The sequence below is a fragment of the Scyliorhinus torazame genome, chromosome 5 (assembly GCF_047496885.1).
Source record: "Scyliorhinus torazame isolate Kashiwa2021f chromosome 5, sScyTor2.1, whole genome shotgun sequence".
In the NCBI taxonomy this organism is placed as follows: Eukaryota; Metazoa; Chordata; class Chondrichthyes; order Carcharhiniformes; family Scyliorhinidae; genus Scyliorhinus; species Scyliorhinus torazame.
The window spans coordinates 75057848-75115557 of record NC_092711.1 but is presented as its reverse complement, the minus strand read 5'-3'; the positions used below and the strand labels follow the sequence as shown (position 1 = coordinate 75115557).

Sequence of the window (57710 nt, the reverse complement as noted above, 5' to 3'; positions counted from 1 at the left end):
TCTCACATTCCACGTGACCAGCTGGATTGGGGGACTACCCCCCCCCCCCCCCCCCCCCGACTAGCCATCTCCTATCTTAGGCCAGTCCCGTGCCCGCGTCTCCCGCACCCTCCAGTCCCCCAGACGGGGAACCCCCGCCCCAACCACCTCTTCCATTTTCAGTTCCCCCTCGGCCAGTGCAGCAGCAACCCTATTTTCCCCCCCTTCCCGCTAGATCCTCATCTAGCTCTTTTGCTCCCCCCATACTACTTCCGTGAGTCAGCTAACTTCTGCTGACCCCGGCTTCCCCTTGACCCCGGCTTCCCCTTGACCCCCCCGTGTGGGAATCTCTCCTCCTCCTTACGTTCCTCCACCCCCCCCCCCCTAACGCGGGAAAAAGCCTGCGCTTTCCTGAGCCAGCCCCGCCCCATGTGGCGCAGCTCCTGTTGCGGCCTTATCCCAATTCACCCATCCCCGAGTCTCACCTCCCTCCAACACCGACGCCCACATTCCCCACTGTCTCATCAAAAGAAGAAAAAACTCTTCCCCCATCCCACCCGTGAAACATTCTTTACCCATATTTACAACCCTGTATACAGTCAACATCTCCCCACAACCACAGCCCCTCAGTTCGAGTCCAATTTTTCCGTTTGAAAAAGGTCCAAGCCTCTTCTGGTGTTTCGAAATAGTGGTGTCGGTCCTGATAAGTGACCCACAGTCGCGCAGGCTGCAGCATTCTGAATCTCACCCTTTTTTTTACACAGCAACGCCTTGGCCTGGTTGAAGCCAGCTCTCCTCTTTGCCACCTCCGCACTCCAGTCCTGGTAGACTCGGATCACCGCATTCTCCCGTCTACTGCTCCGCACCTTCTTGGCCCATCTCAGAACACTCTCTTTGTCCGCAAAGCGATGGAACCTCGCCACTATCGCCCTTGGCGGCTCGCCAGCCTTGGGTCTCCTCGCCAGGACCCGGTGAGCCCCTTCTAGCTCCAGGGGGCTCGGAGAGACCTCCGCACCCATCAGCGAATGGAGCATCGTGCTCACATACGCCCCGGCATCAGCCCCCTCCACTCCTTCGGGCAGACCCAGAATCCGGAGATTCTTCCTCCTCGACCCGTTCTCCAGGACCTCGAATCTCTCGGCCCACCTCGTGCGCCTCCATCTTTACCGCCAGGCCCAGGATCTCGTCCTCGTTAGTTTTATCCCTCACCTCACGGAGCTCCACCGCCTGGGCCTTCTGGGTCTCCTTCAGCCCCTCGATCGCCATCAGCATTGGCGCCAGCACCTCCTTTCTAAGCTCCTCCACGCAGCGCCTAAGGAACTCCTGCTGGTCCGGCCCCCATGCTGCTCGATCTCTGCCCTCCGCCATCTTGTTTTTTCCCCCTCGTTTCTGCCACTGCTCCAAAGCCTCTTTTTCCGTCGCTCCACTGCTAATCCCCGCCATACGACGTAGGGGGACCTTACTTCACCTTCCCACACGGGATTCAATCAAAAAAAATTCTCCTCCGGAGAGCCTAAAAGTCCGTTATAGCGGGAACTGCCGAAATGTGCGGCTTAGCTCCGCATCGCCACAACCAGAAGTCTGAACAAGACTTTTAACGATTAGGAAGGACAGGAATTTCAGATGGTAAATTGAAAGAAATGTAGTTAAAATAAAGATACATGGGCAGCACGGCGGCACAGCGGCTAGCACTGCTGCTTCACGGCACCGAGGTCCCAGGTTCGATCCCGGCTCTGGGTCACTGTCAGTGTGGCGTTTGCATTCTCCCTGTGTCTGCATGGGTTTTGCCCCACAATCCAAAGATGTGCAAGGTAGGTGGATTGGACATGCTAAATTGCCCCTCAATTGGAAAAACGAATTGGGTACTCTCAATTTATTTTAAAAAACGAGAATAAAGGTGCATATCGATACAGAAGGAAATGGGTAAATTGATCGATAACAGAAGGAAAAGGGTAAACTGATCGATACAGAAAGAAAAGGGTAAACTGATCGATACAGAAGGAAAAGGGTAAACTGATCGATACAGAAGGAAAAGGGGAAACTGATCGACACAGAAGGAAAAGGGTAAACTGATCGACACAGAAGGAAAAGGGTAAACTGATCGACACAGAAGGGAAAGGGTAAACTGATCGACACAGAAGGGAAAGGGTAAACTGATCGATACTGAAGGAAACGGGTAAACTGATCGATACAGAAGGAAAAGGGTAAACTGATCGATACAGAAGGGAAAGGGTAAACTGATCGATATAGAAGGAAAAGGGGAAACTTATCAACACAAAACAGACCTTTACCATTTCTTTTGGTTGATGGCTGTAAAAACATAATCCCTCTTGTACCCCTTCTTTGACAACAATTCTGATGGGAATCTTGCTTTGGGGATTCCAGTTCTTGGCTGGCAACAGACCTTCTCCTCGGGGTTTAAATACCTAAGTAGCTCCTCTCTCAGTTTGAATAAACAGATTAGAACTCAATGGTTGGTCAGTTTCATTACTGAATCGATTTGATTGGGTTTTAACCATTTGGGTAAATGTTTCAGATCAGGATACAATGGGAATGTTTAATGTATCCCTCCTGTCTGATCCTGCACAACTCTTCAATTCATTGTATGACCTTCCAGTTCCAAATAAGATTACCAAGTGTATGAAACCTCACTGCTAACCATCTTATCAGATCATACATTCCTTCTTACAGAAGCTGTAGTACATAATTTAAAACAGACTGATATAGTTTTAGGTATGTCTTTAAACACATACTAACTGATTATTAAATCTTCAATTAAATTTAATTGACGCTATTTGTTTCTGGCTGGTGAATGATGAATACACTTCATTGCTTAATAGCTGGATACAAAATGCCCTTTACATGTAAATATTAGTCTCAAAATGGTTTCCTTGATCTTGTTTGCTTATTCAATAAATATTAAATGTAACTTGTCTAAAAATGAATAATTTCTACTGAAATTTACTACCTAGTCCCACTTATAGGTGTCTGTAAAGACTTTTGTTCATCCCCCTGCATGATTCAATGGGCTAATTTGTTCAGGAGAACAACAAAGATGTGAGAGTGGAAATAATCTGGAGTTCATGATGAGGTGTTATTGTTCAGTGGTTACAGTCCCATCTCTGAGTCAGGAGGATGTGGGTTCAACTTCACCTCCAGAAACCGGACCATAAAATCCAGCTGATATTCCGATGCTGTACCGAGGGAATACAGCACTGTCTTTCAGAGGAAACCTTCCAATATAACCCCATCTGCTCTTGCAGCTGGACTTAAAGGTTCTGCTGATGATATTTCGAAGGAGGAAGTTCTCTCGGGTGAACTGCTCACTATAAAGCCCTCAGTGATGAGCACTGAACAGATAATCTGGTCATAATCATAGTTTTGTTTTGAACTCACTTTCTTGCTTCACAGATGCTGCCTGACCTGCTGAGTATTTCCAGCATCTTATTTGTGTTTGTTGGAGCCTGTTGTACACAATCTGGCTGCTTTATTTCCTACATTACAACAGTCACTACATTTCAAAAGAACTTCTTTGTGTGTAAAGCACTTTCTAAGAGAAATGAAGGATTCCAACACTGTCCATTTAATGCAATTCATGTCCATTCTATTAATCCCTTTAACAGGGCTCGAGTTTAACATTAGGGAAATAAATCTCAACTGTCAAAATGGACATGGTTCATTTCTGGGTGTAGGAATCCAATCCCTGTAATCACATGTGAACTCTCTGGTGTTTCAGACGATTGGATGGCCGAGTGAATCCTCTGCCACACACGGGGCAGGTGAACGGCTTCTCCCCAGAATGGATTCGCTGGTGTTTTGTCAAATCACTTCCGCTTTTAAAGCTCTTCTCACAGACAGAGCATTGAAATGGTCTCTCATCAGTGTGAACAAGTTTATGTTTCTTAAGCTGCGATTTCAAAGTGAACCCCTTCCCACATTCAGCGCAGGAAAAGGGTTTCTCCCCAGTGTGAACTCGCTGGTGATCCCGGAGATTATATGGATTAGTGTAACTCTTCCCACACTCAGAGCAGGTGAATGGTCTCTCATCAGTGTGAATACGCTGGTGTCTAAGAACGTGTGCTGATTTAATAAATCCCTTCCCACACACGGAGCAGATGAACGGCCTCTCACCAGTGTGGACACGCTTGTGATCAGTGAGGTGGGAAGAACAAGTGAATCTCTGCCCACACTCAGAGCAGTGGAATGGTCTCTCCCCAGTGTGAACCCGTAGATGCTCTGTGAGGTTGGATGAAGACCGGAAGCTCTTCCCACACTGACAGCAATCGTACAGTTTCTCTCCAGTGTGAACTCGCTGGTGCGACGTTAGGCTGGATGCTGAAGTGAATTCCTTTTCACAGGTGGAGCAGGTAAACAGCTTCTCTCTCGTGTGAACACGTTGATGAATAATTAGACTCCCAGCATTCTTATAGCTTTTCCCACAGTCAGAGCAGTTGAAAGTCCTCTCCCTGGTGTGACTCCATCGATGATTTTCCAGCTCTGATGGGGATCTGAGTCCCTTCCCACAGTCCCCACATTTCCACGGTTTTCCCATGCTGCCGGCCTCCTTGTGTTACCAAGGCAGTGACGTAGTGGTATTGTCACTGGACTAACAATCTAGAGACCCAGGGTAAAGCTCTCGGGACCCAGGTTCAAATCCCACCACGGCAGATGGTAAATTGAATTCAATAAAGATCTGGAATTCAAATTCTAATGATGACCATGAAACCATTGTCAATTTTTGTAAAAACCCATCTCGTTCACTGATGTCCTTCAGGTCTGGCCTACATACGACTCCAGATCCATAGCAATGTGGTTGATTCTTAAATGCCCTCAGGGATGGGCAATAAATGCTTCCACAACCAGCAATGCCCACATCCCATGAACAAATGAAAAAAAAAACAGGCCTGGATAATCAGTTGAAGCCTCTTCCACACATACAACACGTGTACGGTTTCTCCCCACTGTGAATGGTGCAATGTTTGTTCAGGCTTTTCAGTCAGTTCACTGGAACACTCTCACTCAGGTGTGTGTGGGTCTCGGTGCTTGTCCAGTCACAATGATGTTTCCGATCCTTTCCCACAAACAGAACAGACAAACATTTCTCCATCCACATTCAAAAGTTGGTGATATTCAGATCCTGGTGAATGTGTCAAATCCTCTCCTTCCAATCCCCTGTAAAAGGAGTTGACAGTGTCAGTATCACTTTCATTCCAGGATAGAAATTCAGAACAAATAATTCTAATTTCTATGGAATATTCTTCCCTCTCTGGTTTCCCCAAATATGTTGCCCAATTAAAGTAAAAGGAGGAAAAATCCCAACATAAACAATGGTAAGCTAGGGTAGCATTGTGGTTAGCAATGCTGCCTCATGGCGCTGAGGACCTGGATTCGATACGGCGCCGGGTCACTGCCCATGTGGAGTTGTACATTCTCCGCCTGTCTGCGTGGGTCTCATCCCCACAACCCAAAAGATGTGCAGGGTAGGTGAATTGGCCATGCTAAATTGCCCCTTAATTGGAAAAAAAAATTGGGGACTAAAAATTTAGGAAAAAAAGGAAAGCTTTTTAACTGAACAAGAATGGTGCTTTCAGTGTCTCAGAAGCACTCTGCACCCGAGGTAACAACAGCTGTGGAAGGTATCAAGCGTGGACACCTCATGGTCCCGCTCCAGGGCCACCTGAACATGGACAAGAGCACAAAAGAGAGGCCAGCAGCATCCCCCATAGGGCTCACCCATCCAGATGTACAAATTGGTATTTTAAGCAGACTAGGAGCAGAATTTCTGCTCCGACTAGCCCAGACCCCTCCGTGTAGCAAAGCTGACTTTCTAAAAGAGCATCCTGCCTGAGCCCCCCCCCCCCCCCCCTAACCTGTAGATCTTTGGGTTGAGGGAGGACAGCAGAGCACCGGAAGAAATCCACAGACACAGGGAGACTGCAAACTTCACAACGACAACCACCCAAGCTCGGATTCGAATCCAGGTCTCTGTCGCTGTGAGGCAGCAGTGCCAACCACAATGCCGCTTATTAACAATTTAAACGATCGGCCCGGCATTAGGACCCAGTTGGAAAAGAGACCCTAAAGTCCTGCCCATTGTCTGACCTCGGCCAGCCGCCAGCGCTCTTCTCCTCGGTGAACCAACATGGCGGCCGCTCGCCTGGGCCTGGTCCCAGACACAGGACCCAGAGCCAAAATCTCGCTACCTCAGGGTCTTATTGAGGGTTTGCGGCCTTCACTCGGGAGTTGAGACACTCTCCTCTCCACAGCTGGCTCCATCCATCATCTCTCTCTCTCTCTCTCTCTCTCTCTCCCCCCCTCCCCCCTTGGGTTCCATATCCTTACCAGTTTATTGCAGCCTATCCGCGCCACCACTTCCCGGTTCCCTCCGAATCGGAAGAGGAAGCCACCTAGAATGCCCCGCGGCTGGCCCTGGAGCATGCGCACTCAGCGCCTGCGCAATGAGAGAGTTGGATGAGAGGTTTCTGGGCCGCGGAGGATTGTGGGAACCTTAGCCACCATTCATGAGCTGCAGGAAGTCAGTGTTTTACTGGCGACTAACCGCAGCTCAAACCTCAACCTATAATTCTGTTCCTTTCTCTCTACAGATGCGGTCTAACCTCATTAGTGTGTCATATTTTGATATTCCAACATCTGCAATGTTTTTGCTTTTTAAAAATTCATTAATTTTATACTGGATGGCTGGCTGGGCCAGTATTTATTGCTATTCATAACTGCCTTGAGCAGTAAGCCTACTTGTGACAATAATAAAGATTCCTGTTATTGTGCATAAGTCAGCGGTTCTTTCTATCCAGGGGTCTTTTAATGCTCCTGAGTTACGAATCTGACCAGAACTCGATTGTGTAATAATAATAATCATCATTATTATTGTCACAAGTAGAATATAAGAGGTCTATGAAATGCAGGAGAGATTAAATGGCGAAAGGGATGTAAGACAAAATGAGATGGTAATCAGGAATATAGAAAGATTTCTAACACTGATGGTGGCCATTCCGCAGGGTGGACAATTCAGTGAATCAAGAATGGTTAGAGTGTGGTGCTAATAATGCCAGGGTTACAGGGTTGATCCCTGTGCTGGCTGTCCAAGTTTTTATTATTGCAGTGTAAAACCTACTTCTGCCACTAATAAAGATTATTATTATATTTATTTCAAGGAGGGTGGAGTCTAATAGCAAAGTGGTGTTGCTGCAACTGCACAAGCAGCCAGTGAGGCCACATTTAGAACACTGTACAGTCTTGATCACCTTCTTCAAGGAAAGATGAGGGACTGCCAAATGTGGAAAGAATTTCTTCTCCCAAAATGGTAAATCTTGGAATTATTTACCCCAGGAAATGTGGAGGCCGAGTCCTTGATCAGTTGCAAGGCTGAGATCGATCTGTTTTTAATCAGTAGGGGAATTAAGGGTTACTGAGGGAAGGTAGGAAGGACATAGTGAGTGTTAGATCAGCCATGATCTTATTAAATGGTGGAGCAGCTCATAGGGCTGAACGGTTGACTCGTGTTCCTGTTTCTTCTGGTCTGTTCTGTTTGTAGGTAAAGATTTCCAATATCTGTGTGACTGGCGAAGCACTGAGATATATAAAATCCTCGTTAGACACCATCTGGACTGCTGTGATTTCACAAAAAAAAACACAAAAGCTGGAAAGCTTCAGCATACCAGGCAGCGTCTGGGGAGGGAAACAGAGTTAATGTTTCAGGTCAGCATGATCTTTCAACAGATCAAGAACAGTGTTCCCATTAGGGACAAAGGGGGAAATCTGTGGGTGGAGCCAGAGGGCATTGGTTGGACGTTGAACAAATACTTCACATCTGTCTTCACCCAAGAGAATGAGAAGGTAGACATGGAACTCAGACAGAGAGACTGACGTTTACGAGCAAATTGAGATAGGGAGTGACATGGTATTGGAGGTATTGGCTGGCTTAAAAGTGGACGAATCTCCAAGTCTGAATGAACTGTGTCCCAGGATGCTGAGAGACGAGGGAGGAGATTGCAGGGGCTCTGAACCAAATTTCTAATTCTTCTCTGCCCACAGAGAGGCGCCAGAGGACTGTTGAACACCTAATGTGGTCCCACTATTTCAGAAAGGTTGTAGAGATAAATTAGAGAACTACAGACTAATGAGTCTCATTTTCAATTCATTTCATGTCAGTGGTAGGGAAAATATTGCAGAAAATTCAGAAGGAGCGAGACTTACCTTCACTTGAAGAGGCAATATTTGATCAGGAATAGTCCACATGGCATTGTTAGAGGGAGGTTATGCCTAACAAATCTGAATTGATTTTTTATGTGACCAGCTGTGTAGATGAGGATAGGGCAGTTGATGTGGTTTACATGGATTTCAGCAAAGCCTTTGACAAGATCCCACAGGGGAGACTTTATAAAGAAGGCAAAAGCACATGGGATACACGTAACATGATAAGGTGGATTCAAAATCAGCTCAGCTGTAGGAGACAGAGGGTGATGACAGATGGCTGCTTTAGTGACTGGAAGCCAGTGTCGAGTGGCACACCACCGGGATCCAGCAGAGTAAGAATGGAGGGAGCGTGTGTGGGATGGAGATTTGCAGCTTTCGGGGAATAAGAGAGAGGAAAAGATGTGACATAGAAACTAGAATTGTCTGTTCTGAGTTTCTATCCTGTACTGACAGTGATGAATTTTGTAAATTGTTTTTACAGGATATTAGATGAGGAGGAATTACAAACAGAAGTCTCAAACGTCACGTCTCGATCTGACAGTCACTCGATTCCTTGGAACCTGAATGTCATCGGGCTTTGAATCTAGGAGAAATGTTTGCCCGAACTGTCAGCTACAGGTTTCAAACATCAGTGTGACTGGAAAAGCACCGAGACCCACACAACACACACCCGAGTGAGAGTGTTCCATGTGAACTGACTGTGGAAACATCAGTGTGACAGGAAAAGCACCGAGACCCACACAACACACACTCGAGTGAGAATGTTCCATGTGAACTGACTGTGGAAAGATCTTTCACCAGTTACACAGCCTGAAAAACATCACACCATTCACAGCGTGGAGAGACTGCACCCGTGCTCTGTGTGGACGAGGCTTCAACTGATCAACGAACCTGGAGAGACACAAGGTGACCCGCACAATGGAGAAACCGTGGAAATGTGGGGACTGTGGGAAGGGATTCAAAGCTCCGTCTGAGGTGGAAATCCATCGATGCACCCACACTGGAGAGAGGCCGTTCACCTGCTTTGACTGTGATTCATCCAACCTTCTGATGCACCAGCGAGTTCACACCGGGGAGAGGCCATACACCTGCTGTGATTGTGGGAAGGGATTCAGTCGATCATCCAACCTGCAGTCACACCAGCGAGTTCACACCGGGGAGAAGCCATTCACCTGCTCTGAATGTGGGAAGGCGTTCACTCTGTTGTCCCATTTGCAGACACAGCAGAGAGTTCACACCGGGGAGAAGCCATTCACCTGCTCCCAGTGTGACAAAGGATTTACTAATTCATCCAATCTACAGAAACACCAGTGGGTTCACACAGGTGAGAGGCCGTTCACCTGCTCTCAGTGTGGGAAGGGATTCACTCAGTTATCCAAGCTGCTGATACACCAGCGTTTTCACACAGGTGAGAGGCCGTTCACTTGCTCCGAGTGTGGGAAGGGATTCACTCACACAGTCCTCCACCCTGCTCTCTCACCAGCGAATTCACATTGGGGAGAGGCCATTCCTCTGCTCTCAGTGTGGGAAAGGATTCACTCAGTCATCTAGCCTGCTGACACATCAGAGAGTTCACACCGGGGAGAGACCATTCACCTGTTCTGTTTGTGGGAAGGGATTCACACAAGTCAGCCAACTTGCAGACACATCAGCGAGTTCACAAGCGATTACAAGGGTTGGATTCTGCTGTTGTTGCTGCTGTTAATCACATCCAGGACTGACATTCTGACAGTTAGTGAAGTGGGAGGGTCGGAGGGTTTCTTTCTGCTGGACTAGCCGGTCTCCTGACTTTGCTTCCAGAGCACATTTCCACTGGAATGATCCACAAACTGATGAAGGACACTTATTTTATCCTGAGTAGTAAATACTGTTATTTCTACAACTGCAGGTAAATCTCTCATAAATATATTTGTCTCTGTTCCATTGAGCCTACAGCACAGGGCCAGGCCAGTCGGACCAATTGGTCTGTGTCAGTATTTATGCTCCACATGATCCTCCACCCGCCCCTCTACATCTCTGCCATCAGCATTTCCTTCTATTCCTTTCTCCCTCATGTCTGTATCTAGCTTCCCCTTCAATGTATTCATGCTGTTCACATCAACCACTTGCTGTGGTTGTGAGTTCCACGTTCTCACCACTCGCTGGGTAAGAGGGTTCCCATTGAAATTCCTATTGGATTATTGAACCACTGCATAATCTTAGACTCCCATCAGGTCACCCTTCAGTCTTCTCTTTTATAGAGAAAAGCAATCCCAGCCTTTCCTGAGGGTTAAATGATCTTGGGCCTGGTATTATTTTTGTGAATCTTTGTTGCTCCTTCTCCAGTGTCTCTATTTCCTTTTTCTCAATGGAGATCAGAATGTTGACAGAGCTCCCAGTGTAGTCTAACCCTGGTTCCAAACAAGTTGAACATAACCTCCCTGCTTTTCGATTCTATCCCTCGAGAAAGCAACCCTATAAATGGGCCCCACATGTTAGGAAAGATGTGAAGTTCTCAGAGAGGATGCAGAGGAGATTTCCGAGAATGGGAGCAGGGATGAGACTTCAGTGAATTGGAGAGACTGGAGCTGTTGAAATTGTACTTTTTAGATCAGAGTACGTGGAGAGGATGGTTCCACTGGGAGGAATAACTAGAACCCAAGGGCACAGCGTCAGACTAAAGGGACGATCCTTTAAAACAGAGATGAGGAGGAATTTCCTAAGCCAGAGGGTGGTGAATCTGTGGAACTCTGCTGCAGAAGGCTGTGGAGGTCAAGTCACTGAATACCTTTAAGGCAGAGATAGATAGGTTCTTGATTAATAAGGGGATCAAGGGTTATGGGGAAAAGGCAGGAAAATGGGGTTGAGAAAAATATCAGCCATGATTGAATGGCAGAGCAGACTCGATGGGCCGAGCAGCCTAATTCTGCTCCTATGTCTTATGGTCATGAGGTCAGAGAAGGAGGCTATTCAGCGCATCGATTCCCTGTTGCAAATCAGTCAGTTCCATTGCCCTGTTCTATCCCTGTAGCCCTGCAAGTTTAGATCCCTAAATGCCCATTCGGTTTCTGTTTGAAATCTCACATTGTCTTAATTTCCACCCTCCTCACAGGCAGTGAGTTCCAAATCATTACCATTCGCTGCATCAAAATATTCTCCCTCACATTCCCCCTGCATCTCTTACCCAAAACCTAAAATCTGTGTCCCCCCTCGTCCTCGTCCCTTCAGCTAATGGGAACAGCTTTTCTTTATCCACCTTATCGAAACCTGTTGTAATCTTGTCCACCTCTATCAACTCTCCCTCAACCTCCTTTGCTACAAGGTGAACAACCCCAGTCTGACATCGACCATAAAGAACAAACAGAATATGTTAATATCTGAAATCAATTTGGAATGTTTAATTTCTGTTTTAAAAATCTTGTGAATATATTGTCCTGGACAATAAATGAATTGGAATACTTTCCCTAGGGTGTGTCTGAATGGAATATTTGAATCTGGTATCCACCTAAATTCCAGTGAAAGTCTGGAATGTGTAGATGGGATGAATGAGTTGATCACTTTCTCTTGGAAATATTTACATATAGATCATAGAATTTACAGTGCAGAAGGAGGCCATTTGGCCCATCGAGTCTGCACCGGCTCTTGGAAAGAGCAGCTACCCAAGGTCAACACCCCCACCCTATCCCCATAACCCAGTAACCCCACCCAACACTAAGGGCAATTTTGGACACTAAGGGCAATTTATCATGGCCAATCCACCTAACCTGCACATCTTTGGACTGTGGGAGGAAACCGGAGCACCCGGAGTAAACCCACGCACACACGGGGAGGATGTGCAGACTCCGCACAGACAGTGACCCAAGCTGGAATCGAACCTGGGACCCTGGAGCTGTGAAGCAGTTGTGCTAGCCACAATGCTACCGTGCTGCCCAAATCCTTGCCCATGAACTTTGTTTTATAGAAGTCCAGCCACTACATAAAATATCAGCACCGTAACAGGGGGAGATCAGAAAGACAGACTTACTTTGGTCTTTTCATCAGCACATCTGAGAGTTAAGAATGTGTGACATGATTTTGGGATACCGGTGTGAGAGTGCAGATGTGATTTGTTACATGTGAAGAACAGCAAGTGTAAATTCATGTTGAAACGGACTGAGGACCGGGTCCCAAACACACACAGCTACTTCAGACACAGCAGGAGATGAAATGGTTAATGTGTCCAAGGGATTGAGACAACATTGTGACATCATCAAGGCAGTGACACACTCCAGAGAGAAACTGACTTTAAAACAATCAATGGAGATGGTGCTTCTACCCAGAATGCAATGGTAATGCTGCTGCACTTTGATACTACTGCTCAGACATTAGACTGTGTCAGCTCGTATTTATACTGAATAAAATCTGACCACTGCCACCAATAAGGGTTCTAACTGTGAATCATTTCAGAGTTTGGGAAAGTGGGGGTGTTAAGGGTCAATACAAATTAGGAGCAGGAGTCGGCCATTCGGCTCCTCGATCCTGCTCCTCCATTCAATTAAATCAGGGCTAATCGGATTGTGGTCTCAACTCCTTTCCTTCCTCCACCCTTTCACTCCCTTGTCAATCAAAAATCTATCAAATTCAGCCTCAAAGCAGATTCAATGCCCTGCCTCCCGCCCTCTGTGGGGAAGAAAGATTCACAGACCCACAGCCATCAGGGGGCAAAATTATCAGCATCTTAAATGGGAGACCCCTTATTTGTAAATGGTGTCCCCTAGTTCTAGTCTCTGCCACAAGGGGAAACATCCTCTCAGCATTCTCTCTGTCAATTCCTTCCAGGGTCTCATGTGTTTAAATAAGATCATCACTCGTTCTTCTAAATTGCAATGGATCCAGGCCCAACCTGTGAAACCTTTCCTCAAAGGCTAACCCCCCTCATTCCAGGAATCCGGGCAGTCAACCTTCTTTCCAAACCAGGGGCTGGTTGAGCACAGGGCTAAATCGCTGGCTTTTAAAGCAGACCAAGGCAGGCCAGCCTTTTCCTTTGCAATAAACAACAATATTCCATGGACCTTCCTAATCACTTGCTGTACCTGCAGACTAACTTGCGATTCCAGGGCACGCCGATCCCTGTTCTGCAATCTCTCTCCATTTAAAAAATATTGTTTTATTTAATACTCCCTGACAAAGTGGACAATTCACATTTTCCAAAGCTAAGCTCCATCTGTCAGGTTTTTGCCACTCACTTAACCTATTTGTAGCCTTTGCAGAGTCCTGAAATTCACCTCACAAATTACTGTCCGACCTATCTGAGGCATCAGAAAATGTAGCCGCCATACATTCAATCCCGTCATCCAACACATTCATACAGATTGTAAATGGGTGAGAGCCCAGCACTGATCCTGGTGACATTCCACTTGTCACATCTTACCAAACCAGAAATGACCCATTTATACCTACTGGCTGCTTCCTCCTCGCTAACCAATCCTCTTTCCATGCTGATATGTTGCCCCTACACCATGAGCTCTTATTTTGTGTAATAACCTTTGATGTGACACCTTGGGAAATACATTCTGGAAATCCAGATAAAGCACATCCACAGGTTCCCCTTTATTGACATCCCTTGTTACTTCCTCAAAGAATCTTGATAAATTAGTCATGATTGATTCCCTGAACCTCATTTTCATTTTTAAACAATGTATCAAAAGAAAAATCAAATCTCCTCTACCCCTCTGGCTCCTTTACCAGTTACCTTAGAGGGACTCACTTTCTGTGAAAGAGCTCGGCAACCCCTCTCACCCACTTTCCGGAAAGTGAACAAATTTAATCAGGAAAAGTCCACCAAATTAAAAAAAATTCTGGTTAAAAGTTTATTGACGAAACAGATCATGGTTCAAAAAACTAACAGAAAATTACTTGAGGATCAAAGATAACCAGAGTAACAGGATGTTCACAATGTTCTGGTCCCAAATAGTTTCCCTTGGCTTCTCTGTACCCTGTTCCCGTGACTCCCCGCTTTGGACACAGGGGCACTGAACCCTGGGGTCGCATCACCATCAGCCCCCCCCCCCCCCCCCCTGATTAGTTGGAGGTCCATTTCCCAGGCAGGCCTCCAACACCTTCCTGTCTCTATTCGTGCACAGGCTCCTTGATTCTCAGCTAAATTCAACCCTCCGCTCCATCACCTGGCTGTCATTGACACGAGCAATAGAGACAGAAAGGTGCCCGAGGCTCAAATGGGAAGTCAAAATTTGTGGATTAGGACCTCCATAAAGATCAGCAACTTCTTGGAAAAAAAATCGAATTCCCAGTCAACAAATGAAAGAATCACATGGCGGGACTTCCAAGTTTTATGACTTTGAATGCAACAAACAAACAAACTAGAAGCTACTTTAACCTACACATAGAACTTTGCTCTTTTATAATAATAATCTTTATTATTGTCACAACTGGGCTGGCATTAACATTGCAATGAAGTTACTGTGAAAATCCCCTAATCGCCACACTCCGGCGCCTCTTCGGGTACCCGGAGGGAGAATTCAGGATGTCTAATTCACCTAACGAGCACACCTTTATGGGAGGCAACCGGAACACCCAGAGGAAACCCACGCAGACATGGGGAGAACGTGCAGACTCTGCACAAGTGACCCAAATGGGAATAAAACCTGGGACCCTGACGCTGTGAAGCAACAGTGCTAACCACTGTGCTACCGTACCAAAGTTACACAATCTAAAGTCGCACTCCACGATTATAGTTACTCTGCCCTGGAAGTCGATACTGAATTATCTCAGAACCAGTCCAAAGTGATGATTCATTCCCGAGGATTTACTTCCGTTCTTTTCATTTCGCCGTCTGGCAGCCTTTAATCCCAGAACTGTCTTTCACAGGGAAAGATTAGCCAGCTGCCAGAAAACCGAGTGTAGGCACAAACAGGCCATTTTCTGGTAGGCAAGATGTAATGAGCGGTGTGTCACAGGGATCAGTGCTGGAGCATCAACATTTCACAATTCAGATCAATGACTTTGATGATGGGACCAAAGATATGGTCACTTAGTTTGCTGATGTTGCAGGCGAAACGGAAAAGGAGGTGTGTTGCTCGGATAATAGGGGACGGCATCAGAACATTAGTAACAGTGGATCTCAGATCAGGAATACAAAACATGGAATATGTTTGGGTGAAGCCAAGAAACAGCATGGGGCAGGAAACTTTGGTAAGAGCTGTTACAGGTCACCAAACAGCAGGGGTTGTGTGGGATATGGTATTAATCGGAGTTTGGAGAAACATGTAGCATGGGTAAAACCGTAATGGGTGACTTCAATCTGCATATAGACTGGGTAAACCTAATGGGCACTGATGCTGTGGAGGACAAGTTTCTGGAGTGTGTTAGGGACAGTTATCTACAGCAGTAAGTTGAGGAACCGACTAGAGAACAGGCTCTTGTAGATCTAATATTTTGCAACGATAAAGGGCTAATTGATAATCACGCTGAAAACAACCTTTAGGGATGAGTGACCAGAATATTGAATATGAGGTATTCCAATCTGAAGCCAGGGTATTAAGTTTGAAGGAAATTTTGATGGTAGAAGGGACAAATTAGCTGAGGTGGATTGGGGGGTAAATACATTAAAAGGTGTGACAGTCCACAGGTAATGGATAGACTTTCAATAATTATTACACAGTTTACATTCCTTCAAGGCACAAGAACCCCAAAAGGCCAGAGAACCGTGACTACCAGAGGAAGTGAAGTATTGGATAAGATTGAAAGAAAAGGCCGATAAAGTTATCAGAAGTAGGAATAAACCTGAGGATTGGGAGGATTTTTTTTTTTTTTTTTTAATATATTTTATTGAAATTTTTTTCCCTGAGCAACATTTTTCCCGCTTACAAAACAAGCGAAATGATAACAGTAACAAAACAGAAATTTTAAAACTTTTTAACAATAATAATAATATACAAGTAACAAAACCTCATACTCTATTGACCTATACTCAATTGAGCCTCCCCCCCCCCTCCCCTCCCCCCTGGGTTGCTGCTGCTGGTCATCCGTCTTCCCTCTAACGTTCCCCTAGGTAGTCGAGAAATGGCTGCCACCGCCTGGTGAACCCTTGAGCCGATCCTCTCAGGGCAAACTTTATCTGCTCCAGTTTAATAAACCCCGCCATATCGTTTACCCAGGTCTCCAGTCCGGGGGGTTTTGCCTCCTTCCACATGAGTAGGATCCTGCGCCGGGCTACGAGGGACGCAAAGGCCACGACATCGGCCTGATTGGGAGGATTTTATAATACAGCAAAGGACCAAGACATTGAGAAAGCGAGGGAGAACAGAATATGAATGTGAACCAGCAAATACATAAACATTTATGTACATTTTTTCACACAAAGAGTGGTGAGCTTGTGGAATTCACTACCACAGGAAGTAGTTGATGCTAAAACTTTGAATACATTCAAGAAGCGGCTGGATACAGCACTTGGGGAGAATGGGATCAAAGGCTATGGGGAGAAAGCAGGATTAGGCTATTGAATTGGATGATCAGCCATGATCGTGATGAATGGCGGAGCAGGCTCGAAGGGCCAATAGGCCTCCTACTGCTCCTATCTTCTATGTATCTATGTAAGTTCCTAATCAGCAGGTTTACCACTATTGTGACATGTTATGAGCCTCTTCCATTGATCTAATGGGATCTTTAACTTTTCTTGTTAGTCACGGTTACATTACTTTTCCTGTTGGAATGAATTTTGTTCCTTAAAGGAATCTATATTTGTTGTATATATGTGTAATAAAAGTCCTAAAATCCCAGAGGACCATAGGCTGCTCTGCCCTTTGACAGTGAGAGAGCTGACTGGTGATGATTTAACCTGAGGGTCAGCACACCTCAGGCGAGGGGCCTAGTTGAGAAAGCGGGGCCTTCATAAATAAACTCAGCCTATACGGGAGTTGAATCCTCACTGTTGGTTTTGCTCTGCACCACAAGACAGTCGTCTAGCCAACTGCGCTAACCGACCCTGATAAATATGTAATAATTCCTTAAATATTCGGTATTCCCTGTACTAATCAGTTTCCCAGTCCACCTTAGACAACTTGCCCCTCATAGTTTTCTACTGTGAGGAACACCCAGATAAATTAAACAAAATAACCTTGTAACCACCAGGGCCCATCTCCATGGCAATGTGGCATATTTTTGTTTTGTGGGGGGGGGGCGGGTTCAAACAAAAACAGAAACTAAATATCTTCAAACTTCCAAACACCCTTTCACTCTGTGATCCTTGTGCAATTTGAAGCCAGGTATTAGCAACAAGGCTCAAAGAGCATCAGCCCACTGGAGGCGAAGTGGTGAGACCGGCCAGTCCAGCAGAAAGAAACCCTCCGACCATCCCCACTGACCACCTGTCAGAATGAACAAAACGCAGTCCTGGGTGTAGAGCAGAAACAATAACAGCAGAATCCAACCCCTGTAATCAATTGTGAAATTGTTGGTCACAGCAGGTGTGATTAAACATGCAATCCCGTCTCACATTGAGGGGTGGACGGCGTCTCCCCAGTGTGAACTCGCTGGTGTGTCCGCAGGTGAGATAACTGAGTAAATCCCTTCCCACACTGAGAGCAGGTGAATGGCCTTTCTCCAGTGTGAATTTGCACGTGTCTCAATAGGCGGGAAGAATCACTGAATCCTTTCCCACACTTAGAGCAGGTGAAATGCCTCTCCCCAGTGTGAACTCATTGGTGTTTTCGCAGGGTGGATGAATCACTGAATCTTTTACCACACTGAAGGCAGGTGAATGGCCTCTCCCCTGTGTGAACTCGCTGGTGGTTCCGCAGGGTGGATGAATCATTGAATCTTTTACCACACTGAAGGCAGGTGAATGGCTTCTCCCCAGTGTGAACTCGCTGGTGTGACTGTAGGTGAGATAACTGAGTGAATCCCTTCCAACAGTGAGAGCAGGTGAATGGCCTCTCCCCAGTGTGAACTCGCTGGTGGTTCCGCAGGGTGGATGAATCACTGAATCTTTTACCACACTGAGAGCAGGTGAATGGTTTCTCCCCAGTGTGAACTCGCTGGTGTGTCTGCAGGTGAGATAACTGAGTGAATCCCTTCCCACACACAGAGCAGGTGAATGGCCTCTCCCCAGTGTGAATGCGTCGATGAGTCTCCAGCTCAGATGGGGCTCTGAATCCCTTCGCACAGTCTCCACATTTCCACGGTTTCTTCATGTTTTGGGTCTCTTCTTGTCTCTCAGGCCAGATGCTCAGTTGAACCCTTGTCTACACAGACAACATGTGTACAGTCTCTACCCGCTGTGAATGTTGTTATATTTTTCAGGCTGTGTGTCTGGTTGAAGCTCTTTCCACAGTCAGTTCACCGGAACACACTCACTCGGCTTGTGTGGGTCTCGGTGCTTTTCCAGTGAAACTGATGTTCCAAATCTTAAGAAGAAGACAGTTCGGGTAAATGTTTCTTCTTCTAGATTCAAAGGTCAATTATATTCAGGTTCCAAGGAATCGAGTGACTTTGTCAGATTTGATCGAGATTTCTGTCTGTAATTCCTCTTCGTCTAATATCCTGTAAAAACAATTTACAAAATTCATCACTGTCAGTACAGGATAGAAACTCAGAACAGACAATTCTCGTTTTGGTGGCACATTTTTTCCTCTCTCATTCCCCAAAAGTTGTAAATACTCTCCCTCCATTCTCACTCTGCTGTGTCTAATATTCACCCTCTCTATTCTCCTGAAGGTGCTGATTCAGGCTGATTGACAGATCCATGCTCACAGCTTCCTGTCCAGATCACAGCAAATATGAGCTGCAATTGGCCATTCGGCCCATTGAGCCTGAACCATTCAATGGGATCATTGGCTGATCTACCTCAGCACCGTTTCCCCACACTATCCCCCATATCCCTCGATATCTTCAATCTCTAGAAACCTATCAATCTGTGTCTTGAAACTACTTGATGACTGAATCTCTAGAATCCTCTAGGATAGAGAATTCCAAAGCTTCACCACATCTTTGAGTAAATAAATCCCTCCTTTCTCTCCATTTACCTGCCAGTTCCCCATAACCCTCGACACCCTCATCAAAATCTGCCTGTGGCTGAGCTGTCTGATATTTGATACGGGTGCGGGAGCTGCTTTTCCGTAGGTTCTGGTGCCACTCACCTATAATCTGTCACTTATCCTGATTGCCCGGCACTCACCTACCTAATCCTTGAATTAATATTTGTTATCACGTCCCTGGAAGACTTCAGGATTCGGATTGGTAGGATTATGCCGAAAAAAGTCAAGAAATCTGTCGATAAAACAGCGCAGGGGGATTCAGCGGGGGTTGAGCCGCCTTTTCAACATGGCGGCCTGACCCTCAGGAGGTCTCTCGACCCCGCGCTCTCTGGGCCCTGGGGGCAGCGAAAATGATGCCAACAATATCGGTGTTATCAACCAAAGGCGGAGTGTGCTGACTCAATATCTGTGAGCTCCTGAGGACCAGCTGCAAAACTCCATGAAGAGGCTCGATGATCCGGAGGAGAGAATCCTGAACATTCAGCAAGATGCTTCCGTCGAATTCAATCCTTTGAAAACCAGCCGAGTGGCTGGCGGAGGTCCTGGAGAACTGAGGGTCAGAGAAAGAACATCCGAGTCGTCGGCCTGTCAGAAGGTGTGGAGGGTAAGGCTCCTGCTAGGTTCTTCGAGGACCGACTGCCACGTTTTCTCAAGCTGGATGTGAAGCCTAGGTGTTTCAAATTAGAAAGGGTGCATCGTATCATAAATGGAACCGGTCTGATTAGTAAGTTTGCGATCACACAATTGTTGGTGGAATTGCGGATAGCGATGAGGACTGTCAGAGGATACTGCAGGACATAGATTGGTTGGAGACTTGGGCGGAGAGATGGCAGATTGAGTTTAAACCAGACAATGTGAGGTAATGCATTTTGGAAGGTCTAATGCAGGTGGAAATATACAACAAATGACAGAACCCTTTTGAGTATTGACAGGCAGAGAGATCTGGGTGTACAGGTCCACAGGTCATTGAAAGTGACAACGCAGGTGGAGAAGGTAGTCAAGAAGCCATATGGCATGCTTGCCTTCATCGGGCGGGGCATTGAGTATAAAAATTGCCAAGTCATGTAGCAGCTGCATAGAACCTTAGTTAGGCCACACTTGGAATATAGTGTTCAATTCTGGTCGCCACACATACTTCCAAAAGGATGTGGAGGCTTTGGAGAGGGTACAGAAGAGGTTTACCAGGATGTTGCCTATTAGCCTTTTATGGAGTACATTAACTATGAGGAGGGGTTGGATAAACTCAGTTTGTTCTCACTGGAACGACAGAGGTTGAGGGGCGACCTGATAGATGTCTACAAAATTATGAGGGGCATAGACAGTCAGAAGCTTTTTCCCAGGGGTGGAAGAGTCAATTACTAGGAAGCAGACCTTTAAGTTGCGAGGGGCAAAGTTTAGAGGAGATGTGCAAGGGAAGCTTTTTGACACAGAGGGTAGTGGGTGCCTGGAACTCGCTGCCGGAGGTGGTGGTGAAAGCAGGTACGATAGTAACGTTTAAGGGGCATCTCGATAAATACATGAATAGGATGGGAATAAAGTAATATGGACCCCGGAAGAGTAGAAGGTTTTAAGTTAGATGGGCTGCATTTTCAGCACAGGTGTGGGAAGGCCGAAGGGCCTGTTCCTGTGCTGCACATTTCTTTGTACTTTGTTTGTTCTATCCAACCTCTCTTCATAACTCAAAATGTTCCATCCCAGGCAACATCCTGGTGAATCTCCTCTGCACCACCAGTTCAATCATATCCTTCCTCTAATGTGGTGACCAGAACTGCTCACAGTAATGCCCCATATGTCATTTTCTCCACCCTATTAACCTGCCCTTCCACATTCACAGATCTTTGGACAAACACATCAAGGTCCCTTTGTTCCTCAGAATATCCCAGTGTCACGCTGTCCATTGAATATTTTGTTCTCACATTATCCGTTCCAAAATGTGTCACCTCACACTTTTTAGGGTTAAATTTCATTTGCCACTTATCCGCCCATTTGACCAACCCATCAACATCTTCCTGTAACCTAAGACACTCAACCTCACTGTTAACCACCCGGCTAATCTTTGTGTCATCCACAAAGCAATGATCCTACCCCCCACATAGTCATCCATGTTGTTTGTATCAATGCTGAATAATAGGGGACCCAGCACAGATCCCTGTGGTATGCCACTGGTCACTGGCTTCCAGTCACTAAAACAGTCATCACCCTCTGTCTCCTACATCTAAGTCAATTTTGAATCCACCTGATCAATTTCAAGTCTCTCATGTGGGATTGTGTCAAAGGCTTTGCTGAAATCCATGTAAACTATATCAACTGCACTACCCCCATCGACACACCTGGTCACATGCTCAAAAAAGTCAATCAAATTTGTTAGGCATGACCTCCCTCTGACAAAGTCATGCTGACTATTCCTGATCAAACCTCTCCAAGTGGAGATAGAGTCCATCAGAATTTTCTCCAATAGTTTCCGTACCAGTGACTTGAGACTCACTGGTCTGCAGTTCCCTGGCTTATCTCTACAACCTTCTTAAACAGTGGGACCACATTAGCTGTTCTTGAGTCCCCTGGCAACTCCCCTCGTGGCCAGAGAGGAATTAAAACTTCCGGTCAGAGCCCCTGCAATCTCCTCCCTCACCTCCCACAGCATTCTGGGAAACAATTCATCCAGACCGAGTAATCTAATAATCTTATGGGTGGCACGGTAGCACAGTGGTTAGCACTGCTGCTTCACAGCAGCAAGGACCTAGGTTCGATTCCCAGCTTAGGTCACTGTCTGTGCGGAGTCTGCACGTTCTCCCTGTGTCTGCATGGGTTTCTTCTGGCTGCGCCGGTTTCCTCCCACAAGTCCCGAAAGACGAGCTTGTTCGTGAATTGGACATTCTAAATTCTCCCCGAGTACCCGAACAGGCGCCGGAATGTGGCCACTACAGGATTTTCACAATAACTGGCAGTGTTTATGTAAGCGTACTTATGACAATAATAAAGATTATTATGAATGGGCCGAAGGGTCTCTTTCCGTGCTGTAAAACTCTATGATTCTAAAGATAGAGGTGGCAGAGGGAGGGAATAAATGAGAGGGACTTTATAGAGAAACTGCCAAAGCCACAACATTCACCAGCTCTAAGGACACACCTTAGCTCCCATTCCAATCTGAAAGCAGCCTGAGCTGGATTTACATTCCCCTTAATTGATCATTGCTGGGTGATAATCCTGTACTTCCTCACCTCACACCACTGTGACAGCACCTTCACCACACAGACTGCAGCAACTGACCTAACATCACCTTCCCAGTTATTCCTGAAAACACCGCCTTCCCAACCTGGCCCCTTGCCTGAGGTGCGGTGATCCTCAGGTCACATCACCGCCGGTCAGCTCTCTCCCGGGACCAGGCCCTGGTTCACAGCCGCCATCTTGGGAAAGCAGAGCGCATGCGCTGGCGTCTTGGTGACGCAACAGCTAGTGGGCGGGACCTGAAGGTTTCTATTCCCAGCCGGGTCCTAGTGCCGGTCTTCACATGTGGCGGGCAACAGGTTTTTAAAAGGTTCCACCCACGCCTGGGCTGAAGCTGATGTTTGTGGCCTGGAGGTGTCTCTTGATTACGTAGACATTCAGTGTGAGAGGCTGCAGCCTCTATATAGCAACCTGAAGAGAGTGAGACAGCTTTGATTACAATTCGTGGTCCTTTCCAGTCCATTATCAGAATGTTTGTGTGATATTTTCTTAACCTCTGGGTGATCTTTCTTTATTTAAAATACATTTCAGCATCAGGCTTACTGGTGATTTTTAAAGGAAAGGTTATTTATTATCACACTATTTCCCTGGATGTTTGAACATCTCAGTCTCTCGTCTCTTTCACACTCACTGACACATACACAGAAATTAGGTACAGGTCAAGTTGAAGCTGTAATGATGAAAATGGAATGTAGACTGCAATCTTTATATCTCTGCAGGTCTGTTGTCTTCTTGTTGAGCTGATCCTTTAGTTGGAGTGAAGGGTTTTTAGAAACAGATAATTCTCATGAGGCTCTGAAGCTTCTTGTAGATGAATAGCCAGGAGGTTGGTTCTCAGGTGGCCTTGGAAGCTGGAATACGTTCAGTACTGTGGCTGCACTGGGAGACATTCAGCTTTGCTCGTTCAGCTGGTTCCTGGTGCTCCAGATGCTTCTCACACACACATTTGCTTTGTTCAGGGTTTATTATACTGCATCCCTGACAATTAACTGCAGGGTTAAAACTCAGACCCAGAACACCCAGATACAATAGCAGTTTACGATGCTCACTCTGCCTCAATTCGAGCTCATTCTCCAGTGATTCTCCTGTGTTCAATATGACACTTGGAGATCAACAGTCCAGAGATTTCATATTCCTCAAGTGCTGGTTCATCCTGACACAACGAGACATTTAAACTTCACAGGTGGCTGCAACGTTTCCTTATTCAGATCCGTGTTCAACTAAATATTGGTCACAGAATTGAATATTACCCACAGTTTAATGTCCATAATAACCTGTTAAGTTGCAATCAGTTTGGCAGAGTTTGTGGATCTTACAGTCTATAGTATCCTTCTGCCGAACGTGACATCTTGAATCTACTCTTGGGTCTGGATAAAACAGTGCATTGTAGCTGGGTGGGATGGGTGGCACGGTAGCACAGTGGGTAGCACTGTTGCTTCACAGCTCCAGCATCCCAGGTTTGATTCCCAGCTTGGGTCCCTGTCAGTGTGGAGTCTGCACGTTCTCCCCGTGTCTGCGTGAGTTTCCTCCGGGTGCTCCGGTTTCCTCCCACAAGTCCTGAAACGTGCTGTTAGGTAATATGGACATTCTGAATTCTCCCTCTGTGTACCCAAACAGGCACCGGAATGTGGCAATTAGGGGCTTTTCACAGTAACTGGCAGTTTTAAAAAAAATATATATTTTTTATTCTCCTTTTTCACATTTTCTCCCAAATTTACACCCACCAACAATAAACAATAATCAGTAACAAATATGTCAATCCCCATATCAATAACAAGGATCCCATCCTCCCACCAAACCCCAAACCACCAAAGCCCGCATGTTCACACAAACAAATGACAAAAAGGAATTAGGGATCGCCCATAGTCACCATTATCCCACACAGCCCCCCTCCCCCAACCCTCCCACCCACCCTCCCCAACTAATGTTTGATGTTATCCAGTTCTTGAAAGTGCATAATGAATAATGCCCATGAATTGTAGAACCCCTCCATCCTTCCCCTCAGTTCAAATGTAACCTTCTGAAGAGTCAAGAATTCCAACAGGTCCCCCCGCCACGCCAGGGCACAGGGTGGGGAGGTTGCTCTCCAACCTATCAGGATCTGTCTTCAGGCGATCAACGAGGTGAAGGCTACAGCATCTGCCTCCGCACCCGTTTCCAACCCTGGCTGGTCCAACACCCCGAATATGGCCTCCCGGGGGCCCGGGTCCAGTTTCACGTGCACCACTTTAGAAATTATCCTAAAAACTTCCTTCCAGTAATCCTCTAGCTTTGGACAGGACCAAAACATATGAACGTCATTAGTGCCACCCCCCCCCCCCCCCACCCCCCACCCGCAACGTTCACACACATCTTCTACTCCTTCAAAGAATCGGCTCATCCTCAACCTCGTGAGGTGTGCTCTGTATACCACCTTCAGCTGCATCAGCCCCAACCTCGCGCACGAAATGGAGGCATTCACTCTCCGGAGCACCTCACACCAGAACCCCTCCTCCATATCCTCTCCCAACTCTTCCTCCCACTTTGCTTTGATCCCTTCCAGTGCTGCCTTTTCCTCGTCCAAAATAGCTCCGTAAACTGCCGACACTACCCCCTTCTCCAGTCCCCCTGTCGTCAGCACCTCCTCCAGCAATGTGGAGGCCGGCTCCACCGGGAAACTCTGTATCTCCTTTCTGGCAAAATCTCGAACCTGCATGTATCTAAACATTTCCCCCTGCTGCAGCCCATACTTCGCTTCCAGCTCCTTCAATCCTGCAAACCGACCCCTAAGAAACAAATCTTTTAGTGTCTTAATCCCCTTCTCCTCCCATTTCCGAAAATTTCCATCCCACTTCCCTGGCTCAAATCTCAGGTTCCCCCAAATCAGCATCTCCCTTGACCCTGCCCCCAACCCGAAGTGTTGGCGAAACTGTCTCCAAATTCTCAATGAAGCTATTATTACCAGACTCCCTGAGTATTTCCCCAGGGCCATCGGGAGTGTCGCTGTTGCCAGTGCTTTCAATCCCGACCCCCTGCACAAACTCTCCTCCATTCTGACCCACTGGGAATCAAACCCTCTGACCCAGCTCTGCACCTTCTCCACATTCGCCACCCAGTAGTAATACATCAGGTTTGGAAGACCCAAACCCCCTGCCTGCCTTCCCCTCTGTAGCAGCACCTTTCTAACTCTGGCCACCTTCCCTCCCCATATGAACGACGTAATCCTTCCCTCAATCTCTCTGAAAAAAGCCTTTAACAGGAAAATCGGCAGGCATTGAAAAATAAACAGAAATCGTGGCAACACGTTCATTTTAACCGCCTGTACCCGACCCGCCAGCGACAGAGGGAGACCATCCCAACTTGCCAGATCAGCTTTCACTCTCCCCACCACTCCCGGGCAACCTGCACCCCCAGGTACCTAAAGTGAGTCCCTGCCCTACGGAATGGCAGCTCCCCCACCCCCGGCTGAGACACCACAAAATACTCACTCTTATCTAGATTTAGTTTGTACCCCGAGAAAGACCCAAACACTCGAAGCAGCTCCAATATTCTCCCTATTGACACACTCGGATCCGACACGTATAACAGCAAGCCATCGGCATATAAGGACACCCTGTGCTCTATCCACCCCCCCGCACTATTCCTTTCTATACCCTCAAACCTCTTAATGCGATGGCCAACGGCAGAATCGCAAGTGTGAACAGCAGGGGGGACATAGGACATCCCTGCCTAGTCCCACGGTGGAGAGAAAAGTATCTCGAGCTGATGTTGTTTGTGCGGACACTCGCCCTCGGCTCCTTATATAGTAGCTTTACCCAGTTCACAAATCTTGGTCCAATCCCAAACCGCTCCAGAACTGCCATCAAGTACCCCCATTTTACCCGGTCAAACGCCTTCTCAGCGTCCAATGCCACAACCACCTCTGTTTCCTTCCCCTCTGCCGGTACCATAACAACGTTCAATACCCTTCTAACGTTTGAAAAGAGCTGCCTCCCTCTCACGAACCCCGTCTGATCTTCACCTATCACCTTCGGGAGGCACTCCTACAGCCTACCCGCCAGTAACTTTGCCAATACTTTTGCGTCCACATTCAGAAGCGATATGGGTCTATACGACCCACACCCCGTTGGATGCTTTTCTTTTTTTAGCAACAGGGAAATCGACGCCTGCCCCAAAGTTTGTGGCAACACCCCCTTCCCTATCGCCTCTTCAAACATCCCCACCATCAGGAGTGCCAGCTTATCATTGAAGTTTTCATAATATTCCACCGGAAACCCATCCGGCGCTGCCACCTTCCTTTATCTCCTGCTCCACTATCGCTCCTTCTAATGTAGCCCTGTCCCCCTCCCCTAACCTCGGGTACTCCAACCCATCTAGAAATTCCTGCATCTCACAGTCTCTCCCAGGTGGCTCTGACCTGTACAACCTCTCATAAAATTCCTCAAAAACCTTGTTAATCAGGTCCAGAGCCACCACCAACTTCTCTGCCCTATCCCTCACCTAAATAATTTCCCTTGCTGCTGCATCCCTCCGGAGCTGACCTGCTAACATATCCTTATCTCCATGTTCGTAAATTGCACCCATGCTCATCTCAGTTGGCGCACCACCTTCCTGGTGGATAGTCGGTCAAAGCTTGCCTGGAGTTCCTTCCTCTTTTCCAGCTTTACTGGGTCCCCACCTTCTGCATAACTCCTATCTACCTCCAACATCTCATCTATTACCCTCTGCCGCTCCAACCTCTCCTCTTTGTCCACACTGGCCTTAAACAAAATCACCTCCCCTCTCACCACCACCTTTAGAGCCTCCCAGACAACTGCCTTCGACACCTCATCCGTGCAGTTGAAACCTACATATTCCTCAATTACCTTTTTTCAATTTTGTCACAGAACACTTGGTCCCCCAAAATTTCCACATCTAATTTCCACCCCGGTCTCTGCGCTGCCCCCTTCTCCAGCACCATATCCACCCAATGCGGAGCATGATCTGACACTGCAATTGCCGAGTATTCCGACCCCTTAACCCCAGCCAGCAAAGCCTTCCCCACCACAAAAAAGGCGATCCGCGAGTATACCTTATGGACTGCTGAGCAAAACGAGTACTCCCGTTCCCTTGGGTGCAGGAACCTCCAAGGGTCCACCCCTCCCATTCCCACAATTAGCCCAGCCAACGCCTTCGCCCCCCCGATGGTGTCAGTGAGCGCGGCCATGACCTGCCCACCTTGGCTCCTGCGCCAAGTTCCAGTCCCCCCCCCCCCCCTCCCTCCCCCCCTCCTACTAACAGTTTGTGTGTGTCCAAGTCGGGGATGGCCCCAAACATCTTCTTTGCGAATCCCACATCGTCCCAATTGGGACCGTATACACTTAACAGCACCACAAACCTCCCCTCCAGCGCCCCTGTCAGAATCACATATCTACCCCCCTGATCTGCCATCACCTTCTCCATCTGGAAGCGTACTCTTTTGCTGACCAGCACCGCTACCCCTCAAGTCCTTCCGTCAAATCCAGAGTGAAAACACCTGACTCACCCAGCCCTTTTTAAGTCTCACCTGATCCTTCACCCTCAAGTGAGTCTCGTGCAGCATTGCTACATCGGCTTTCAAACTTTTAAGATGCACAAGCACCCATGACCAGACCTCCTAACCCCCTCACGTTCCACGTGACTATCCTAACTGGGGGTCTCTCACCTCCCCACCCTTCTTATCCACCATCATCATACCACCGGGCCCTACCCCATGAGCCTGACCCGCCCCTATCCATTATTAGCATTGAACCCCTCCCCCCCCCCTTACATTTCCTCTCGAAAAAACATCTCCAGCATCAATCCCCCCTCGCTCGCCTCGATGGCCCATCAAAACCTGCTAACCAGGCTCCAATGTCCGCAGCCCTCCTCTCACCTCACATCCGTTCACTGTCCGACTTTAGTTAGCTAGCGTGGGTAGCTCCCTTCGCCAAGAAATACCGTCCCCTCCCACACAGTCCCAGAGAAAGAAAAAACAATAATCAAACTAGGGGGTTAGATAGGGTGGACAGTGAGAGCCTTCTCCCGCGGATGGAAATGGCTGGCACGAGGGGACATAACTTTAAACTGAGGGGAAATAGATATAGGACAGAGGTCAGAGGTAGGTTCTTTACGCAAAGAGTAGTGAGGCCGTGGAATGCCCTACCTGCTACAGTAGTGAACTCGCCAACATTGGGGGCATTTAAAAGTTTATTGGATAAACATATGGATGATAATGATATAGTGTAGGTTAGATGGCTTTTGTTTCGGTGCAACATCGTGGGCAGGAGGGCCTGTACTGCGCTGTATTGTTCTAAACCCATACAATTCACTAAACTAAGATATAACCGTCGCAACACAGAATGCCAATCAACCCAACCAATAACCTGAACTCTGCAACAATGTGAAGAGAATTAAATTACAATACACGTCAGTAAAAAGAAAGTTATAACATTTATACATTTTCCAGCTCCCCAATAACAGCCCAGTCTCTCTTCCAGCTCCGCTCCTCACGTCTGTCCCAAACCTCTGCCCTCGCGAACGACTCAGCCGCCTCCTCTGTCTCAAAATAAAAGTCTTTGGCATCATACGTCACCCTCAGCTTCGCCGGGTATACCATACCAAATCGCACCCCCTTTTTGTACAGTGCCACCTTCACTCGCCAGAACGAACCTCGACTTTTTGCCAACTCCACCGTCAAGTCCTGGTAGATCCAAACTCCAGCAGCATCCCACTGCACCTTGCGCTTCTCCTTCGCCCAGCTTAACACCTTCTCCTTCATGCAGTACTTATGAAAGCAGATAATTACTGCTCTTGGCGGCTCATTCACTTTGGGCTTCGGCCTTAATGACCGATGAGCTCGGTCCAGCTCGTACCGGGAGGGGTTCTCACCCTCCCCTATCAACTCCGCCAGCTTCTGAGTTCCGGTTGCGGCGATGCCCAGCTAAACCGCACGTTTCGGCGGCTCCAGCTCAAACGGACCTTCGGGCTCTTTTAAGAGCCCCAACGGAGAATTTTTTCAGGACGAAACCCGGTGTGGGGCGAGTTAACAGGGAGTCCCCCCCCCAACGCAAGAGAAAAATATCGGCGGCGGCGGCTACATCGCGAAGAATCCTCGAGGATAGGGACAGGAGGAAAAAAGAAGCAAGATGGCGGCGGAGAAAGCTCAGGCGACATGGGGGCCCGATCAAGACGAATTTTTAAGACGGTGTGTGGAGCTACTTAAGAAGGAGGTGCTGACCCCGATGCTACAGGCAATTGAGGGGCTTAAGGAGGCACAAAAGACCCAGGAGATGGAGCTCCGCGTGGTGGAGCAGAAAGTGACGGATAATGAAGACGAGATCCTGGGCCTGGCGGTCAAAACACAGACGCACGAGGCGCTCCACAAAAAGTGCATTGAAAGGATTGAGGCCCTAGAAAACAGAGCACGAAGGAAGAACCTTCGGATTCTGGGTCTCCCAGAGGAGTGGAAGGAGCGGACTGCGGGGCTTACGTGAGCACAATGCTAAGCTCGCTGATGGGAGCTGAGGCCCCTTCGGGCCCCTTGGAAGTGGAAGGGGCTCATCGGGTCCCTGCGAGGAGACCAAAGGCGGGAGAACCACCTAGGACGACAATCGTGCGATTTCATCGCTTCAATGATAGAGAAGTGGTTCTGAGATGGGCCAAAAAGGTACGGAGTAGTAGATGGGAGAATGCGGTGGTACAGGTGTACCAGGATTGGAGTGCGGAGGTGGTGAGAAGGAGGGCGAGTTTTAATCGAGCCAAGGAGGTGCTACACAAGAAGAAGGTGAAATTCGGGATGCTGCAGCCGGCGCGACTATGGGTCACGTACCAGGAGAGACATCACTACTTCGAAACGGCGGAAGAAGCATGGACCTTTATTAAAGACGAGAAACTGGATCGGAACTGAGGGACTGATCTTAGAGGGGAAATGACACTGTCGATGTATATAGGGATGTAAATTGGGAAGGGGGGACACTAAGAAATGTGGGTGCCTGTGGGGGGAAAGAAGAGGCATAGGCGGGGGATGAGGAATGGGAGTGGGGCGGTAGAGGGAGCTGCGCCACAAGGGGCGGGACAACTACAGAGAATATGGGGCCTACTGTCCTTGTTCCCGCGCCAGAAAGGTGATGGCGGGAAGATAGGCGCAAGGTAGATGGGAGTTCCCCACACGGGGGGGTCAAGGAGTGAGCGGGAGAAGCCGGGGTCAGTTGAAGTCAGCTGACTTTCGGAAGTAATATAGAACATAGAACAATACAGCGCAGTACAGGCCCTTCGGCCCACGATGTTGCACCGAAACAAAAGCCATCTAACCTACACTATGCCATTATCATCCATATGTTTATCCAATAAACTTTTAAATGCCCTCAATGTTGGCGAGTTCACTACTGTAGCAGGTAGGGCATTCCACGGCCTCACTACTCTTTGCGTAAAGAACCTACCTCTGGCCTCTGTCCTATATCTATTACCCCTCAGTTTAAAGTTATGTCCCCTCGTGCCAGCCATTTCCATCCGCGGGAGAAGGCTCTCACTGTCCACCCTATCCAACGCCCTGATCATTTTGTATGCCTCTATTAAGTCTCCTCTTAACCTTCTTCTCTCCAACGAAAACAACCTCAAGTCCATCAGCCTTTCCTCATGAGATTTTCCCTCCATACCAGGCAACATCCTGGTAAATCTCCTCTGCACCCGCTCCAAAGCCTCCACGTCCTTCCTATAATGCGGTGACCAGAACTGTACGCAATACTCCAAATGCGGCCGTACCAGAGTTCTGTACAGCTGCAACATGACCTCCCGACTCTGGAACTCAATCCCTCTACCAATAAAGGCCAACACTCCATAGGCCTTCTTCACAACCCTATCAACCTGGGTGGCAACTTTCAGGGATCTATGTACATGGACACCTAGATCCCTCTGCTCATCCACACTTTCAAGAACTTTACCATTAGCCAAATATTCCGCATTCCTGTTATTCCTTCCAAAGTGAATCACCTCACACTTCTCTACATTAAACTCCATTTGCCACCTCTCAGCCCAGCTCTGCAGCTTATCTATATCCCTCTGTAACCTGCTACATCCTTCCACACTATCGACAACACCACCGACTTTAGTATCGTCTGCAAATTTACTCACGCACCCTTCTGCGCCTTCCTCTAGGTCATTGATAAAAATGACAAACAGCAACGGCCCCAGAACAGATCCTTGTGGTACTCCACTTGTGACTGTACTCCATTCTGAACATTTCCCATCAACCACCACCCTCTGTCTTCTTTCAGCTAGCCAATTTCTGATCCACATCTCTAAATCACCCTCAATCCCCAGCCTCCGTATTTTCTGCAATAGCCTACCGTGGGGAACCTTATCAAACGCTTTGCTGAAATCCATATACACCACATCAACTGCTCTACCCTCATCTACCTGTTCAGTCACCTTCTCAAAGAACTCAATAAGGTTTGTGAGGCATGACCTACCCTTCACAAAGCCATGCTGACTATCCCTGATCATATTATTCCTATCTAGATGATTATAAATCTTGTCTCTTATAATCCCCTCCAAGACTTTACCCACTACAGACGTGAGGCTCACCGGTCTATAGTTGCCGGGGTTGTCTCTGCTCCCCTTTTTGAACAAAGGGACCACATTTGCTGTCCTCCAGTCCTCTGGCACTATTCCTGTAGCCAATGATGACATAAAAATCAAAGCCAAAGGTCCAGCAATCTCTTCCCTGGCCTCCCAGAGAATCCTAGGATAAATCCCATCAGGTCCCGGGGACTTATCTATTTTAAGCCTGTCCATAATTGCCAACACCTCTTCCCTACGTACCTCAATGCCATCTATTCTATTAGCCTGGGGCTCAGCATTCTCCTCCACAACATTATCTTTTTCCTGAGTGAATACTGACGAAAAATATTCATTTAGTATCTCGCCTATCTCTTCAGACTCCACACACAATTTCCCATCCCTGTCCTTGACTGGTCCTACTCTTTCCCTAGTCATTCGCTTATTCCTGACATACCTATAGAAAGCTTTTGGGTTTTCCTTGATCCTTCCTGCCAAATACTTCTCATGTCCCCTCCTTGCTCGTCTTAGCTCTCTCTTTAGATCCTTCCTCGCTACCTTGTAACTATCCATCGCCCCAACTGAAACTTCACACCTCATCTTCACATAGGCCTCCTTCTTCCTCTTAACAAGAGATTCCACTTCCTTGGTAAACCACGGTTCCCTCGCTCGACGCCTTCCTCCCTGCCTGACCGGTACATACTTATCAAGAACACGCAGTAGCTGATCCTTGAACAAGCCCCACTTATCCAGTGTGCCCAACACTTGCAGCCTACTTCTCCACCTTATCCCCCCCAAGTCACGTCTAATGGCATCATAATTGCCCTTCCCCCATCTATAACTCTTGCCCTGCGGTGTATACTTATCCCTTTCCATCATTAACGTAAACGTCACCGAATTGTGGTCACTGTCCCCAAAGTGCTCTCCTACCTCCAAATCCAACACCTGGCCTGGTTCATTACCCAAAACCAAATCCAACGTGGCCTCGCCTCTTGTTGGCCTGTCAACATATTGTTTCAGGAAACCCTCCTGCACACACTGTACAAAAAACGACCCATCTATTGTACTCGAACTATATCTTTTCCAGTCAATATTTGGAAAGTTAAAGTCTCCCATAATAACTACCCTGTTACTTTCGCTCATATCCAGAATGAATATGGGGGGAGCAATCACGCTAGATGGGGATCTAGCGGGGGGGGGGAATAACTGGGTTGCTGCTGCAGAAATCAAAGAGGAACTGGTTAAAGAAAGGGTGGTCGGGGCTGGAATGCGCCACCTGGGGAACGGGTGGGAGAGCGGAACCGGGACGTGGGACTGGCCTAGAGAGGGTGATGGCTAGTCGACACGGGAAGGGGGCAGGTAGCCCCCCAGTGCGGCTGATCACGTGGAACGTGAGAGGCCTAAATGGACCGATTAAAAGGGCCCGAGTGTTCGCACACTTGAAAGGACTGAGGGCAGATGTGGCTATGCTGAAGGTGGCGGACCAAGTTAGGTTAAGGAAAGGATGGGTGGGACAGGTGTTCCATTCAGGGCTGGATGCAAAGAATAGAGGGGTGGCCATACTGGTGGGGAAACGGGTATCATTCGAAGCTAGGAGCATTGTAGCAGATAGTGGAGGCAGATATGTGATGGTGAGTGGCAGACTGGAGGGAACGGAGGTCGTGTTGGTTAACGTATATGCCCCGAATTGGGATGATGCGGGATTCATGAAGCGGATGCTGGGACGTATCCCGGACCTGGAGGTAGGAAACTTGATAATGGGGGGAGACTTCAACACCGTGCTGGACCCAGGGTTAGATAGATCTAGATCTAGGACCGGAAGAAGGCCGGCAGCGGCCAAGGTGCTTCAGGGGTTTATGGACCAAATGGGGGGAGTGGATCCATGGCGATTTGTTAGACCGAAGGCCAAGGAGTTCTCCTTCTTCTCCCATGTTCACAAGGTGTACTCCCGGATAGATTTTTTTGTTTTGGGAAGGTCGTTGATCTCAAGGGTGGAAGAAACTGAGTATTCAGCCATAGCTGTCTCAGATCATGCCCCACATTGGATGGACCTGGAACTAGGAGAGGAGAGGGAGCAGCGTGCACTCTGGCGATTAGATGTGGGATTGTTGGCGGATGAGGGAGTCTGTGGAAGGGTGCGGGGATGTATCGAGAGATACCTGGAGGCCAATGACGACGGGGAGGTCCGAGTGGGAGTAGTATGGGAAGCACTAAAGGTGGTGGTCAGAGGAGAGCTGATCTCCATCAGCGCCCACAAAGGGAAAACAGAGGCCAAGGAAAGGGAAAGATTACTGGGGGAGATTTTAAGGGTGGATAAAGAATATGCGGAGGCCCCGGAGGAGGGACTATACAGGGAGAGACGACGACTCCAGATGGAGTTCGACCTTCTGACCACTAGGAGGGCGGAGGTGCAGTGGAGGAAGGCACAGGGGATGAGATATGAATATGGGGAAAAGGCTAGCCGCCTGTTGGCCCATCAGCTGCGAAAGAGGACAGCGGCGAGGGAGATAGGGGGAATTAGAGATGAAAAGGGAGCTACGGTGCGGAGAGCAGGGAAGATAAACGAGGTGTTTAAGACCTTTTACGAATGACTTTATAGGTCCCAACCCCCGGAGGGAAAAGAGGAGATGCGGCAGTTTTTGGACCAATTAAGATTCCCGAGGGTGGAGGAGCAGGAGGTGGAAGGCCTGGGGGCACCAATTGGGGTGGACGAGGTTACCAAGGGGCTGGGGAACATGCAGGCAGGGAAGGCCCGGGACCAGATGGGTTCCCGGTGGAATTTTATAGAAAATATGTGGACTTGCTGGCCCCGCTGTTGGTGAGGACTTTTAACGAGGCCAGGGAAGGGGGGACTCTACCCCGACAATGTCGGAGGCGACGATATCGCTAATTTTGAAGCGGGATAAAGATCCGCTGCAGTGCGGATCCTATAGGCCTATTTCACTACTAAATGTGGACGCCAAATTGCTAGCAAAGGTGCTGGCAACGAGGATAGAGGACTGTGTCCCGGGGGTGGTGCACGAAGACCAGACAGGAATCGTAAAGGGGAGACAACTAAATGTCAACGTGCGACGGCTATTAGGGGTGATAATGATGCCCCCAGCAGAGGGGGAGGCAGAGATAGTGGCGGCAATGGATGCAGAGAAGGCATTTGATAGGGTGGAGTGGGAGTACTTATGGGAGGTGCTGAGGAGGTTCGGGTTCGGAGACGGGTTTGTTAGCTGGGTCAAACTCCTCTATGGGGCCCCAACGGCAAGTGTGGTCACGGGTCGGCAAAGATCGGTGTATTTACGACTATACAGGGGAACAAGGGGATACCCGCTATCTCCATTACTGTTCGCGTTGGCAATTGAACCACTGGCCATGGCGCTGAGAGACTCCAGAAAATGGAGAGGGGTGATTAGAGGGGGAAAGGAACACCGAGTGTCACTCTACGCGGATGACCTACTGCTGTATGTGACGGACCCAGTGGGGGGGATGACAGAGGTCATACAGATATTGAGGGAGTTTGGAGATTTCTCGGGATATAGGCTTAACATGGGAAAGAGTGAACTTTTTGTGATACACCCTGGGGACCAGAGTAGAGGGATAGATGGCCTGCCTTTAAGGAGAGTGGAAAGAAACTTTCGATACCTGGGGATTCAGATAGCCAGGAGCTGGGGAACCTTGCACAGACTTAATCTGACACGACTGGTGGAACAAATGGAAGAGGACTTCAAGAGGTGGGACATGCAGCCACTGTCACTGGCGGGCAGAGTGCAGGCAATTAAGCTGATGGTCCTCCCGAGGTTCCTATTTGTGTTCCAATGTCTCCCTATACTGATCAGTAAGGCCTTCTTTTAAAAAATAGACAGGAGCATCACGAGCTTCGTGTGGGCAGGGAAAGTTCCGAGGGTAAGGAGGGGGTTCTTACAACGTAGTAGAGACAGAGGGGGACTGGCGCTGCTGAATTTGGGCGATTACTACTGGGCTGCCAATGTGGCGATGATCCGTAAATGGATGATAGAGGGAGAGGGAGCGGCATGGAAAAGATTAGAGAGGAAGTCCTGTAAAGGGACGAGTCTAGAGGCGCTGGTGACGGCGCCACTACCGTTCTCACCAAAAAAATTTACCACAAACCCAGTGGTGGCGGCAACATTGAATATCTGGGGGCAATGGAGGCGAGAGAGAGGTGTGCTGGGAGCCTTGGTGGGGTCCCCAATTAGGAACAACCATAGGTTTGCCCCAGGGAGGATGGACGGAGGATTCCAGAGCTGGCACCAGTTGTGAATTAGGAGGGTGGGAGATTTATTTATAGACGGGACGTTTGCGAGCTTGGGAGCGCTGGAGGAAAAGTATAAGGGGAAATTTCTTTCGGTATATGCAGGTGAGGGCGTTCACAAGACAACAGGTGAGGGAATTTCCATTGCTCCCGACACAGGGGATCCAGGATAGAATGCTTTCAGGGGTGTGGGTCGGGGAGGGCAAGGTGTCAGAGATATACCGAGAGATGAGAGAAGAGGGGGAGGAGCTGGTGGGCGAACTGAAAGGAAAATGGGAAGAAGAGCTCGGGGAGGAGATAGAGGAGGGTTTGTGGGTTGATGCCCTAAGCAGGATAAATTCCTCTTCCTCGTGTGCCAGGCTTAGCCTGATTCAATTTAAGGTGCTGCATAGAGCACACATAACGGGAGCAAGGTTGAGCAGGTTCTTCGGGGTGGAGGACAAGTGTGGGAGGTGCAGCAGAAGCCCGGCGAACCACACACATATGTTTTGGTTGTGTCTGGCACAGGTGGGGTATTGGAGGGGAGTGACGGGAGTGATCTCGAAGGTGGTGAAGGTCCGGGTCAAACCAGGCTGGGGGTTAGCTTTATTTGGAGTTGCGGATGAGCCAGGAGTGCAGGAGGCGAAAGAGGCCGATGTCATGGCCTTTGCGTCCCTAGTAGCCCGGCGTAGGGTCCTACTCATGTGGAAGGAAGTGAAACCCCCCGGACTGGAGGCCTGGATAAACGATATGGTGGGGTTCATATAACTGGAGCAGATTAAGTTTGCGCTGAGAAGATCGGCTCAAGGGTTCACCAGACGGTGGCAACCGTTCCTCGACTACCTAGCGGAACGTTAGAGGGAAGATAGATGACCAGCAGCAGCTAACCAGGGGGGGGGGGGAAGTTTCATTTTATGTTATTTGGTTAGTTTACCATGTTAGTTAGTTACTCATTATTAGATTGTAGTTATCATGTTACTTGTACTGTTAACTTTTCTTTTTGTTTGATGTGTAAGAGGAAAAAATTGTGAATGAAAAACTTCAATAAAATATATTTTTGAAAAAAACTCCGCCAGCTTCTTAGCGAAGTACTCTGTTGGCCTTGCACCCTCTGTCCCTTCGGGCAAGCCCACAATTCTCAGATTGTGCCGCCTCGAGCGGTTCTCCAAGTCCTCGAGCTTTGCTCGGAGTCCTCTGTTGATCTCCACCACCCCCCGCAGCTCGTCCCCCATCGAGGTGAGCTGATGATGTGCTGCGACACGCCCTCCTCCACTTCCTTCATCTTCTCGTCCTGCTCTCTCACCTCGGCCGATGTCTTTGCCACAGCTATCCTCACTGGGGCGATTGCCTCCTCCACCAATGTCTTCAATGCGACCGCCGTCTCCTTCCTCAACGCATCCATGTGCCTCACAAACTGCTTTTCGAGCTCCACCACCATCACCTCGGTCATCTTCTACACCGTAAGTAGTGCTGACCCACCACGCGGTCCGGCATCCGCCATCTTGTCAGCACATTTGCTCATCTTCTCATTCAACGGCGAGCCCACATTTCCAACCTTTCTCAACGCTGCTTTTCGCATCCTTTAACGGCTTATTATTTTTCCTTTTTTTTCCCATCTTCTTTCCTTCTTCAATCCTTTCGGTTTTTTTTTAAAAAACAAAAAGATTTTCTTCCTTCAAAGAAAAAGGGGGAAAAAAAATTTTCACCAAATTTCTTTAAAACATCTTTCTCTTCTTTTTTGTATTCCTCCAAAAATTCCCTCGGACCAGGCTTCAGTCTTCTTACCACATTCTAGGCGGGACATCCGATGTGGGACATCTCACCTACATCACGCCCTGGCTTTGTGCCTGCCGCCTCAGCCTCCGTTTGGCTCCGCCCCCGCTGCTCCTTTCAAATTTTCAGGTCCGGCTTTCAGGTTGTCCCGTTCCTCCTCCACGTGCAGCCGCTCCACCGAACCCGCCGGGACCAGTCTCTCCCCCCTCACCCTTCCAACCCTCCGGCTCCCTGAAACGGAGCTTTGATGCTTGGGCGAGGGAGGCAGGGCCGACCCCGGAGAAGTTACATTTTTTAAAAAACAGCGGTGGCCCCCTGAAAAAGACCGCAATATCGTGGACCAGCAGGAGCTTCTCCTCATCGCGGCCGCTCCACTCGCGAACGCCACCGGAAGTCAATTTATTTGACTTTTAGCCAGAATATTAGCCCCTGTAAATGGGCTGGAATTGTTATCAGCAGAAAGAGACCCAACTGAACATGGTTCAGTCCTGAATGTGAGGAACAGCAAAATCCAATCACTGTGGTTACTTGTGGCCTCGTTTGTGTCTCCGCAGGTTGGATGAATCACTGAATCCTTTCCCACACTCTGAGCAGGTGAATGGTCTCTCTCCAGTGTGAACTCGCTGGTGTGTGGACAGAGCGAATGGCTGAGTGAATCCCTTCCCACACTTGGAGCAGATGAATGGCCTCTCCTCAGTGTGAATCCGCTGATGTACAGTGAGGTCAGATGATCGTCTGAACCCAGTCCCGCAGTGAGAGCACCTGAACGGTCTCTCGTCAGTGTGAACACGTTGATGGCTCATCAGTTGCCCAGAACTTTTATAGCATTTCCCACAGTCCAGACACCTAAACGGTCTCTCACCAGTGTGAACTCGCTGGTGACTCAGCAAGTGGGCTGAAATAGTAAATCCCTTCCCACACTCTGAGCAGGCGAATGGTCTCGCCCCAGTGTGAACTCGCTGGTGTCTATACAGAGTGGATGACTGAGCGAATCCCTTCCCACACTTGGAGCAGGTGAATGGTCTCTCCCCAGTGTGAATTCGCTGGTGTTTCTGTAAGGCCGATGAATCACTGAATCCCTTCCCACACTTGGAGCAGGCGAATGGTCTCGCCCCAGTGTGAACTCGCTGGTGTCTATACAGAGTGGATGACTGAGCGAATCCCTTCCCACACTTGGAGCAGGTGAATGGTCTCTCCCCAGTGTGAATTCGCTGGTGTTTCCGTAAGGCCGATGAATCACTGAATCCCTTCCCACACTTGGAGCAGGCGAATGGTCTCGCCCCAGTGTGAACTCGCTGGTGTCTATACAAAGTGGATGACTGAGCGAATCCCTTCCCACACTTGGAGCAGGTGAATGGTCTCTCCCCAGTGTGAACGCGTCGGTGAGTTTCCAGGTGGGATGGGGACGTGAATCCTTTCCCACAATCCGCACATTTCCATGCTTTCTCCTCAGTGTGACTGCATTTGTGGCTTGTGAGGTCTGATAGAGCGAATCCTCGTCCACACAAACAATAAGAGTACGTTTTTTCCCCACTATGAACAATGCTTTTTCCTTCCATGTTCAAAATCCGCTGATATTCAGGATATGATAAATTGAAGACTCTGTCAGATCCTGATGTGATGCTTGGTTTCAGTTTCCGGACTTTGAAGCCTCCCCTTCGAACACCCTGTGAAACTGATTTAAAACAGAAAATAGGGAATGAGAGAGAACCCAGAAAAACAGGTTGTGAAATTGAGCTGAATGAATCTGGTCATTTGTGGGGCCGGCACTGGGAAAAGGTGACATGAAAACTGCTGGATTGTTGTAAAAACCCAACTGGCCTCTTTGGGAGGAGAGAGAAAGAGGTGAAGAGGGATTTTGTACATCTACAAGACAGATTAAAGAGAATAGATGGCAAAGCAAACTCGATCTTGATCATCAGAAACTATAATACTGATACCAAAACAATGCTTCTGGTGGCACAGTGGTTAGCACTGCTTCCTCACAGCGCCAGGGACCTGGATTCAATTCCGGCCTTGGTGACTGTGTGTGTGGAGTTTGCAGTTTCTCCCCGTGTCTGCGTGGTTTCCACCCGGTGCTCAGGTTTCCTCCAACAGTCCAAAGAAGGGAAAGTTAGGTGGATTGGCCTTGATAAATTGCCCCTTAGTGTCCAGGGATGTGCAGGTTAGGTGGGGCTATGGGGTTACAGGGACAGGGTAGGGGTGTGGGCCTAGGCAGGGGGCCCTTTCAGAGAATCGGTGCAGACTTGATGGGCCAAATGGCCTCCTTCTGCACAGCAGGAATTCTATGGTTCTAATTCTATTCCATGAATCTTTATAAAGCTCTGGTCACCACTCTTCAGGAAGAATGTGAAGGTTCTTGGAGAAGGTGCAGAGGAGATTTACCAGAATGGTTCCAGCAAAGGAGGTTGAGGGGAGATTTGATTCAGGGACACAAGGTTATGCCAGGTTTCCATCGGGTGGACAAAGAAACTGTTTCCATTCACTGATCGTGATATTCATTTTCTAATGAACCGAGTGACTCTGTCAGATCGCGATGTGACATTTGGTTTGTGTTTCCCGTCTGTTAAACCTCCACTTCCATTGTCCTGTAAATTTACAGAAACCTCACTGTCAGTTTCAGATAAAAATTCACAACATTCTCTCCTCGCCAACTTTGATTCAACGTATTCCTGGAGGTTTGATCACATGACCTTCCCCCATCCTCCAGCCATTAATCTGTCAACACATCCATCCTTGTGACACACTGCCTTCCTCGGCCAATGGGGAAGCAAAAGGATTCATTACTTTACAGGACAGTTACTATCCTAATGATTTTCCAGACACCCAGGTATGAACCTCGCCAACGCAGGGAGCGGAGTTCATAGAATTTACAGTGCAGAAGGAGGCCATTCGGCCCATCGAGTCTGCACCAGCTCTTGGAAAGAGCACCCTTCCCAAGGTCAACACCTCCACCCTATCCCCATAACCCAATAACCTCACCCAACACTAAGGGAGTTGGTGTGAACTCGTAGAGGAGGAGTTTCGGAACAGTAAATATAAATAACTTACCTCGGGAATTCACGGCCTAGCCGGCAGGGAGTGGAGTTGGTGCGAATCCGGGGAGGAGCAGCTTCGGAACAGTAAGTATAAATAACCTTGGGGATTAATGGCCTAGTCGGCAGGGAGCAGAGTTGATGTGAATCCGAGGAGGATTAGCTTCGGAACAGTAAGCTGGTTTAGCACACTGGGCTAAATCGCTGGCTTTGAAAGCAGACCAAGGCAAGCCAGCAGCACGGTTCAATTCCCGTACCAGCCTCCCCGAACAGGCGCCGGAATGTGGCGACTAGTGGCTTTTCACAGTAACTTCATTTGAAGCCTACTTGTGACAATACGCGATTTTCATTTCATTTCATTTTCAATAACTTACCTCGGGGATTCACGCCCTAGTCGGCAGGGAGCGGAGTTGGGGCGAATCCGAGGAGGATCCTTCGGAACAGTAAGTATAATTTTTTTTAAAATTTAAAGTACCCAATTCATTTTTTCAATTAAATGGCAATTTAGCGTGGCCAATCCACCTACCCTGCACATCTTTTTGGGTTGTGTGGGCAAAACCGACACAAATACGGGGAGAATGTGCAAACTCCACACGGACAGTGAGCCAGAGCCTGGATCGAACCTGGGACCCCAGCACCGTGAGACTGCAGTGCTACTCGCTGCGCCACCGTGCTGCCATCAGTAAGTATAAATAACTTACCTGTTGGGTATCTGGACTGGGGGCAAAAACTGAAACGTGACATCAGAGTAATTAACTAAGTTGGGGACTTAGTGACTAGGAGATTAGTAAGGAGATTAGTAACTAGGAGATTAGTAACTAGGAGATTGCTGAATGTTATCTATATCAACGATTTGGATGAGAATGTACAAGGCATGATCAGTAAGTTTGCAGATGACTACTGGTATTGAAGACAGTGAGGAAGGTTATCAAAAATTGCAGCTGGATCTTGATCAGCTGGGGAAGTGGGCCAAGAAATGGCAAATGGAGTTCAATACAGTAAGTGTGAGGAGTTGCATTTCGGAAAGTTGGAAAGTCACAGTGAATGGTAGGGCCTGAGGGAATATCGTGGAATAGAGGAACCTTGGACTTCAGGTGCACGGATCACTAAAGGTGTGATATACACTTCCTCCTTCACAGGTATATAGGGCAGTGAAGATGACTTTTGGCCTTCATCAGTCAGGACATTGAGTATAGAAGTTGGGAAGTTATGTTGCAGTTGTCCAGGACGTTGGTGAGGTCGCACCGGGAGTATTGTGTTCAGTTTTGGCTGCTTTGCAATAGGAGAGTCGAAAGTTGTTATTAAACTGGAGAAAGCGCAGACAAGATTTGAAAAAAAATGAAAATTGCTTATTGTCACGAGTAGGCTTCAATGAAGTTACTGTGAAAAGCCCTTAGTCGCCACATTCCGGCGCATGTTTGGGGAGGCCGGTACGGGAATTGAACCGTGCTGCTGGCCTGCCTTAGTCTGCTTTAAAAGCCCGCGATTTAGCCCAGTGTGCTAAACCAGCTCACAAGGATGGTGCCAAGACCCGAGACTGAGTTATCAGAAGAGATTGGGCAGGCCAGGACCTTTTTCTTTGGAGCGTAGGACACTGAGGGGTGATCTTCTAGAGGCGTATGAGATCATGAGAGGCATGGATAGGGTGAATGCTCTCAGTCTTTTTATCAGGGTTGGGGAATTGAGAACTAAAAGACTTTGGTTTAAGTTCAGAGGGGAAAGAATTCATGGGAACCTAAGGAGCAACGGTTTTACACAGAGGGTGGTACGGATGTGGAATGAGCTGAAGGAGGAAGTGGTTGAGGCAGGGACATTGGCAACATTGAAAAGGCATTTGGACAGATACATGGATAGGAAAGGTTCAGAGGTATATGGGCCAAAAGCATGCAAGCTGGGTTGGCTTAGATGGGCCTTTTGGTTGGCATGGGCCAGTTTGGGGCAAAGGGCCGGTTTCCGTGCTGTACGTTCTATCCATGAACCCCAAGTCTCTTTGGACACCCACTGTACTTAACCTCTTTCCATTTAGAAAGTACTCAGCTCTAACCGTTATTGGTTCAAACTAAATAACCTCACACTTGTTTACATTGCCACAAGTGCCCCGACACTGACCCCTCACCTGACACCTCGCAATGCGCGGGGTGATTGACGGCAGCACCGAACCAATAGGCGAAGGGTGGGCATGTCCGGAGGACCGACTGGTCCTCCAACCAATCAGCGCGAATGATGAGGCGGGACTGGGCTGAGTGAAGCATGCGCAATGTGATAAATGGTGACAGCAAAAGGTTCTTTCTCGGATCCACAATTCGGGGATGGCGGGACGGAGGGAGAGATGAATCAGGAGGGTCGGTAGGAAAATTCGAGTACATGTTATATAGACCAAAAATCCGGAAAAATAACCTGCCGGTACCTGGGGATCTGAGCGGGAGCTGCAGATTTCTCACAAACAAGATTTTGCGGCCGCCATCTTTATTTGGTACTGGCAGCGGCGCGCATGCGCCATCGAGATCCTTATTTGGTTCACTAGCGGCAGTGCGCACGCGCACCCACCATCTTTATCGGGGCACGAGCAGAAGAGCGCAGGCTCAGTCGCCATCATTGTTGGGGGCAACATTTTTGAAACGTTCCTTCATGACAGAATGTCCAACAAACTGCTTCACTCTGAGTTACAAATTCCTATTTATGGGGCAGAATATATTTCCAGGGCAGTGACAATAATTCGAATTTATATTGTGACTTGAACGGAATAAAACTTTGAAGACTTTCAGAGAAACGTTACAAAGTAACAATTGACACTGAGCCACAAGAGGAGATATTAGATTTTAAGGACAATCTTAATGGAGGAAGTGAATCGGAGAGTTTTAAGGAGGAAATTCCAGAAATTGAGGCCCTGGCAACTAAGTAATGGTTGAGAGATTAAAATCAGGAATGCTCAAGTGGCTGGAATTAAATGAGTGCAGAGATCTCAAAGGGGTGTGTATGGAGGAGATTACAGTGATCAGGATGGTCATTACCTTGGAGTAAAACAATGAGAAATTTAAACTTTTTGTGCCTTTTAAAAGGAAGCATTTGCAGATCAGTGGGCACAGGGGCTGGTGTGAGTAAGCACTTGGGTAGCAGAGTTTTGGATGGGATGGAGGAGGTTGTTTAATGTTAGAGTCCGGCTGTGAGTGCAATGGAATAATTTGTTTGAGAGGTAACAGAAGAATGAATGATGGTTTCTGCAGCAGATGAACAGAGACTAAGGTAGAGTTAAGTTTTGTTCCTGAGGTGGAAGTCTGCAATCTTGGTGATGATGTGGATCTGTGGTCAAGAGCTCATCTGGGGCTGAAATATTTCACCAGGGTTGTGAACAGTCTGTTTCAGCCTCAGACATTTGACAGGGATGGAATTTGTTACAAGGGAGTGGAGATTGTAGTGGGGATGAAAGGCAATGGGTTCAGTCTTGTCAATATTTAAATGGAGGAAAGTTCTGCTCATCCAGCACTGGATGTTGGATAAGTTTGGACAGTGTGCGTCTTGGAAAGGAACTTGCAGGTGGTGATGTTCACATACATCTGCTGTCCTGCTCCATCCAGGTGGTGGAGGTTAAGTGTTTAGGAGATTCTGTCAAATTGTGATTCAGTTGTTGATCCATTGCTTCCTGTTACCCTCACTCCATTCTCACTCTCTCTCCCTTTCCATCAATCTTTTTGATTCTCTCTCTCCCCCACTACTCACTCTCTTTCTCTCTCACTCTGTTTCTCACATAAAATTCGAGTCCAGAGGGTTGTGGATGATACTAATCATTATTGTCACAAGTAGGGTTACATGAACACTGCAATGAAGTTACTGTGACCATCGATGAATATACTTAAGGCTCAGATGGTGAGATGTTTGGTCTCAGGAAGTCAAAGGACATAGAGAGCTAACGGGAAAGTGGAATTGAAGATGGAGGTCAGCCACAATCGTGTTCAAGGCAGAGCAGGTTCGACGGGCCAAATGGTCCACTTCTGCTCCTATTTCTTGTGTTCTTGCAGAGGCCCGAATCTTGTGTGTGCTCAGGCCGGGTGGCAGGTTCCCTTCGCTGAAGGACATTAACAAACTAGTTCACTTTTCACAACAGGTTCAACAGTTTTCGTGGTCACTTTTTCCCAGTGCCGGCCCCACAAGTTACCAGATTCATTCAGCTCAATTTCACAACATGCCTTTGTGTTTTTGTGGGTTCTCTCTCACTCCCTATTTTCAGTTTTAAATCAGTTTCACAGGGTATTAGCAGGGAAGGATGTGCAATTGGGAAACTCCAACCAAGCACCACATCAAAACCTGACAGTCGTGGAACTGATCGTAACCTGAAAATCATCAGATTTTGAACATGGAAGGAAAAAGCACAGTTCACAGTGGGGAGAAACCATACACGTGTTCTGTGAGTTGTCAAAACAGAAGCGCAGTCACAGCAGGGAGAAACCATGGAAATGTGGGCCTGTGTCAAGGCGTTCAATTACCCATCTGACCTGGCAACCCATCAACACATTCACACTGGGGGCAGGTGACAGGCTTCTCCGGAGTGTGGGCGTGGATTCACTCAGTCATACAGCCTGTTGATGCACCAGCGAGTTCACACTGGGGAAAGGCCTTTCACCTGCCCTGAGTGTAGGAAGGGATTCACTCATTCATCCCAACTGCTGACACACCAGCAGATTCACAATGATGAGAGACCTTTTAAATTCAGAAAATTCGGGAAGTGCTTTAAAAGTTCTCGGGTTCAGATGTCCCATCAAAGAGTTCACACTGACGAGAGACCGTTTAAATGCTGCCACTAGGTGACATCATCCAAAAGTGTTAGTTTTCACATGTCCACTGACAACACCCAGCTCTAGCTCACCACCATCCCTCCCCATTCCTCCACTGTTACTAAATTATCAAACTGCTTGTCCCACATCCGGTACTGGATGAGCTGAAATTTCCCCCAATTAAAAATTGGGAAGACCAAAGCCATTGTCTTCAGTCACCATTAGAAATTCCGTTCCCTAACTCCCGAGTCCATCCCTCTCCCTGGGAACTGTCTGAGGCTGAACCACACTCTGCACAATCTCCGTGTCAGATTTGACCCCAAGGTGAGTTTCTGACCCCATATCCACACCATCACTAATACCAGATATTTCAGTCTCCATAATGTCACCTGTCCATTCCCACATCAGCTGCTGCTGAAACCTCACCATGCCTCTGTTACCTTTAGACTTGATTCCAATACATTCCTCTCCAGCCTCCTATTCACCCCACATGGAAATGGGAGATCATCCAAAACTCTGCTGACCGTGTATTTTCTCACACAAAGTCCTGTTCACCTTCACCGCTGTGCTCACTGACCTACATTGGGTCTGATTAAGCAAAGCCTCCATTATAAAATTTGCATTCGTGTTGTCAAATCCCTCTATGGCCATGAACATCGTCAGCCTTTAAACATGGAAGCAAAGAGCCCTGTTCAATGTGGGGAGAAACAGTTCACGTGTTCTGAATGTAGATTATGTTTTAGCCGATGACCTCTCCTTTCGAACAATATGTAGTCTCGCTGGGAGAAGCTTTGGAAATCTGGGGACTGTGGAATAGATGTGATCAGACCTGGAGATTCATCGACCTGCTCACACTGAGGAGCGACCGTTAATGTTCTCCCTGTGTGGGAAGGGCTTCACTCAGTTCACCAACCTCACTTCATCAGGGTCAATCTGTACTGGACTGCTACCAAGTGCAATGTATCTTTCCTGAGGTTTGGTGCCCTGTATGGAACACAGTTCATGCAGCAAGTGAGGAAAAGACAGCAGGAATTTCTCTAATCTGTGATTTACAAGGACACATACTCCGGTTCCCAGCAGTTACGTTTCTTCAGTAATTTCCTCATTCTCCCTAAACTACCCTGCCTGTTAATTCTGTTATTTCTGATAGTTCCACTACTGTAACAACAAACATCACAAATTAGAATTCAATCCGTTGCAAGGGCAGCACGATGTCACAGTGGTTAGCACTGCTGCTTACGGCACTGTGGTCCCAGGTCCGATCCTGGCCCTGGGTCACTGTCTGTGTGGACTTTACATATTCCCCCTGTGTTTGCGTGGGTCTCATCCCCAAAACCCAAAGATGTGCAGGGTAGGTGAATTGACGATGCTAAATTGCCCCTTAATTGAAAAAAAAAAATTGGGTACTCTAAATTTATTTTTAAATTTTTAAAATCTGTTCCATGATTCACTCTGGTTTAAGTTTATGTTGAGGTTAATAACAGACAAACTCTGTCCTCCTCCCCCCCCCCCCCCCCCCCCAACGTATCTGATTAGAGTTTCCAATGAGTCGATTCTGTGGAATGGAATGTCTTATCAGCGTTTCCACGGTGACCTGTCTGCAGTGAAGGAATGTCTTATCAGCGTTTCCACGGTGACCTGTCTGCAGTGAAGCGCCTGCTTGAGTTTCTAACTCAGACTAAACTTCTCTCTCCCATAACACGCATTATATCAGACATTGGATGTCAATGTATTTCAGCCATGTTATGTTAATATCTCCAAAACCCTAAAAGGAGTTCAGATACACAAATGTTTAAATGTGGGAGGACAAGTTGATAAAGTGTTTAAAAACACATGGGATCCAAGGTTTTATAATTCTGGGTGTGGAATACAAAATGACAGAGGTAATTTAAATCTGTACAAATCATTGGTTTGGCTGCAGTTTAGAATATTAGATCAGGTTTTGGGGATCTTACACCAGGAAGGATGTCAAGGCCATGGGAAGGGTGCAGAAGAGATTCACTGAAATGATGCAGGGAGGAGAGGCTTCAGTTACCAGGAGAGATTAGAGAAACTGGGGCTCTTTTCATTCGAACAGAGGCTGACAGGAGATCAAAGGGAGGGGGGTTCGATTCCGGCCTTGGGTGACTGTGTAGAGTTTGCACTTCCTCCCCACGTCTGCGTGAGTTCCTTCCGGGTGCTCCAGTTTCCTCCCACAGTCCAAAGACGCACAGGTTAGGTGGATTGGCCATTCTAAAAGATTCCCCTGAGTGTCCAAAGGTTAGGTGGGGTTACGGGGATAGGGTGGAGGAGTGGTCCTGAGTGGGGTGCCGGTTTGAAGGGTTAGTGCAGACTCGATGGGCCGAGTGGCCTCCTTCTGCACTGTAGGGATTCTATGAAACAGAAAAATACTTGGATGAAATATAAAGAAATGGTGCAACAGTGTTCAGCACTCTCACTGTCCCTCAGGAACTGTGCGGGGGGGGGGGGGGGGGGGGTGATGGTGTCTCTGATCTCTGAATGAAATGTTATTTTTAAAGTGAAGGGTGTCTGTACTGGAAAATCTGAGTACCACGTGCCAGCTTGAACCATTCTCCAATCAGTTACAGCACAGCTCCCTCTACATTGCCCCATGAAACACTCCCAAGGCTGATACAAAATGTTGTTAGATACAGAGTAAATCTCCCTCGATGCTGTCCCCATCAAACACTCCCACAATAGGTATAGCACAAGGTTAGACACAGTAGAAATCCCCTTACACACTGTCCCCATCAAAGACTCCCAGGACAATTACAGCACGGGGTTAGATACAGAAGAAATCCCCATATACACTGACCTCATCAAACACTCTCGGACAGGTACAACACGGGGTTTGATACAGAGTAAAGCTCCAGTTACCCTCGGTCATCAAACACTGCCAGAGCAGATACACAGGCAGGTTAGCAAAACCATCCCTGGATGCCACGGCTAGGAGAGACAGAATGGAAGGTATTGGGAGCTGGGACTGTTAAAATTTGGTTTGGGGATTGCAGATTACCCACAACATGGAGTGGGGGAATGGGGTTAGATCAAGCTTAAAGTGCATCCAGGTAGATAAATCCCCGGAAACTGGTGAAATGTATCCCAGGAAATTGTGGGAGGCTAGGATGGAAATTGCGGGTTCCCTAGTAGAGATATTGAATCGTCGATAGCCACAGGTGAGGTGCCTGAAGATTGGAAGGTACCAAATGTTATGCCTTTGTTTAAGAAAGGCCAGAGGGAAAAGCCTGGGAATTACAGACAGGTGAGCCTCACGTTTGTGGTGGATAAGTTGTTAGAAGGCTTTCTGAGAGAGGATTAACAGGCATTTAGAAAGACGAGGGCTGATTAGGGACAGCCAACGTTGCTTTGCAAGTGGAAAATCATGAATCACAAATTTGATTGGGTTTTTTGAAGCGGGAACCAAGAAGGTAGATGAGGGCAGTGCAGTTGACACTGTCGACAAGGACTTTAGCGAGGCCTTTGATAAGGTACCGCATGGTAGGTTGTTGCACAAGGTTAAATCTCACGGGATCCAGGGCGAGGTAGCCAATTGGATACAAAATTGGCTTGACGACAGAAGACAAAGAGTGGTTGTAGAGGGTTGTCTTTCAAACTGGAGGCCTGTGACCAGCGGTGTGCCTCAGGGATCAGTGCTGGGTCCACTGTTATTTATATTAATTATTTGGATGAGAATGTAGGAGGCAGGTCAGTACGTTTGCAGATGACACCATGATTGGTGGCACAGTGGACAGTGAAGGTTATCCAGTGGACAGTGAAGGTTATCCAGTGGACAGTGAAGGTTATCTAGGATTGCAACGGGACCTGAATCAATCGGGTCAGTGGGCCAATGAATGGCAGATGGAGTTTAATTTAGATAAGTAGGAGGTGATGCATTTTGTTAGATCAATTCGGGGCAAGACCTACTCAATTAATGGTCGGGAGTTGGGGAGAGTTATAGAACAAAAAGATCTAGGAGTACAGGTTCATAGCTCCTTGAAAGTGGAGTCACAGGTGGTGAAGAAGGCATTTAGCATACTTGGTTTCATTGGTCAGAACATTGAATATAGGAGTTGTGATGTCTTGCTGAAGTTGGACAAGACATTAGTAAGGCCAGACACGGAGTACTGTGTACAGTTCTGGTCACCATATTATAGAAAGGATATTATTAAACCAGAAAGAGTGCAGAAGAGATTTACGAGGATGCTACCAGGACTTGATGGTTTGAGTTATAAGGAGAGGCTGGATAGACTAGGACATCCTTCTTGTCCTGTGCACAGGACCCTGGCTCTGACCTAACTAGTCCTGCCCTGCCCTTTATCATGTAATCCTTTGCCTTGTTTTCCCTCCAGATTTTTCCTCACTATCAAGTGTCTAATCATTTTTTGTGTCATAGGTTAACTTCTTATTGATGTTCCTACATTTACTTTCCAATCAATGATATAAACCAGGAATGAAGGATCCAGTACCGAATCCTTTGAAACCTGTACTGGAAACAGCCCTTTGATTTTCTCTATTCTTTATCGGATGTGAGTGTCAGGGGCAAACCAGCTGGGTTGCCCATTCCTAATTGACCTTAAACTGAGTGGCTTGCTGGGCAATTTCAGAGGGCAGTTCAGAGTTAAACACATTGCAATGGGTTGGCCAGACCAGGTAATGATGGCAGATTTCCTTCCCAGAGGCAACCACGGGGTGGTTTTTACAACAATCAACAATAATTTAATGTTCACACAGGGACTAGCTTTTAATTCCAGATTTATTCATTGAATTTGTTTCTTCCAGCTGCCATGGTGGAATTTGATCCATGTCCACAGAATGATAGCCAAGGCTTCTGAATTACTTGTCCTGTGATATTACCACAGTGTCACCATCTTCCAGTCACAAAAAAACACCCAACAATCGTCAATTAGCACTTCCTGCCATTGAGGCAATTTTAAATCCAACTCATAACTTTCTCTTGGATCTCATGATCTTTTAGTTTTCTGCCCAGTTTGCCATATGGCACCGTGTAGATGTAGAGAGATTGTTTCCAGTTCTGAGACAATCCAAAATTTGGGGTCAGAAATGCATGAAAGTCACAGATAAATCTCATGGGAAATAAGGAGAAATGTGTTTACTCCGAGCGATTAGAATGTGGAACTCACTATCACAGGATGTGGTTGTGGCAAAAAGCTGAGATCCTTTCAAAAGGAAACTAGATGAATGCATGAGAGAGAAAGGAATAGAAAGAGAGACTGAAAGACTGAGCTGAGTAGATGGGATGGGAGGAGAAACGTGTGGAGTACCAACACCCGCAGAAGCCAGTTGGGACAAGTGGCCTGTTTCTGTTCTGTGTATTCTCTGTAATTCCTCTCAACTTTTCCAGGGTATTAGAAGACGAGAATTTACTGGCAGCGATCTGAAATTAATTATCAGGAACATTCAGAGTGACTCTCTTCATCAGGACCTGAATGTGGAAGGAGAAATGTTTGTCTGTTCTGTCTGTGGGAAAGATTTCAAAAATCAGTGACTGGAAAAGCACCGAGATACCCACACAGCCAAGTGAGAGTGTTCCAGTGAACTGAACTGACTGTGGAAAGAGCTTCAACCAGTTACACTGCTTGACAAAACATCACACCATTCACAGCAGGGAGAAATGTACACGTGTTCTGTGTGTGGACGAAGCTTCAACTGATCATCCAACCTAGAGAGACACAACAACACTGACACCATGGAGAAACCGTGGAAATGTGGGGACTGTGGGAAGGGATTCAGTTACCCGTACCAGCTGGAAATTCATCGACGCAGTCACACTGGAGAGAGGTCATTCACCTGCTCTGTGTGTGGGAAGGGATTTGCAGAGTTATCCAAGCTCCCTATCCACATGCAAGTTCACACCGGGGAGAAGCCATTCCCCTGCTTGGTGTGTGGGAAAGAATTTGCACAATTATCCAGCCTGCTGATACATCGACGTGTTCATACTGATAAGAGACCTTTTAAATGTTCTGACTGTGAGAAGAGTTTTAAAAGCAGAGGTGAGGTGCTGACACACCAGCGCAGCCACACGGGAGAGAGGCCATTCACCTGCTCCATGTGTGGGAAGGGATTCAGTCAGTCATCCACCCTGCGGATACATCAGAGAGCTGACACTGGTGAAAGACCGTTCAGTTGCTCTATGTGTGGGAAGAGATTCACTCAGTCATCCAGTCTGGTGGAGCACCAAAGAGTTCACAGTGGGGAGAGGCCGTTCATCTGCTCTGTGTGCGGGAAGGGATTTACTCATTCATTCAACTTTGACACACCAGCGAGTTCAGAAGTGAGAGCAGGGGCTTGTTTCACTGTTGTTAATCACATCCAAATTGAAACATGTTTGTTCGGATAATTGAAGTTTGTTTTCCTGATGTTCATAGCCCAATAACTGAGCTGGTGTTTAATGTTTTCGATAAATGTCAAATTTGCTTCCAACACATTTTTGTAGATTTTTGTCTTTCCCTCCTGAGTGTTTAGAATCACCTGTCTGAAGCTCAAAGGACAATCGGAGGTAGAATCATGTGGCAGGAACAGAACTTCAGCCTGGACACAGTCCTTCAGGCTCCCACTGAGAGAATCACCGCTTTCTCATCTCTCTTCAGTGACAGTAAAGTCCCCGCCTGGGTTAATCTTGTCAGATTTATGACTCAAACTAAATACAAATTCTCCAACTGCTGTTGTGGGATTGGAACTCACATCTCCAGAGCATTTTGTTTAGATTCCGCATTACTAATCCAATAACGTAACCACTCGGCTATCGTACCTTTCTTTATTTGGAGATCTGTTGTATAATCATAGCAGCAGTTAACAGGCTCTGCTGAGATCCTCTTAATTTAATAATAATAATCTTTATTCTCACAAGTAAGCTTACATTAACTCTGCAATGAAGTTACTGTGAAAATCCCCTAGTCGCCACATTCTGGAGCCTGTTCGGGTACACTGAGGGAGAATTCACAAGTTACCTAAAAGCACGTCTTTCAGGTCTTGTGGGAGGAAACTGGAGCACCCAGAGGGAACCCACGCAGACACTGAGAATTTGCAGACTCCACACAAATAGTGACCCAAGCCGGAATCGAACCTGGGACCCTGCGCTGTGAAGCAACAGTGCTAATCACTGTGCTACCGTGCCACTCAGAGATTTAACCTCAACCCCACATTCCTGTCTCCCCCGAATAGCCTTTCACCCCCGTGTTGATTAAGAATCTCTCTAGCTCTGCCTTAAAAAATATTCAGAGACTATTGTTTCCGCTGCCTTTTGAGGATGAGTTCCAGAGATTCATGACCGTCTGAGAGAAACAAATTTTTCTAATCTCTGTAATAAATAAGCTACCTCCTTATTTTCAAACCCTGACCCCGAGTTCTAGATTCTCTGACACGAGGAAACATCCTCTCCACATCCACACTGTCAACGGCCCTCGGGATCTTAAAGGTTTCAATCAAGTTGCCTCTTACTCTTCTGAACTCTAGTAGATAACTTCCTCAACCTTTCCTCATAAGATGAGCCACCCTTTCCAGGTATTAGTCCAGTAAACTTTCTCAGAACTGCTTCTGATGCATTTACATATTTCCTTAAATAAGTAGACCAATACTGTACATAGTACTCCAGATGTGGCCTCAACAATTTGTTGTACAACTGAAGCATAATCTCCCTACTTTTGTAATCAATTCCCCTCACACTAAATGATGAAATTCAATGAGCTTTCCTATTCACTTGCTGTACTTCTATACCAGCCGTTTGTGATTCACACACGAGGACACCCAAATCCTTATGCACCCTAGAGCTTTTCAACCTCTCATCATGTAGATAAAAGCGTTTTTCAAATTCTTCCTGCCAAGCTGATCAATTTCACATTTTCTCAAATTATACTCCATTTGCCTGAGCTTTGCCCACTCACTTCACCTATCTATGTCCCTTTGTAGCCTCCTGATGTCCTTTTCACAATTTACTTGCCTCCCTATCTTTCTGTCATCAGCAAATTTAACAAACATACCTTCAATCTCTTAAGTCTTTACCTAAATTATAATAAGTTGAGACCCTAGCACTGATCCCTGTCGCACACCACTTGTCACAACCTGTCAACTAGAAAAAGACCCATTCGCACCAACTCTGCTTCCTGATAGCTAGCCAATCTGCAGTACATACCAATATGTTACGGCCTACACCATGAGCTTTTATTTCACACAATAACCTTTGATGTGGCACCTTATCAAATGCCTCCTGTAAATCTAAATACAGTGCATCCACCGGTTCCCCTTTATCCACAGTACATATAACTCCTGCAAAGAACTCCAATAAATTGGTTTCACATAATTTTCCTTTCACAAAACCATCTTGACTCTGCCTGATTGAATTTTTCCAAGTTTCCTGCTGTAACATATTTAGTAATGGCTTCTAACATTTTCACTCTGACAGATTTTTAGCTAACTGGCCTATAGTTCCTTGCTTCTGTCTCCCTTTTTGAATAAATTAGTTACATTTGCTATCTTGCAATCTAATGGGACCTTCCTCCAATCTCGGGAATATTGGAAAATTAAAACCAGTGCAATAACTATCTGATTAGTGACTTCTTTCAAGTCTTTACGGTGAGGTCTATCTGGACCAGGGGACTTTTAAGCCCACAGACCCAATAATTTGCCCAATACCACTTGCTTGGTTATTGTAATTTTCACGAGTTCCTCCCACCCTTCCATTTCATGATTTGCAGCTATTTCTGCAATATTACTTGTTCCTCAATTGTGAAGGTAGATGTAAAATACATGTTTAATTCATCCGCCATCGCCCTACTTTCCATTCCCCAGATGCACTTTCTAAAGCACCAATGTTCACTTTGTTAATTATTTTCTTATTTAAATATCTATAGAATTCCTATTGTCCATCTTTATATTTCTGGCTAACTTTCTCTCATACTCTAGTTTCTCCTTCCTTATAAATAGTTTCATCACTTTTGATGTTCTTTATATTCTTTCCAATCTTCTGACCTGCCACTTGTCTTTGTGCAAATATGTGCTTTTTCTTTCAGTTCAATATTGTCTTTAACTCCATTAGTGAACCACAGATGATGGGCCCTACCCTTGGAATTTTCTTTTTCATTTGAATGTGGCTATTCGGTATATTCTCAAATATCCTTTTGAATGTCTGCCACTGAACATCTGTTGATCCATCCCTTAAGCACATTTGCCAGTTCACTCTCACTAGCTCCAACTTCATGCCCTCAGAATTGCTCTTAATCAAGTTCAAAATACTCGTCTTGGACAAACTCTTCTCTCCCTGAAACTGAATGTAAAACTCAATCATGGGGTGGCATGGTGGTTAATAATAATAATCTTTCTTATCACAAGTAGGCTTACATTAACACTGCAATGAAGTTACTGTGAAAATCCCCGAGTTGCCACATTCTGCCGCCTGTTCAGGTACACAGAGGGAGAATTCAGAATGTTTAATTCACCTAACAAGCACTTCTTTCGGGACTTGGTGGAGGAAATAGGAGCACTCAGAGGAAACCCATACAGACACAGTGAGAATGTGCAGACTCTGCACAGACAGGTGACCAAAACCGGGATTCGAACCCGGGTGCTACCATGCTGCCGTGCGCTGCTGTTTCACGGCGCTGAGGACCTGGGTTTGATTCCGGACCCGGGTCTCATGTGGAGTTTGTACTTCTCCCCGTGTCTGCATGGGTCTCACCCCCACAACCCAAAAGGATGTGCAGGAGAGGTGAATCCGATACGCTAAATTGCTCATTAATTGAAAAAAAGAATACCCTCAATCCATGAGGGTATCAATTAATCCTATCTCATTGCACAATATCAGGTCTAGTATAGCCTGTCCTTTGGTTGGTTTCAGAATGTGCTGTTCTAGGAAACTATCCTGAAAACATTGTATAATCTCCTCATCTAAGGTACTTTTGCCATCTGATTTTTCCAATCTATATGTAGATTAAAATCTCCCTTGATTATTGCTGTACTTTTCTGACAAGCTCACATTATTTCTTCTTTTATACCCTGTCCTATTGTGTAGCTACAATTTGGAAGCATCACTCCCACAAGTAACATCTACCTTTATAATTTCTCACCTTGGCCCAAACTGCTTCTACATCCTGGTTTTCTGAATTTAGGTAATCCCTCTCTAATGTGCTAGTAGCATCCTTAATAAACAGAGCCACCCTTCCATCTATTCCTAGCTTCTTATCATTCCTAAATCTCACCTACCCTTCAATATTCAGGTCCCAAGCTATGTGATCCTGTAGCCATGTCTCTGTAATAGCTATCAGATCACACTTACTGCAAATAGGATTTAGTATCAGTTCATTCATTTTGGTTTGAATGCTACGTGCATTCAGACACAGAGCCTTAACTGTTGTCCTTTTATCATTTTTGTAGCATAAACATAGAATTTACGATGCAGAAGAAGGCCATTCGGCGTATCGAGTCTTTGCCGGCCCTCGGAAAGAGCACCCTACTTAAGCCCACACCTCCACCCCATCCCCATAAGCCTTCCTACCCTTTTTGGACACTAAAGGCAATTTAGCATGGCCAATCCATCTAACCTGCACATCTTTGGATTGTGGGAGGAAACCAGAGCACCCGGAGGAAACCCATGCAGACACGGGGAGAACGTGCAGACTCCACACAGACAGTGACCCAAGCCAGGAATCGAGCCTGGGACCCTGGAGCTATGAGGCAACTGTGCTAACCACTATGCAGTCGTGCCACTCATAGCACCTTGCCTTATCTGCTGAATCGCTCTTAGATCTGTCCCTTGCTGTCACGGTCTGTTTACCATTTCCTATATTAGTACTTGTCTCTTGTCTTGTCTCTACCTTGGTGTGTGCTACCATTGGCCTCCGCTTTGTCAGTCAGACTCAGCCATGGGCAGTGGCTGTGCTGCTCCCCATAGTTGAAATGCTGGCAGCTCATTCTGTAGGATCACAAGCTCAGAATAACCACTTTTTAATGTACTAGAGGGCAATCAGCGACTCGGACTGAACCCAAACACATTCATACTGGTGAGAGGCTGTTCACCTGCTCTGTGTGAGAAGAGATTCAATTTGTCAACTCACAAACTGACCTGCCAATGCACAAGTGACTGCAAGGATTTGATTCTGCTGTTATTGCTGCTGACATTGCAGCATGCTTGCCTTCATCAGCCGGGGCAGTGAGTACAGAAGTTGGGAAATCATGTTGCAGCTATATAAAATCTTGGTTAGCCTGCATTTGGAATATTGCGTGCAGTTCTGGTCACCATATTATCAGAAGGACGTGGAATCTTTGGAGAGAGTGCAAAGCAGGTTCACCAGAATGTTGCCTGATCTCGAGGGTGTTGGCAATGAGGAGAGGTTGAATAAACTAGGTTTGTTTTCACTGGAAAGACAGAGGCTGAGGGGAGACCTGATGGAGGTCTACAAAATTATGAGAGGCATCGACAGGATGGATAGTAGGATGTTTTTTCTCAGGGTGCAGTGTCAATTACAAATGGGGCACAGGTTCAAGGTGAGAGGGGGAAGTTTAAGGGAGATGTGCGGGCTAAGCTTTTTACGAAGAGAGCGGTGGGTGCCTGGAACATGCTGTCAGAGGATTTGGTGGAAGCAGGCACATTAGCAACATTTAAGAGGCTTCTGGATGGGTACATGAATAGGCAGGAATTAGAGGGATAGTGTCCGAGTCAGGGCAGAAGGTTTTTTTTTTTAGTTAGGGCATCATGATCAGCACAGGCTTGGCGGCCGAAGGGCCTGTTCCTGTGCAGTGTGTTTCTTTGTTCTTTGTAATCACATCTAGGACTGAATCATTTTCATTCTGACAATTCGCCTTTGCTTCTGTTGATAATCCCCATAACTGTTTTGAACCTCGTGTCTTTCCTACCTGATTGTTTAACTTCAACTATCTGGAGCTCAGAAAGGATAATCTGGGGAGGATCATACAGCAA

At 47.2% G+C, this 57710-nt stretch overlaps 1 protein-coding gene and 1 long non-coding RNA gene across 3 annotated transcripts; one reads left to right on the top strand and one right to left on the bottom strand.

Annotated features, from left to right (window-relative positions):
• Positions 1-2739: 2739 nt before the first annotated feature.
• LOC140422622 (uncharacterized) lies at positions 2740-54564 on the bottom strand. The gene is made up of 6 exons (XM_072507627.1): positions 54511-54564; positions 50723-50813; positions 38505-39652; positions 17874-18413; positions 11357-11509; positions 2740-4549 (listed from the first exon to the last, which is right to left on the bottom strand). The coding sequence occupies exons 1-6, from the start codon at positions 54562-54564 to the stop codon at positions 3689-3691; spliced, it is 2847 nt and encodes a 948-aa protein (XP_072363728.1). The 3' UTR covers positions 2740-3688.
• Positions 6117-11632, top strand: LOC140418501 (uncharacterized). Of its 2 annotated transcripts, none has more exons than XR_011945089.1 (2): positions 6117-7300; positions 8675-11632. It is a non-coding gene; the product is annotated as an uncharacterized lncRNA (long non-coding RNA). The 2 variants fall into 2 exon arrangements; XR_011945088.1 differs by having other exon boundaries at positions 6117-7695.
• Positions 54565-57710: the final 3146 nt, after the last annotated feature.

Bases quoted from the DNA above. Each gene is read 5' to 3' on its own strand.
- LOC140422622 (XM_072507627.1), bottom strand. From the start codon at position 54,564: ATGGCGGATGAATTAAACATGTATTTTACATCTACCTTCACAATTGAG. The intron at 18,414-38,504 runs TAACCACAGTGA...TTGTCTGTGTAG, and splicing joins GACACAAACGAGGCCACAAG to ACAAGGGTTCAACTGAGCAT. The intron at 11,510-17,873 runs CAATGAGTTCAC...GGTCGATGTCAG, and splicing joins CATCCACCCTGCGAAAACAC to ACTGGGGTTGTTCACCTTGT.